Raw genomic sequence first — 60,948 nt, 5'->3', positions numbered from 1 at the left:
AAAGATTTGTCTTTAGAAAATATCAAATATCGAGTAGAAATCATTTTAAAACAACTTCAACCTTTTCATACATTTCTGGTGGAGAGAATAATTTTGTTATCACTTAAATGTAAAAGCTTTAAATCAAATCCATATGCTCTAGATATTACACTGAAAGGAAACACAATAACTTCTTTCATTTATCTTCCTCCTGTGTATAGGAGCACATTAGCTATAATATTGATTTCTAATTACATGTATAGCTGGGGTTTATGACATTCATCATAATAATAAGAAGAAGTAAACTAGTGTGAATAAAACAATAAAAGGGCATTGATTTTGAAAGATATGTAATTAATGATAAATATTTATATACTTTATAACAAATACAAAAGTGATTATTTTTAGGAAACTCAGTGGTACATGTATGTTATTAAATATATAAAACCAGATGCTTCGCAGGGCGTAGCTTTATACGACCCCAGAGGTTGAACCCTGAACGTTTGGGGCAAGTATGGACACAACATTCAAGCTGGATTCAGCTCTAAATTTGGATTGTGATTAAATAGTTGACACAGCATAGGTTTCTGACACAGAATTAATGTGTTCTAATGAACTTAAAATTTTTGTTTTCTCTTAGAGCAATTCACTATGCTGTTCAATATTAATCCTCTCAAAAAATGTTTGAAGAAATTTTCTTTTTATTTATGAAATTTCAAATGAGAAAAATTGAACCCAATTTTTTAATCACATCCCCCTTTCCCTTATTGCAAAACAAATATCAATTAAAATATTCTAATGGAGTTTGCAACAATAACTACTCATTTAAATACATCATAAAATATTAAGATGTAAAAAAACACCTTGTTATCACTGAATGGTATTGGTAAAGATTAATTAAATTTATCAGTTGGTAGTAAAAAGTGAATATACATTGTATATTGTATATAACAAAGATTTAAGTTGATTCTGGACAAAGAAAGATAACTCCAATTAAAAAAAAATTCTTGCAATAAGATTTTTCTTGCTTACTATTTTGGACAAAGAAAGATAACTTTAATTAAAAAAAATTTGCTATTTCACAATATTGTGAAATTAGATATTTCTTGCCATTGCACAATACTGTGCAATTGAAAAGACTTGCTGTTGCACAATACTTACTATAATAATTTTAGATCCTGATTTGGACAAAGTTGAAAACTGGGCCCAAAATCAAAAATCGAAGTACATGTTTAGATTCAGCATATCAAAGAGGCCCAAGAATTAAATTTTTGTTAAAATCAAACTTAATTTAATTTTGGACCCTTTGGACCTTAATGTAGGCCAATTTGAAAACAGGACCAAAAATGAAGAATCTACTTACACAGTTAGATTTGGCATATCAAAGAACCCCATTTATTTAATTTTTGATGAAATCAAAAAAGTTTAATTTTGGACCCAGATTTGGACCAACTTGAAAACTGGGTCTAAAATCAAGAATCTAAGAACATTTTTAGATTCAACATATCAAAGAACCCAACCGATTCATTTTTTGTCAAATTCAAACTAAGTTTAATTTTGGACCCTTTGGACTCTGAAAATCAATACCAACCTTCCTTTTATGGTCATTAACCTTGTGTTTAAATTTCATAGATTTCTATTAATTTATACTAACGTTATGGTGCGAAAACCAAGAGAAATGCTTATTTTGGTCCCTTTTTGGCCCCTAATTCCTAAACTGTTGGGACCTAAACTCCCAAAATCAATACCAATCTTCCTTTTGTCGTCATAAACATTATATTTAAATTTCATAGATTTCTATTAATTTAAACTAAAGTTATTGTGCGAAAACCAAGAATAATGCTTATTTGGGCCCTTTTTTGGCCCCTAATTCCTAAACTGTTGAAACCAAAACTCCCAAAATCAATACCAACCTTCCTTTTATGGTCATAAACCTTGTGTAAAAATTTCATAGATTTCTATTCAATTTTACTAAAGTTATAGTGCGAAAACTAAAAGTATTCGGACGACGACAACGACAACGACGACGACGAAGCAGACGACGACGCCAACGTGATAGCAATATACGACGAATTTTTTTTCAAAATTTGCGGTCGTATAAAAACCTCTCAATACTAAAATTGGACCGAAAAAGTTTGTACATGTTATGACCCTGACATTTTCTTCTTCAATGCATGTCATGACCTGCATTTTCAGTTTTAGAGTTTGACACCTGTATGAGGTAATCACTCATATAAAGAGTGACAGTCTACTAACTACATGACTTGTTAGTAGATCTTGACTTGCTGATCATTATTGTGATTTTAAGTGTCTATTTATATTTCATATTTTATATCGTAAGACAAATCACAAAAAAATGGTGAAAATCGTCATTAAAGGGCAGCATTTCCAATTAGGAGTCGTCGGACAATTTCCTTAATATGGTCTTAACTGTAGATCTTGTCTTGCTGATCATTTTTGCTCGTTTAATATCTATAATTTCTAAAGATAAAAGGCAAAAACTATAAAAATAGGGTAAAAATCATCATCAAAGGGCAATAACTCTAATAAGGAGTGGACTGACGATTTCGACCTTCGTAAAACTTATTTGTAGAACTTGTCCCGCTGATCATTTTTGCATTTTAAAATTTCTGTCTACCTATTATAGTTTTCAAGATAATAGGCAAAAATATAAAAACAAGAGGCTCCTGGGAGCCTGATATCGCTCACATGGCTGTAATTTCAGTTTCAAGCATTTGACTTATTTGTAGATCTTACTTTGCTGAACAATTTTGTCATTTACACTTTCTCTCTTTCTATAATAATATGACCGGACTGGATCGCATGTCAATAAGAGGGGGAACTAGCTGACCTTCTGTGACCCAGTTCTGATCATATTAATTTGTAGGGGAACTAACTCTGAATAGTGATGGTAGAGCATAGGTAACGCATTGTCTGGTTTTCTTTATATAACGCACAAGAAGTCAATAAAAACTAAATCCGATGATTGTATATTAATTATTCTCAAATAGATAAGCATTCATATTTACAACACAAGTCATACATGTATACTCATATGCGACTAAGTCACCATGATGTGACAAAGCCTGAAATTCTACAATCCTCTAAATTACACAAAGTTCATATATCCAAGTCCCTTTCTAAACTCATTCTCCTTAATTTCAATAATCATTTAGTGTATATTATAGTAACTTGACCAATCAAAATACATAACTCCCAAAAAGGGGAGGGTAATTATATTAATCCTTACTGTTGAACATATGGTCCCTTAGATAATTTTTATCAATTACAAGCTAATAGTTAAAGTATAAAATTATGTAACTAAAATATAACACTTCTATTGTATTTTATCTTAAATAGGAAATAGCTAATTACAGTCTTATTGTAATATTTTGAAGGTGCTTATAGCTTTACCTCAAGTTTACCTTAATCCGTAATCCAGAATTAAGAAAGACAGTCTAATTATATTCTCTTTAAGATGTGAACTATTTGCAATAAGCCCTTACTCAGTTTTGACATGTTGATATTCTAACACTTTAATTCAACCTTAAAGTAATAAAGAAAATATAGATTTATTTATATAAAACTATTCAAAATTATTGCCAAGGAAAAATACCTCATTTTTCCTTGGTGATATACATATTAAAGATAATACATAACCCAAAACTGTAAAATTTCCTAACTAAAGGCTCTAAAGAGCCTGTGTTGCTCACCTTGGTTAATGTGAATATTCAACAAAGGACACTCTCCAACATAGAAGACGAGAATAGAACTCATGACAAAAATCTCTATTTTGTTGATCTTGTATTACTGATCTTTTAGGACGTTCAGTTTCCTTATTAATAGATCTTGCCTTGCTGATCATTTTTGTGATTTAAAGTGTAAATTATCTTTTTTATTTAAATCATATAAGGCATAACAGAAACAAAAAGTGCTCTCTCTAATGTCATAGTTTTCATGATATTAGGCAAAAATGAAAAAAAAAATTGTCATTTATGGGCAATGACTACTATAAGAATTTATCTAACAGTTTTGACGTAATTGGACAATTGGTAGAGCTAATTATTCTAAACATATTATGCTCCTTTCAGATTTTCTCTAATTATAAACGGTTAAAATATAATAGACTAAACTTGCATTTTACCCTTATGTTCTACTTTTAACCATGTCAGCTATGTTGGTTGGTAGTCGGGGTCATCTGACACAATATTTTAACTAGATACCCTAATGATGGTTGTGGACAAGTTTAATTTAATTTGTCTCAGTAGTTTCAGAGAAGATTTTTGTAAAAGATTACAAAAATTTACAAAAAAATCATTAAATATTGAATATGAAGGGCAATAACTCCTTAACGGGTCAATTGACCATTTTGGTCATGTTGACTTATTTGTAGATCTTACTTTGCTGAACAATTTTGCTTTTACAGTTTAGGCCACGTTTTTTTAATTTGTTGGTTTACGGATTTTCCCCATGAAAAAGTCGGGTCGATCTTTCGGGAAAAAAAAGAAGACAGAAAAATATGCAAAATAAATATATATTTCACCTTTCTAACAATATGTTTGTTATGCTATTTTGTCATCATTTCTTAAATTATAGTTCGCTGAAATATTCTTGCTCAGCTGTCATAAATATCGCATGACATTGTCTTATAATTTCCCGTTAAAAAGGGGTGTGTGCACGGACAAAGTCGAAATTAAATCGTCATTTCACAAACAAGAAAAACAAATTTCCGTTTTTTATCCAAATGGACATTATTTTTTTTTTATTATCTATGAAACAAGAAAATTCTAAATGATTTCTTGATATTCAGTACTTTTACTTGGTGCCTTCCACCTGTCCACATTTGGACAAGTCTATTTCTATGTGATGATGCATCTTACGGACTGTTGACAAATAAGGGAAACGAACTTATTGTGTAATAGGTTTTAAACACAGATTTCGTTCCGCAAAATTATTTGCACAAACGACATTTCAAGGTCAGTTATAATTGATTTGTCTATTTTTAGAAACGTAAACTGGAAGTTTTATTTTTTCACAACAGAAAGTGTTATCAATTTTGTTAGTGATTAATGCATTTCATTTCATAAAAAAAGAAGATTTTAATTATTTTTCAGGGATAATGTATTTGTTAGGGTCAGCGGGAATATAAAAGCATGAAAAGTCAATTTTATTTTTATTCTGGAAATCGGCAAAATTGGGTCGGCAGATCCCTAAACCAACAAATTGAAAAATCCAGGCCTTATCTAGATCTCTATCCATTATTGAATTCAAAATAATAAACAAAAACTACAAACTATCCTTAAAATTACCAATTCAGGGGCAGCAACCCATCAACAGGTTGTCTGATGTGTCTGAAAATTTCAGGGCAGATAGATGTTGACCTTATGAGCATTTTCTTTTCAGTCAGATTTGTTCTAAATGCTTTGGTTACAGAGATATAAGCCAAAAACGGCATTTTACCCTAATGTTCTATTTTTAGCCATGGCAACCACTTAACCATGAAAATGAGGTCAAGGTCAGATGACACCTGCCAGTTGGACATGAACACCTTACAATCATTCCATACACCAAATATAGTAGACCTATTATTGCTTATAGTATCTGAGATATGGACTTAACCACGAAAACTTAACCTTGTTCACTGATCCAAGAAATGAGGTCGAGGTCAAGTGAAAACTGTCTTACAGGCATGAGGACCTTGCAAGGTACGCACATACCAAATATAATAGTTATCATATTAGTCATAATAAGAGAGAAATTAAGAATACTTAAAATCTTAACTTTTTTTTTCAAGTAGTCACTGAACCATGAAAATAAAGTCAAGGACAATTGACAAATTACAAACGGAAACTTCCTAACATAAGGCATCTTTTTACAACGTATGAAGAACCCAGGTCTTCTACCTTCTGAAATATTAAGTTTTTAAGAGGTGAGCTAACGCCGCCGTCACTGCCAGATCACTATCCCTAAGTCAAGCTTTCGGCGACAGAAGTCGCAGGCTCGACAAAAACAATACATTTATCTCCCTTTTTATGCATTCTAATACAAAATTAACAAATCATTCAATTATCAACGTACTGAAATTCAAAAACTTGCTTTCTTTTGTTTACTCTTGAATGAAATAGAAGACATCTGATCATTTTGTTGATTATTAAAGAAATCACATAACAACAAATTCTTGAATTATAAAATGACGACTAAACTTAGTAAAAGGCCGGTAAAGCATGGAATAAAGTGCCTCAAACATGTATAGATTATCGGGTTTTCTACACATTGATATCGTAAAATATCAGCCGCGAGCCACATTGTGAACCTTTTTGTCGAGTGAGCGTAGCGAACGAGCTAAAAAGTTTCACATTGTGTTGAGCGGCTGATATTTTACGATATCTTTACGTAGAAACCCCGATTATCTGTTTATCGTTCTATTAATGGTCTTTTTTCCTCTCCCGAAGACAGTTTTACGCTTGACGAAAGCAAGCTTGATAACGTCTCCTCTCGCATCGTGACGTCGCTGATAACTTCTCCTCTCACATTGTGACGTCGCTGATAATGCCTGGTCTCGTTTTGAAGTCTTGATAAGAGAATTACTGAGTGACAGAGCAGGGTGATACATGTATAGGCGTAGGGAAGGACGATAAATAATATTATCCAATCAAAATCGTGATAATAAATAAATTGAATTAGAATTTAAAATTGTTTGTTCAAGACAATAAAGAATATTTATTTTTTTAAGAGAATTTTCTCCTGAAGTATTTTGGTTTTGTAATATTTGATTTCTGAGTTTTATATTTCTTTATCTTTTGTAACTTATTTTCTAATTGATTCAATGTAAGCATATGTAATTCAACACCATATGTACCTGTAAGTAGTCCATCACTTCTTTATACTGTCCCCTTTTCCATGTTGCTGCTAGATCATATGGAGTCTCACCCTGAAATACAGACAAATCTTTATATTACTTTCATGTCTTAATTTCAAAGACTTTTGTAACACATATCTGACAATTAGTAAGACCAGTAGCAGCTGAGTGTTTTATTTTATTTTTACATATGCTAACCATATCATTTTAGTTCATTAAATAAATCTCTTCAGACAACATTCAGATTATTGTTCAAAATTTTCTGAAGACTTCAAAAAGGCTTTTAACTCTTTTTTTTTTAAAGGATATGAATAAATGCTCCTTCTGTCCCCATTTGGTCTTCTTTATTTCTTTGCAGTTTAAAGAATGATAAATGCATTCTTATCTACATAAGGGGTGTGGGATTTGGGGGGGATTTCTTCCTTAACTATCTTCTTACATTTTTTGGACACATTATTGATAGATATTATTCACTATTCTTTATATTATTGCATCCAATTATTTTCTATTCATTAATTGTTTGCCTATATCTCTAGAACCCTCCACAGCCTCATATATCTGTAAACTCACACCACACCCTCCTATATCTGTATACCCACACCACACTCTCCTATATCTGAATACCCCACCCACACCCTCCTATATCTGTATATACCAAACCACACCCTCCTATATCTGAATACCCACAACAAACCCTCCTATAACTGTATACCCCACCCACACCCTCCTATATCTGTATATACCTAACCATACCCTCCTATATCTGGGACAATACCCCTAATGCGCCTTGAAATGAGGAACACAAAAGTCACGTGTAAACAAAAAATCTCTGTGTAGTGATATTTGACACATTTCTATGATAAACAAATAACTGAGCTGAACCATTAGTGTTAATTTAGAAAATACGGGAACACAGAATAAATGTGTAAAAACCATGGAGCTATGAAATGTGTTCAAAGTATTAAAATTTCAAAGAACTTATTGTGTTAAAATTGGGATTTTTTACCATGAGGAGCGACATCGCAAAAGGATACTCGGGGTTTGCTAAATTACGGAAAAATGAATCACACTTCGTACCCCGAAAATTTAACCACATATGTAAAAATGTCTCAGCTTCGAAACAAGCCATCATACATATACAAGTTTACGATATGGGCTGAGCAACAGAAGAAAACGTTACCATTACGGCCTATGGAATAACAATTGCGCATATTGCCCCATCTTGTGAGACAGGATCCAGAGATGTCTTAAGCTAATTTCACCTTGTACACCACAGAAAATTGTTAAAATGATGGTTAGTAGTTTTTTATTTATACCTAGTTATCATAAATGATTTCAGATAAATATTATTGATAAAGAACAGCAAAAATTCAATAAAATTTTCACTTTTAAATGCATTACTGGCACGGGGCTGAACACTTTTTTTAGGCACAGTCATAACTTTGTTTACCCCCGAGAGATCCGAAATGAATTGTTTATTCAATTGAAAAAGGCAAGAAAAAACTTACATGTAATATAAATAAATTGTAAGTAAACATGACACAATATAGTCTTTGTTATGCAATTATCACTCTAGTCTACAGGAATAGCTTATAATCAAGGGAGATAACACACTTCACACGAGTAAAGTGAGATACATCATACATGTGCTTTTATCCAATGATTTGACCCTGGTCAGTAGATATCATATGCAAATAAACAGAAAAAAACATGTACATGTATTAAGAAAATCACGAATTACTATTGTTAATGCACACGAGCAAAACACAAGATATTGTCATTTCTCAGTGAAAAAGGGGGAGGGTCAAACCTTCTTGAACACAATATTGCTATTCAACTACATGTATTAAGCTAGTTAGCTACTACTCATTGCTTCTAATATAAACAGTTTAAATGAAGGTGGCTAAGCCACAAGGGAGAAGCATTTTTCTTTCTTTGTGATAAAATTTTCAAGAATTAGATTTTTCTCTCTCAATAATACTTATGTATTTAAATTAAATGATAACACAGTTTGAGTTAATTGTTTTTGTCTTATTTCAGTTCCAGACATATCATTACTTTTAAATATGAGATGACAAACTAAAGGTTTTAAAAAGTCCTGAATAACTGGTAAGCATTTTGATTTATTAGGTAAGCTCTAAATTATTTATTTATGGTATTTGTGCAAGTGAAATTACAGTCGGTATGTTAAAAATATGCTTATATGAAAACTGTTGCTATGGTCTTGCTATTAAATGAAAAGGCTTGGTTACTGGTCTTTTCGACTCAACATTTCGAGTTAAATCTTGCGTCAACTGATTCTCATGTAACACTACAAACTCTATTTAGCACTATTTTGATCTGTCATTATTTAATGACGCCATAATACGTGTGATGTCACAATGTTTCCTTTAATACCTCATGTGGATTTCTCACTGATAAAGGGTTTTCACTGAAATACATGTAAAAAGCCTTTTTTTCTCAAATAGAATTATGTGAATGGACAAGTTTTGAAAATTTGCACTTCATTGCACTCTAATTACATGATAAGAATGACTTTCCCAGTAGTTTTGAGGGGTTTCCACAGTATTATATACCAGATGTCCACTAGTAAGAATAGTTATTTTGCTGGGTTTTTTTTATGAAATCTACATTTTTGCATAATTTCTCTGTCAAAATGCACTTTAAGACACAAGAAAATGTTATAGAATGCTTTAATAGGGTCTGTGTATTGTTATTTAAGGTTATCATCAGAAGTTTTGTCCTTGTTTTGACTAGTAAAGGTATACTGGAAGAAATTAATTATACATGCACGTTGTATTAAAAATAAATGAATATAGCGATAAAAGTGTCATTGCCATATAGTGCTGAAATGACTTTATTTTTTTCAGAAATGGACAAAAATACACAGATTTATTCAGAATGTCATACCGATGAAGATCACCTAAAAATATTTGGAAAAATCAGAACTATGGATTTCAATATGGGACAATACCCCTAATGCGCCTTGAAATGAGGAACACAAAAGTCACGTGTAAACAAAAAATCTCTGTGTAGTGATATTTGACACATTTCTATGATAAACAAATAACTGAGCTGAACCATTAGTGTTAATTTAGAAAATAAGGGAACACAGAATAAATGTGTAAAAACCATGGAGCTATGAAATGTGTTCAAAGTATTAAAATTTCAAAGAACTTATTGTGTTAAAATTGGGATTTTTTACCACGAGGAGCGACATCGCAAAAGGATACTCGGGGTTTGCTAAATTACGGAAAAATGAATCACACTTCGTACCCCGAAAATTTAACCACATATGTAAAAATGTCTCAGCTTCGAAACAAGCCATCATACATATACAAGTTTACGATATGGGCTGAGCAACAGAAGAAAACGTTACCATTACGGCCTATGGAATAACAATTGCGCATATTGCCCCATCTGTATATACCCACAACAAACCCTCCTATATCTGTATACCCCACCCACACCCTCCTATATCTGTATACCCTCCTATATCTGTATACCAACAAAACATCCTCCTATATCTGTATACCAACACCACACCATCCTATATCTGTATACCCCCTCCAATCCCTCCTATATCTGTATATATCCAACCATACCCTCCTATATCTGTATACCCTATCCACACCCTCCTATATCTGTATACCCTATCGACACCCATCTATATCTGAATATTCCCAACCATACCCTCCTATATCTGTAAACAAACACAACACCCTACTATATCTGTATACCCCATCCACACCATACTATATATGTATACCCTATCCACACCCTCCCATATCTGTATACCCATCAGCACCCTCCTATATCTGTATACCCCATCCACACACTCCTATATCTGTATACCCAATCTAAACCCTTCTATATCTGTATACCCTATCCACACCCTCCTATGTCTGTATACCCCATCCACACCTTCCTATATATGTTTACCCCATCTACACCCTCCTATATTTGTATACCTATCCATACCCTCCTATATCTGTATACCCCATCTACACCCTCCTATATTTTTATACCTATCCATACCCTCCTATGTCTGTATATCCCATGCACATCCTCCTATATTAGTGTACCCATTCACACTCTCCTATATCTGTATACCCCATCCATACCCTCCTATATCTGTATACCCCATCCACATATTCCTATATATGTATACCCCATCCACACCCTTCTATATCTGTATACCCAACAGCACCCTCTTATATATGTATACCCCATACACAACCTCCTATATCTGTTTACCCAACAACACCCTCCTATATCTGTATACCCCATACACACCCTCCTATGTCTGTATACCCTATCCACATCCTCCTATATTAGTGTACCCATTCACACTCTCCTATATCTGTATACCGCATCAACACCCTCCTATATCTGTATACGCCATCTATACCCTCCTATATCTGTATACCCCATCTATACCCTCCGATATCTGTATACCCCATCCACACCCTCCTATATCTGTATACCCCATCCACAACCTCCTATATCTGTATACCCAACAACACCCTCCTATATCTGTATACCCCATCCACACCCTTCTATGTCTGTATACCCTATCCACATCCTCCTATATTAGTGTACCCATTCACACCCTCCAATATCTGTATACCCCACCAACACCCTCCTATATCTGTATACCCCATCCACACCCTCCTATATCTGTATACCCCATCAACACCCTCCTATATCTGTATACCCCATCAGCACCCTCCTATATCTGTATACCCCATCCACACCCTCCTATATCTGTATACCCTATCCACACCCTCCTATGTCTGTATATCCCATGCACATCCTCCTATATATGTATACCCTATCCACACCCTCCTATCTCTGTATACCCTATCCACAACCTCCTATGTCTGTATACCCAATCCAAACCCTCCTATATCTGTATACCCCATCTACACCCTCCTATATCTGTATACACTGTCCACACCTCCATAAAACTTTTTCATATCTTAAAGTTAAATTTGAATGATCTATTGCCTTCAAAAAGAATCCATTTGACCAAACTTATATTATACATCATTTTAGTGATGCATTACTTAATAGTTAAACACAGGTCATATACTATAAAATATTACCTTATGTGTTGTAACCAAGGGACTGGCACCTCCTTGTTCTACCAGACATCTTGTGATTTGTAGATGTCCCTCCCCAGCAGCCCAATGTAAAGCTGTGTATCCATCTCTCTATAATATAACCAAATAACATGTAATTATAATGGACAATACTTTGTAATCAATATCAATAATATACAACATATCCTACAACTGACATTAAAACTTGTCTGATAAACCTGATATCTTAAAAAAATATTTTTTTCAAGAAATGTGTAAAATAATTATATCAATGGATTCAGTAGAACAAAACAAGCAAAATGAGACCCCACTTTATATGATTCTTACAAATATTTGTTTCGTTAAAACTGTCTGATTAACAACAAGAATTAGTGTAGATTCAGTATAGTCATTCATTTTAATAAAAAAAAAATTAAATTCAAGAAACATGAAAAGGAGTAATATTTTCTGATTCAGAACAATAATATGATTAAAATGAGACCCCAGATAACATACATTTGTGGTGTCGATCTTACATCCTCTATCAATGAGGAGTCTACAGATCTCCAGGTGTCCTCCCCACCTGACAGCCCACATTAATGCTGTCCATCCACTACCCTGGAATAATACAAATGACATCAAAACTAGTCTGATAAACTGGACAATGTTGTGTAATAAATATAAACAAAATATATATCACATGAATCAGTGGTCAAAACTGAATAAAATGACCAGTCACACTTGTATTTATATTGTATATAAACAACAAATAAACATGTTTTGTTGCGAAATGTCAAAACTTCCATTAAATCTGATATCTTAAAAAATTTTTTTTTTCAAGAAATGTGTAAAATAATTATATCAATGGATTCAGTAGAACAAAACAAGTAAAATGAAACCCCACTTTATATGATTCTTACAAATATTTGTTCATTAAAACTGTCTAATTAACAACAGGAATTAATGTAGATTCAGTATAATTGTTCATTTTAATAAAATATCTTTTTTTAGGAACATGAAAAGTAGTAATATTTTCTAATTCAGAACAATAATAGGAGTAAAATGAGACCCCACTTTATATGATTCTTACAAATATTTGTTCATTAAACCTGTCTAATTAACAACAGGATTTAGTGTAGATTAATAGTAATGTGATCAGACTAAGTAGATAACATACATCTGTGATGTCGATCTTACATTCTGTATCAATGAGGAGTCTACAGATCTCCAGGTGTCCTCTACCGGCAGCCAACATTAATGCTGTCCGTCCTAACTCCTGGAATAATACAACTGACATCAAAACTTGTCTCATAAACTGGACAATGTTGTGTAATTAATATAAACAAAATATATATCACATGAATCAGTGGTCAAAACTGAATAAAATGACCAGTCACACTTGTATTTATATTGTATATAAACAAAAAATAAACATGTTTTGTTGTGAAATGTCAAAACTTCCATTAAACCTGATATCTTAAAAAAATATTTTTTTCAAGAAATGTGTAAAATAATTATATCAAAGGATTCAGTAGAACAAAACTAACAAAATGAGACCCCACTTTATATGATTCTTACAAATATTTGTTCATTAAAACTGTCTAATTAACAATATGATTTTGTGTAGATTCAGTATAACTATTCATTTTGATAAAATATCTTTTTAAAGAAACATGAAAAGGAGTTATATTTTCTAATTCAGTACAATAAAACGAGTAAAATGAGACCCCACTTTATATGATTCTTACACATATTTGTTCATTAAACCCGTCTAATTAACAACATGATTTAGTGTAGATTAATAGTGATGTGATCAGACTAAGTAGATAACATACATTTGTGATGTCGATCTTACATCTTCTATCAATGAGGAGTTTACAGATCTCCAGGTGTGTTACCCAGGCAGCCCTCATTAATGCTGTCTTTCCATGCCACTGGAATAATACAACTGACATCAAAACTTGTCTGATAAACTGGACAATGTTGTGTAATAAATATAAACAAAATATATATCACATGAATCAGTGGTAAAAACTGAATAACATGACCAGTCACACTTGTATTTATATTGTATATAAACAATAAATAAACATGTTTTGTTGTGAAATGTCAAAACTTCCATTAAACCTGATATCTTAAAAAAATATTTTTTTCAAGAAATGTGTGAAATAGTTATATCAATGGATTCAGTAGAACAAAACAAGTAAAATGAGACCCCACTTTATATAATTATTACAAATATTTGTTCGTTTAACTGTCTAATTAACAACAGGATTTAAGTGTAGATTCATTATTCAACTGTCAAGTTAATTTTTTTTTTTAAGAAATGAATAAAATATTTATATTAATGGATTCATTAAAATTCTCTGAGTAAAATGACATCTCACTTTATATAATTCTAACAAGTATTTGTTAATATAATGATTAAATCTGTCTGATTAACATGATTCAGAATAATGATCAATTTTTTAAAAAGTAACTTTTTCAAAGAAATATGAAAAATAGTTACATTTCCTGATTTAGTACAAGGAGACAAACAAAATGAGACCCCACTTTATATGATTCTTGTCTAATAAACAATATAATTTTGTATATATTAAGGAATGTGGTCAAAGTGAGCAATAACATACATGTGTGATATTTGTTTTACTTCCGCTGTTAAACCTTGGTGTAAAAAATGGTCTTGTAAAGAACTTTATCAACTATAATTCAAAACAAACAAAAACAATTAACGAGAGAAAAAAAAAAACCTTTATGCATTTTTTTTCTCTCATTAAAACTGTTAAATTAAAAACAGATTTTGATTTAATATCGAATTCAGTATAATGATATAAGTATCAGTTTCCATACAGATTTATAGATTATCGTTGGTTATCTCAACAAGATTAATTTTCTCGCTTGAGCCAGTCACGGCGAAAGCGAGAAAAGCAATCGAGTTGAGATGACCAATGATAATCTGTTTATCGCTATTTTACCTATGACGACGTTGTCAATTTCATGTCAATTTCATTAGCAACGCCACGCTCCTTAGTTTCTAGCAATACTTTTCCATCTCAAGCGAGTAGCATGATATGAAAATTATCACAAAAAAATATCAAAGGAAAAATGCACAAAATAGCGATAAATATTATTATATTATTTCAGAAGTAACTTGTAGTTATGTGTTTTATACTGCTTATGTACAATCTGTTATGTTCTGGAGTAACATGTAGGTGTGTGTTTTATACTGCTGGTGTACAATCTGTTATGTTCTGAAGAAACTTGTAGTTATGTGTTTTATACTGTTTGTGTATAATCTGTTATGTTCTGAAGTAACATGTAGTTTTATGTTTTATACTGCTTGTGTACAATGTTATGTTCTGAAGTATCTTGTATTTGTATGTTTTATACTGCTTGTGTACAATCTGTTATGTTCTGAAGTAACTTGCAGTTGTGTGTTTTATACTGCTTATTTATACAATCTGTTATGTTCTCAAGTAGCTTGTAGCTGTGTGTTTTATACTGCTGATTGTGTACAATCTGTTATGTTCTGATTTTATACTGCTGATGTACAATCTGTTATGTTCTGAAGTAACCTGTGGTTGAGTGTTTTAAACTGCTTATGTACAATCTGTTATGTTCTGAAGTAACTTGTTATGTGTTTTATACCGCTAATGTACAATCTGTTATGTTCTGTAGTAACTCGTAGTTTTGTGTTTTATTATGCTAATGTACAATCTGTTATGTTCTGAAGTGATTTGTAGTTGTGTGTTTTATATTTCTTATGTACAATTTGTTCTGTTCTGAAGTAACTTGTAGTTGAGTGTTTAATACTGCTTGTGTACAATTTGTTCTGTTCTGAAGTAATTTTTAGAACTTTGTTTGTTTTATACTGCTTATGTACAATCTGTTATGTTCTGAAGCAACTTGTTTTTATATTTTTTATATTTCTGTTATTATAGTTCTAAAGTAAATTGTTGTCGTGTGTTTATGTACAATATTCAACATTTTGAAGTTTTTTATAGTTTTCACTGTTTCACTGTGCTTTAATTTTAAGTAACATGTAGTTTTGTGTCTTTTTTGTACATGTACCATAAAAGGCTGTATCTTCAAATGATTTTTCTATGAATTATTAAAATAAGGTAGTTTTGAATGTGACTATTTTACTTACATCTTGATAATCAATGTCTGCACCATTCTGTAGGCTTAATTTTAAGGCTTCTATATCTCTATTCCCAGCAGCTGTAGTAAGTTTCTGTAAGTAAACCGTAATAAAAATATATTGTAATGAATGTCCTTACTGTTAAATTTGGTAATAATTATGTTTTCTTCTGTTTAGCAATGACTACATAAATCAGTAGTATCCTTCCTTCAAATAACAGACAGAGAGGAATTCTTTAAATAGCATAAAATTGTAGGGATTTATGCATTTTATATTATCAAGAAAAACACCAAGAGTGCACACACTGAAATGTCTCGCCTTCTTTACTAATCATTGATATTATGTTGATAGTCCTAAATAAAAAGCTTTATCACAACTGTCACATAAACTTAACATTAACCAAGAAAACTAAACATTGACCAATGAACCATGAAAATGAGGTCAAGGCATGTACAGCTAACAATTCTTCCAAACAACAGATATAGTTGACCTATTGGTTATAGTGTAAGAAAACCAGACCAAAACACAAAAACTTAACACTGAGCAATGAACTGTGAAAATGAGGTCAAGGTCAAATAAAACCTGTGCGATTGACATTTAAATCATGAAATATTTCCATACAACAAATAAAGTTGACATATTGCATAAAGTATTAAATAAAAAGACCAAAACTCAAAAACTGAACTTTGACCACTGAACCATGAAAGTGCGGTCATGGTCAGATGACACCTGCCAGCTAGACATGTACACCTTACAATCATTCCATACACTACATATGGTAGACCTATTGCATACAGTATAAGAAAAATAGACCAAAACACAAAAACCTTACTGTAACCACTGAACCATGAAAATGAGTTCAAGGTCAGATGACACCTGCCAGTTGGACATATACACTTTATAGTCCTTCCATACCTGAATATACTAGATCTATTGCTTATAGTATCTGAAATATGGACCTGACCACCAAAACTTAACCTTGTTCACTGATTCATGAAATGAGGTCGAGGTCAAGTGAAAAGTGTCTAACGGGCATGAAGACCTTGCAAAGGAACACATACCAAATAAAGTAATCCTATTACTTATAATAAGAGAGAATTTAACATTACAAAAAATATTGTTTTCAAGTAGTCACTGAACCATGGAAATGAGGTCAAGGACATTGTACATGTGACTGACGGAAACTTCATAACATGAGGCATCTGTAACAAAGTATGAAGCATCCAGATCTTCAACCTTCTAAAATATGAAGCTTTGAAGACGTTAGCAGCCATCGGATCACTATCCCTATGTCGAGCTTTCTGTGACTTCAGGACTTCAGTCGCAGGCTCGACAAAATTGTTAACCTTCAAAAAAATATTTTTTTTATAAAATCATGGACTAGAGTAGATTTGGCATATCCTTGAATTTTCTTTCTTGTAGTATTTTCTGGACTTTCACGTTTGTCCTTTTTAAGACATGTTATACACTTAGTCCTTTAGTTGCCCCTACTTTTGTCCTTTTTAAGACATGTAGTTGTGTTTTTCATTCACTAAGTCCTTTAATTGCCTTTTGAAGACATGTAGTTGTGTTTCATTCACTTAGTCCTTTAATTGCCCCTACTTTTGTCCTTTTAAAAAAGTGTGTTGTATCGATCAGTTAGCTCTTTATACCATAAAATAGATTGGTCTTATTCAACTCATATAAACTTAACAATGACAAGGGGAAATAACTTCTGTATTTTTATTTTTTTTATTTAGAAAAATTGTCCCAATATTTTTTTCAAATAACCCTACAGACCTACTTAGAGTTACATATTTGACATAGTAAACAAGGATTCTGAAGGTACTACATAATTAATACACTATTTCCCACCACCAACTTTTAGAATCTTCTTTTTCTCTCCAACCTACAGTACCGCCTCCCACCTCCCACCTCCTTCAGAGGTTGTCCACCCCCTCATACATCATGTACATTCATACTTGAAAAATATTCGCTTAATTTTTTAAACTGCATTTTTGTTTGTTTTGTTCAGTTACTGAATACTGATTCAAATCCTTTTTGTGTCACCCGTGTAATGAGTAAAAGTGTCAAATGTTTTCGAGTGCACCTTGCTTTGTCCCAGTTTTGTATTTTTTTTGTTTTTGGAATAAGTAGTTTGGTAGTTCACTTAGAATTCTACTAGTTTGTATCTCAAGTTATCACATACTTGTATCCAATTGTACAATAATGGGGAACAAAACTACACATGACAAGGAGACTATTAAGTAAATCTTACCTCATTCCAATCCTCCATTATAGCGGCTAAAACTAATTGTACAATAATGGGGAACAAAACAACAAGTGGCAAGGAGACTATTAAGTAAATCTTACACTATTCCAATCCTCCATTATAGCCTAAAATAGAAAAGAAAAGTTATATTCAGTATATACTGTTGAATTTTAATTGAGGTATTTGTGTTATTGCCTATTGAAAATACATGATCAATATGGGTGGTAAAATACTGACCTAATATTTTCATCTTCTTATTTCATTCAAATAATATATAATAGCATTGAAACAGTAGTTTATCTCAACTTTTCTGCACTATTTAATTTAATGAACTGAACTCAAAACCTTAAAAATCTAATCACATACCTAAATGAGGTACAAATGTATTCTACAAACAGGGTGGGACTCTTTCCATCGAACACCAGAACATCTATTGCACTTTCCCAGACCTAGCAATTTCAAAAGTTTTATTTACCAGCATTAAGACACACAGAAAAATATCTGAATATTAAATATCATTTTTCAGCTTCTCGAAACACTGTCTATAATCAACTAGAAGTCATATATAGATTATACCGTTGGTTTTCCCGTTTTGAATGGTTTTACACTAGTAATCATGGGGCCCTTTATAGCTTGTTGTTCGGTGTGAGCCAAGGCTCCGTGTTGAAGGTCGTACTTTAACCTATAATGGTTTAATTTTTAAATTGTTATTTGGATGGAGAGTTGTCTCATTGGCACTCACACCACATCTTCCTATATCTACATTAAATTCAATATTTTTTTTTATTCTTTATGTGCCTGTCTGCAGCCAGGACCTATAATTTTGTACCATATTTGTTTTTACTTCATTGTTGTAGTAGGCTGTGCGTTTTTTCATTTGAAATGTTTTACATTTTATCATACCAAGGCTTTTTATAGATGATTATATGGTATGGGTTTGGCTCATTGTTGAAGGCTGATGGACGTCCTGTTATTGTTTATAACTGTGTCCTATGGATAAGGAATAATTGTATCAATGTTAATCATACCACAACTCCTCATCATCGTATGGCATTGGTTTTGCTTATTGTTGAAGGCTGATGGACGTCCTGTAATTGTTTATATCTTTGTTTTTTTATCTAGGCATACTTGTATCATTGTTTATCATAACATGCATTTCCATGAACATTTTCTCTGTACAATCAATGTTGTATAATTTCAAACTATTGGTTAACAGAAAGAAGTTGCACTGTAGAAACAAAAATTGCTAACATTCTACAAATCAACATTACCAAGCTGCTCATCAGATATAAAAGCATTCCCTTCCATATAGATGCAAAGAAAAAGAAATGTTCATTGTACAATGAGTGTTGTATTATTTCAAACTATCAACCAACAGGAAGTGGCTGTATGACAGATGTGAAAACAGGAAGTGGCTGTATGGCAGATATAAAAACAGGAAGTGGCTGTATGACAGATGTGAAAACAGGAAGTTGCAGTATGGCAGATGTGAAAACAGGACGATGCAGTATAGCAGATGTGAAAACATGAAGTGGCTGGTTAACAGATGTGAAAACAGGAAGTTGCAGTATGGCAGATGTGACAACAGGAAGGGGCTGTATGACAGATGTGAAAACAGGAAGTGGCTGTATGGCAGATGTGAAAACAGGAAGTGGATGTATGGCAGATGTGAAAACAGGAAGTGGTTGTATGGTAAATGTGAAAACAGGAAGCGGCTGTATGGCAGATTCGTAAACAGGAAGTTGCTGTATGGCAGATGCGTAAACAGGAAGTGGCTGTATGGCAGATGTAAAAACAGTAAGTAGCTGTATGGCAGATGTGAAAACAGGAAGTGGCTGTATTGCAGATGTGAAAACAGGAAGTGGCTGTATGGCAGAAGTGAAAACAGAAAGTGGCCATATGGCAGAAGTGAAAACAGAAAGTGGCCATATGGCAGATGTGAAAACAGGAAGTGGCTATATGGCAGATGTGAAAACAGGAAGTGGCTGTATGACAGATGTGAAAACAGGAAGTTGCTGTAAGACAGATGTGAAAACTTCATTTTGAAGAAGCAGCAAATATTAATTTTCAAGTCTTTGATTGAACTGCCCACAGTTCAAACCCACCACCTCACACACTTAAGTTGAACACAATATACCACAACACCCTGAAGATCAATGAGGCGGTTTTTAGGAAATGATTTGTCTTTAAAAACATATATTATACAATACATAATATAAGATAAATACTTATGTACCTCTGAGGTCAGCCTAATTTATAAGTGAGGTTGTGCCATCATCTAAAGCATCTGTGAAAAAAAACTACAATGTATAAATCATATATAATTTACTTGTTTAAGCAGGATACATTTGAAAAATTGAAGTATGACTTTAAAATACTTCATTCGTACTTGTTATATAAATATATCAATGTGTGTGTGTTGTTTAAACCATCGAAATTCGTATGATATTGTTTTAAAACTGATTTTGAGGTAAGTTTTGCTTTATTTTCTATTTTTTTTGCATTATTTGAAGGTTATCTGATTTCAGCAACATGGCGGCTCCTTAGTTATGAAATGTCATCTTTGGATTTGACAGAAGCTTACGTGAAAAACATGAAAATAAAAATTGCAAATGTTGGGTTTGAGAATTGAAAATGTTGAAAGAATTAAAAAGATTTTTTCAAGTGGTTATTCACCAAATAATCCATGCAAGATACAGATGTATTAGAATGCTATATAGAACAAGGAGTCAAAAAGAACACACACAGGATACCCAAACTCGCTTCAGTTTTTTTATGACCGTATTTGTCCTATTAGAATTGAAATAATTCATAGAAGCCATAGATTGTTTGAAATTTACACATGGCCTACATGGCCTAGGCTTTGATATTCGAATTTTATCCAGAGTGTTAGAATCTATGGCTTCCATGAATTTTTCTTAGTTATTTCATTAACATGAATGATCTTAAATTTTATGGCCAGATTTATGAAAATGTAGGCCTTGTCATGTGAGGTTATTTTTGATTGTTGACTCTATATTGACCTGTACACATCTATTATATATATTGACCTGTACACTTCTCCATTCTTGCTTTGTTGGGTTGCTGTCTCATTGAAATTTAGCTCACTGTATTTTTCTTTAGCACAAGTTCAATGCTTAAGTTCAACCAATCTATTTTTGAAGGCAAACAACATTGTAATGATGTCATCACATTATTTGTGTCTTGTTTACTATCATACTATAAAAACATTGGTGTTATGGTATTTTGAATGTAAAAACTATATGTTGATTATCTCCCCTTATAAAGTTTGAATATTTTACATTGGAAACAAATTTCAATAGTAAATAATCATATGTGTAAGTTCACATATACTGTACACTTACCTACAATAGTAACGTGACTGGACAAGGATCACATTTACTGGACACAGATCTAATAAATACAAATAATAGATGTTCAAAATAAGAATTTGGCTAAAAAAGAAAAAGACAAACAACAGTACACAAAACACAAAATTAAAAATGTGGCACTTGTGTTGCTCATTAATGTAAGTACTAAGTTTTCATAGGTTGAATACAATGTTGACCTCTTTCATTGAATGGTTGCTGTCTCATTGACATTAACATCCAATCTTTCTTTCCTACACCACAAGTGACTTCTTAAAAATTCTTACTTTTTAAGCAACTCACATTGTAATAATTGCTGTGTTTTGTTTGGTTTGGACTCCCAAATGCAATTAATTTTATAATGATGTCATGTTATTTTTTGTTTCCAATTTTTTTCACAAAAGTAGATGAGTGTAAAATGTTAATCCTGTTTAAAAAGAATTAAAAATCAAAGTGATGAAAATGGAAAGATTTGAAGAGTAGCTTGAATAATTTTAAATCATATCTACATATGGTGCGGACAAAAAAGAACAGAAATAAGCGCTGGTGTAATGCTCCTTAGAATTCACCAGTTATTTCTTGATTATCTCCCCTTTAAGAATATTTAACATTTACAATTGAAATATATTTCTGAATTTCATTTGATAAAATAAATAACCAAACGTTCCAATACAATTTGACTATAATATTCACTTACTTTTACTAAAGTAATAAATTGACTGGACTTGAATCAAATAAAAACGAACAGTAGATCTTTCAGGCAGAAATAAAACAGTTCACTTACCTTTACCAAGTTATAAATTCACTGGATTTGAATCAAATAAAAATGGACAGTATATCTTTAAACTGAAAATATAAAATAGCTTAATTTCAGTTTCAGATAAATATCGGTTGAACCATGTCTGAACATGTATGTTATGATGGTATGATTCTAAACCCCTAACGGGAAGGATTGTGCCTGATGTTCACATGATGAAATCATAATCTTTCAGTCAGTTTAATTTAGCTGGAGCTGGCATGTCAGTTAACTGCTAGTAGTCTGTTGTTATTCATGCATTATTGTCTTTTTGTTTATTTTATTTCGTTACATCTTCTGACATCAGACTCGGACTTCTCTTGAACTGAATTTTAATGTGCGTATTGTTATGCGATTACTTTTCTACATTGGTTAGAGGTATAGGGGGAGGGTTGATATCTCACAAACATGTTCAACCCCGCCGCATTTTTTCGCCTGTCCCAAGTCAGGAGCCTCTGGCCCTTGTTAGTCTTGTATTAACAAATGTATTATTTTAATGTTAGTTTCTTGTGTACAATTTGGAAATTAGTATGGCGTTCATTATCACTGAACTAGTATTTATTTGTTTAGGGGCCAGCTGAAGGACGTCTCTAGGTGCGGGAATTTCTCGCTGCATTGAAGACATGTTGGTGACCTTCTGCTGCTGTGTTTTTTCTATGGTCGGGTTGTTGTCTCTTTGACACATTCCCCATTTCCATTCTCAATTTTATATACTTGTTTAGCTTATGACAAGTAACTTGTCGTGTAGATTGCGTTGTTAACGTTTGTCCTACTTAAAAAAAAATACTTTATACAAGAAATAATTATTACAGGATGCTGCTACGAAGTCTCCTAAACATAGCGCGCAAAATTAGTCATTCCCACACCCACGGTCGCCTGACATTGGGCAAAGTCCAATACAAATTTGTCTGGTCTAGTAAAGTGATATGCACAAGTGACGTCTAGGTATTACACCTGTATGTCATTCAAATTTTCTTGAAATCATGTACAGCAATATTCATGATTCAGGGGTGGGGATCTAGACAGTTTACAACTTCTAAAACAAGCAGGAGATAGGGGTAAGAGTGACCCTAGGGGACTAGCCTTTTATTTCATCTGATTTGTTTTAATATCCAATACAAGACTATATATGGTTAAGGGTAGGGGATGACAACCATATACAAGTTTTCAAAAAGAAGGGGGTGGAGTCACCTCTGTGGACTTCTTCTATATTTCATTTGATTTGTTTTATTGTCCAGTAAAACAATATATATATGGTTAAGAGTAGGGGATCATCACCATATCAAAGTTCTCAAACAAGAGGGGTGGGGCTGACCCAAAGGGACTCCCATTTTATTTCATTTGATTTGTTGCATCATACAAAAATGTATATGGTTTAGGGGTGGGGATCTCGATTGTTTACAAGTTTTCAAAAAGAAATGGGTTGGGTGACTGACCCCTCTGGAGTTCCTCTATATTTCATTTCATTTATTTCATTGTCCCATACAAAAATATATATTGTTTATGCCTTATGGGTGGGGATCTCAACCGTTTACCAGTTCTCAAACAACAAGGGGGTGTGAGTGACACCTGGGGATTGGCCTTCTATTTCATTTGATTTGTTTTATTGTCCAATACAATGATATATATGGTTAAGTGTAGGGGATCTTGACCATTTCCAAGTTCTCAAACAAGAGGGGTGGGGTGGGGCTGACCCAAAGGGACTCCCATTTTATTTCATTTTATTTGTTTTGTTGCCCCATACAAAAAAATATATGGTTTAGGGGTGGGGATCTTGACCGTTTCCAAGTTCTCAAACATGAGGGGGTGGAGCTGACCTTACTCCCACTTTATTTCATTTGATTTGTTTTGTTGCCATATACAAAAATGAATATGGTTTAGGGGTGGGGATCTCGATTGTTTAAAAGTTTTCAAAAAGAAATGGGTGGGGTGACTGACCCCTCTGGAGTTCCTCTATATTTCATTTCATTTATTTCATTGTCCCATACAAAAATATATATGGTTAATGTGAGGGGATCTGAAATGTTAACAAGTTCTCGAACAACAAGGGGGTGGGATTGACCCCAGGGGACTCAACTTTTATTTCATTTGATTTATTTTATTGTACTGAATAAGAATATATATGGTTTATAGGTGGGGATCTCAATGGTTAACAAGTTCTCAAACAACAAGGGGTGGGATTGACCCCAGGGGACTCACCTTATTTCATTTGATTTGTTTTATTGTACCATATACAATGTAAGCATATATATGGTTTAGGGGTGGGGATCTTGACTGTTTTTAAGTTCTCAAACATAAGGGGTTGGGTGGGGTGACCCCATGGACTCAACCTAAATTTAATTTGATTTGTTTTCTGGTCCTGTGATCATTACTGAAAACCATGTGTGTTTGTCACTTACTGTTTTCAAGTTATAGTCATTTGAAAATTTAAAAAAAAATCCCATAGGATTCTATAGACATAGTAAATTCATCCCTTCTGTTGGCCCCTCAAAATACGCCTAAATAGATCACAAGAAGAAAAATAATAAGAACTGAGCAAAAACTTTGTTCAGGAGTCTTAATAGCAAAAAGTATAATTACGAATTTTGTTATAGTCTCGATTTTCTAATGCCGAATATGAAAAAGGCTGAGTTTGTTGTGGGCCCAGATGAGATGATTTATCATGATACTCTTTAATTTTTAGGACTTCTTTGCTTTAATAGAATTTTTAACTGTCTGTCCTTTGCAGATGTCTTTACTAATCATTTAAGTAATTTCATGGCCAATTAAAATCTCATTTGTCTGTTATCTTAAGAGCACTGCTCATTTACAAGCCCCCAAGGGGCAATTTTTGAAGGCCTTGCCCTTTGCGCAATCAGTTTCTTTGTTGAATCAATGAGACGAAACATTGAAAGTTAAACAAAAATTATGAGCTAACCTGAGAATAATTGTTAAAGTCATGTTTCTACATCTCAAAACTGGAGAATTGTTGTGGGATTAGGAAAAAAAATACTTTTACAAATATTTTTTTTAGAAAATTAAGGGTAGATTATTCAAACTATTATTAACTTATATAAGTATATATTATTTACTTCTACTTGTACAAAAAAAATTGTTGTACAAGTATTACCTTTGACTGACTGTAACTTTCAGATTAAGAACAGCAATAAGAACACTGTTCCTTTGCTATTCGTGTGTGATTTTTTGCTGTGCATGTACTGATTTTGTGTCATAAATGGATACCACATATCATTTGTTTTTCTTTTATTCATTGCTCATGTTGTTGTTCAATGGCAGCTTCAGTACATCCAGTATGTGCTTTTGGTGCATGTTTTACAAGTTTTTGGTCAGGTGGAACAATTAAAGACAGCCATCCCAAACAAGTGATGCTGCAGTTAAATTCATATAATTGAATACTTTTCTTCTAAACATGGAACCATTGAACTATGTTCTTAACCTTTGGCACAACTAAACTGTTATCTTGAAGAACATATATTAAAACAATAAATACTTTAAAAAAAACTATTTGACCAATATTATAATATTATTTGTTGAATAAAAATAATAAAAATACTAATAGAAACAATAATAACTAAATAACTATTGTCATTTTTGTCGAGAATATATCGGAGAATTCAGGAAAAAAAATAAAAGGAAATTAATTATAGGGAAGCCCTATAAAATAAACAAAGATGACCCATACTGGAAAGAGTACAAGCGAGAGTGGAAAACATTTTTATTTAGAATAGGGAAGCCCTATAATATAAACAAAGGTGTCCCAGTCTGGAAAGAGTATACAAACCAGAGTTGATTATATTTTATTTAGGATAGGGAAGCCCTATACTACAAGCTCAAGGGGATATCAAAGGATATCATAAGATAACAGAAATAGCTAGGGAAGCCCTACTATACATGCAAGGACAGTTATTTTAATCTTAAGAGTAAGATAGAGAAGCTCTATCATACATCAAAAACAAATAGGTGTATAATTAGATTTTTAGGGAAGCCCTAAAATCACATTATCACTGTCACAACTAGATAATAGATAGAGAAGCTCTATCAACTATCAAGAGTAGGCGTTATAATATCTAGACGAAACAGAGGTACATCCGTTGACGTAATGAACGAAAAACCACGGGAATGTAAAATCTGCTCAACAGTATATAAAGACCTAAATGCTAAACTTCTAGAATGTCAGAGATGCAAGGATCACTTCTGTGTCAAGTGCCTTAACAAAACAAAAGCAGAATATGACCTCTTAAGCAAAACAGACTCAATGTGGTTCTGCGTCCCATGTAGAAAGATAGTAGAAGAACACATAGTTACTGATCTAAAGATAGAGGCGAGATGCAAGGAGATAATCGCAAATTATGAGCAGAGAATACAAGCTATAGAATTAGCTGTTGACACTAAATGTGACGAGTCAAGAGTTTTGGAAGTAGTAGAAGAATCAATAATTAAAAATAGCTGTCATAAAGATATGATCAGAGAAATAGCTAAAGATGAAGCTACTAAGACAGGGGCTGCTGTACATAAAAAAAAATGGAAGAAGCTGAAAATAAGGGAACAGGGCCACAAAAGAAAGCAACAGTTACAACAGTGATAGAAGAGATGAATAAAAGAAAAGCAGAGAGAATAACGTAATCATATTTGGCATTACAGAAAATAAATCTGAAGTTAAACAAGAAAGAATAGACCATGGTATTGAGAATATAAATGAACTTTTCTATTATGCAAAAATAGACCTGGAGGAAGGAAATATAGTGAAAACCAAAAGGCTAGGGAAGTACGATAGCAAGAAAAATAGGAGACCCTTATTGGTTAATCTTAAAAGTATAGACTCAAAGCTCACCCTATTCAAAAATATGCACTATATTAGAGGTATGCCAAAATATCAGAAAGTCAACGTTAGTAACGACCTGACACAAAGTGAAAGGGAACAGGAGAAATTACTATGGACAGAAGCAAAACAGCTACAAGAACAATGATTATCGGGGGAATACCAGTACAAGGTAAGAGGACCACCCTGGGCCCGAAAAGTGATAAAAATAAAGAAGTAGTGAAAAAAAGTTCCAAGGATGTAAATAAAACTGTAAAAAATAGGGAAAAGGTTTTTAACGGCGAAGATGTAAAAAAAGGAAACAAATCGCAAGCAAAAAATTACCGCCCAGTGAGTCTAACATCAGTTGTATGTAAAATATTGGAGAAAATCATAAGAGAACATATAATAAAGCATATGAAGCTTAACAGGTTATTCTCAAATAAGCAGTATGGGTGTATCTCGGGGAGATCAACATAATTGCAATTACTAGAGGTAATTGACAAATGGACAGAGGCGATAGACGATGAATATGAGGTAGATTGTGTATATACAGACTTTATGAAAGCATTTGATAAAGTACCACACAAAAGGCTGCTAAAGAAAATCGAAAATTATGGAATACAAAACCCAATACTAGATTGGATAAGAGATTTTCTTTCAAATAGATAACAAAGAGTCTCAATAAATGGTGAAGCATCGGAATGGAAGGAAGTTACCTAAGGTATACTACAAGGCTCAGTTCTAGGACCACTCTTGTTTGTACTCTACATCAATGACTTACCGAAAGGGATTAACTCAGATGCTTACTTATTTGCTGATGATACAAAAATCTTTAGAATAATAAAGGAAGACAGAGACCATGAAACATTACAAAAGGATTAAGACAAACTAGAAAAATGGAGTGATACATGGTTACTCAAGTTTCATCCTGAAAAATGTAAACATATAAATATTAGCAAAAAAATGAAAACAAGATATTGAAAAATATAATCTACTAGGAAAAGTCATAAGCAGATGCAAAGAAGAGAAGGATATAGGGGTAGTCATTGATGAAGAATTATCCTTTAAAAAGCATATATGTGAGAAAGTAAACAAAGCAAATTCAATCTTTGCGGCATAAAGCAGCTCTTTCAAAAATCTAAATGCAGAAATCTTTATTCCATTATATAAAACACTTGTAAGAACACATCTAGATTATGCTAGTTCAGTATGGGCACCTTTTAAGAAAGAATATATCGATAAAATTGAAAGTGTACAAAAGAGAGCTACGAAACAAATACCTGGACTTAACCAGATGCTCCGCAGGGCGTAGCTTTATACGACCGCAGAGGTTGAACCCTGAACAGTTGGGGCAAGTATGGACACAACATTCAAGCTGGATTCAGCTCTAAATTTGGATTGTGATTAAATAGTTGACACAGCATAGGTTTCTGACACAGAATGAATGTGTTTTAATGAAATTAAAAATTTTGTTTTCTCTTAGAGCAATTCACTATGCTGTTGAATATTATTCCTCTCAAAAAAATGTTTGAAGAAATTTTCTTTTTATTTATGAAATTTCAAATGAGAAAATTGAACACAATTTTTTTAATCACATCCCCCTTTCCCTTATCCCAAAACTAATCTCAATTAAAATTTCTAATGGAGTTTGCAACAATTACTACTCATTTAAATACATCATAAAATATTAAGATGTAAAAAAACTGCTTGTTATCACTGAATGGTAAAGATTATTTTAATTTATCAGTTGGTAGTAAAAAGCGAATATACATTGTATTGCATATTGTATATATAACAAAGATTTAAGTTGATTCTGTACAAAGAAAGATAACTCCAAATAAAAAAAGTTCTTACAATTAGATATTTCTTGCTTACTATTCTGGACAAAGAAAGATAACTCTAATTAAAAACAAAATTGCTATTTCACAATATTTTGCAATAAGATATTTCTTGCCATTGCGCAATACTGTGCAATTGAAAAGACTTGCTATTGCACAAAACTTAATATAATAATTTTAGATCCTGATTTGGACCAACTTGAAAACTGGGCCCATAATCAAAAATCTAAGTACATGTTTGGATTCAGCATATCAAAGAACCCCAAGATTTCAATTTTTGTTAAAATCAAACTAAGTTTAATTTTGGACCCTTTGGACTTTAATGTAGACCAATTTGAAAACAAGACCAAAAATGAGGAATCTACATATACAGTTAGATTTGGCATATCAAAGAACCCCATTTATTCAATTTTTGATGAAATCAGACAAAGTTTAATTTTGGACCCAGATTTGGACCAACTTGAAAACTGGGCCGATAATCAAGAATCTAAGTACATTTTTAGATTCAGCATATCAAAGAACCCAACCGATTAATTTTTTGTCAAAATCAAACGAAGTTTAATTTTGGACCCTTTGGACCTTAATGTAGACCAATTTGAAAACGGGACCAAAAGTTCAAAATCTACATACACAGTTAGATTCGGCAAATCAAAGAACCCCAATTATTCAATTTTGATGAAATCAAACAAAGTTTAATTTTGGACCCTTTGGGCCCCTTATTCCTAAACTGTTGGGACCAAAACTACCAAAATCATTACCAACCTTCCTTTTATGGTCATAAACCTTGTGTTTAAATTTCATAGATTTCTATTTACTTATACTAAAGTTATGGTGCGAAAACCAAGAAAAATGCTTATTTGGGTCCCTTTTTGGCCCCTTATTCCTAAACTGTTGGGACCTAAACTCCCATAATCAATACCAACCTTCCTTTTGTGGTCATAAACATTGTGTTTAAATTTAATTATTTTCTATTTACTTAAACTAAAGTTATTGTGCGAAAACCAAGAATAATGCTTATTTGGGCCCTTTTTTGGCCCCTAATTCCTACACTGTTGAAACCAAAACTCCCAAAATCAATCCCAACCTTTCTTTTGTGGTCATAAACCTTGTGTCAAAATTTCATAAATTTCTATCAACTTAAACTAAAGTTATAGTGCAAAAACCAAGAAAATGCTTATTTGGGCCCTTTTTGGCCCCTAATTCCTAAAATGGTGGGACCAAAACTCCCAAAATCAATACCAACCTTCCTTTTATGGTCATAAACCTTGTGATAAAATTTTATAGATTTATATTCACTTTTACTTAAGTTAGAGTGCGAAAACTAAAAGTATTCGGACGACGACGACGACGACGACGACGACGACGACGCCAACGTGATAGCAATATACGACGAAAATTTTTTCAAAATTTGCGGTCGTATAAAAACCTAAGCTACGAAGAAAGGCTAAAGAAATTAAAATTACCAACACTAGCGTATAGAAGAATAAGAGGGGACATGATTGAGACTTATAAGATCATACACAATAAATATGACCCGGAAACTAGTACTTTCCTAAAACTAATGTCGAGCACAGAGAATAGGCACAGTACAAGAACAAACAGTATTAAAATCATGCATCAAATGTTTAATAATAATCTTAGGAAAAATAGCTTTACGGTGAGAATAGCAAAAACCTGGAACAAACTACCAGAAAAAGTGGTTAAGGCACCGTCTGTTAATGCCTTTAAAACAGACTAGACAATCATTGGAAAAATGAGGAACTATATTGTTCTGATTACCGCGCAGTTATAACCGGAAGCAGCAGTAACAGCAATAACTAGATATCATTGAGATGGAAGCCATCTCTGTGGGCCCCGCTGTCAATAACGTGGGGTAAATAAGTTGTATGGATAATCTGATATGAAGCATTATTTGAAGTTATTACATAGTCTCATGTGAGATTTCAATCTAAGATTTTAAGTTAAAACTGATAAATATTCTCATCTTACTTTCATAGTATAATAGTGATATGACTGCATGATGTGAACTAATTGTTGACTACTCTAAGGTGACTTCTGGATATATGGATTGATGTTTGAACAATATGTTTAAAGGTGCTGCCCAATTGATATTTGTCACATATTTTTAGAATTATGCCTTCAATATATTATGACCCACCAAGTATAAAGTATGAAATATTAACGGTTCTCGAGAGGTAGAGCGGACACAATTTGTTAAGAACAACGAACGGATGGACAGACCGACAGACTGACCTAAGACCTAGGATGCATACATTATGACACATTCTCTGGTGTTGGTTTATATATATGTTAAGTTGAAAATGTTTGTCAGGTATAAAGTATGAATTAATAACAGCTGTCCTCTCAAAATATAGTGTGGATCAAATTTGTTAGCGATGGACAGACCAACAGACAGACAGACCTTTGACCTAGGAAGTGGTACATACATCATGACACGCCCTCTGGTGGTGGTTAAAATGGATGTCAAGTATAAACTTTGAAATCATAATGGTTATCTAGATATGGAGTGGACACGATCTTCACCACAGGACACGGGGTTGTCAACTCTAAACCAAAGTTTTTGACCTTGACCTTTGACCTAGGAAGTTGTACATACATCATGACACACCCTCTGGTGTTGGTTAAAATGGATGTCAAGTATAATATTTGAAATCAAAATGGTTCTCAAGATATAGAGCGGACACACTCTTCACCACAGGTCACAGGATTGTCAACTGAAACCAAAGTTTTTTGACGTTGAACTTTGACCTAGGAAGTTGTACATACATCATGACACGCCCTCTGGTGGTGGTTAAAATAGATGTCAACTATAAACTTTGAAATCATAACGGTTATCTAGATATGGAGCGGACACAATCCCACAGGACACGGGGTTGTCAACTCTAAACCTAAGTTTTTTTTACGTTGACCTTTGACCTAGGAAGTTGTACATACATCATGACACGCCCTCCGGTGGTTGTTAAAATGGATGTCAAGTATAAACTTTGAAATCATAACGATTATCTAGATATGGAGCGGACACAATCCCACAGGACACGGGGTTGTCAACTCTAAACCAAAGTTTTTGACCTTGACCTTTGACCTAGGAAGTTGTACATACATCATGACAGGCCCTCTGGCGGTTGTTAAAATGGATGTCAAGTATAAACTTTGAAATCATAATGGTTATCTAGATATGGAGCGGACACGATCTACACCACAGGACACAGGGTTGTCAACTAAAACCAAAGTTTTTGACCTTGACCTTTGAACTAGAAAGTTGTACATACAACATGACACACCCTCTGGTGTTGGTTGATAATCATGTTAAGTATTAAGTATGAAATCATAATGGTTCTCTAGATATGGAGCGGACACGAAAGTGTTACGGACGGACGGACAGATGGACAGACGGACGGACGGACAGACGAACAGACGGACGGACGGACGGACAGACTGATTACTATTGGGCGACCCGACTTTTAGTCGGGGCCCTAATTATGACCTTATATATGAGTCTGGTGAAAAGGAACCGTGAGGATCCTGTACCGGAAAACATCTTTAAGTATCTTTAAGTAAGTACGTAAATCACAATCGAGATGACCGTAACAGAATCAGCGATTGATAACAAGGGTGACCGTAATTGGTTTTAAGATGACCGTAATTTATAAATGATGACCATAACTTTATGACATGATTAATTGTGTTGGTATAAACTTATTTATATGCCTTTATTGGGTCATTATAAAAAAAGTGCAAATTTCGACGAGGTATTATTTTGAAAAATGATGTCATTGTTTAAAACTTTTAAATGTGTCCCGCTAATCTTAAGTATGGTAGCAACGATATTCAGAAATATGCAATGGGAAAAATGAAGAGTTTCTTCATTTTTAACAATGTTAGGTCATCCTTTGAAAGAATCGTGTCAATGTGTTACCAATTTAAAGCATACATTTAGGTTCATGTACTAAATATTATTGTTTAACATCAAACAACTGTTCCAATTTGTTGTTTAGGTTTAAATTATGACTTATTGACATTATTCATATAGCTGTGCATTCTATTTAAACATAAATTTCAGAATACATTGTCGTAAAAAAGTTGGCTGTCCTAATTATAATATGGCCGTTGTAAATACTAAAAAATACACTTAAACTGAATATATGTGAATTGTATAAGATTAAATGATAATAATATACCTATTAATCCTTCATACACGACCTAAAAACACTTTCATTCATGTAATACATGATATTGTTAAAACATTGTTAAATAAGTATTGTTTTTCATAAATAATATGATGTTTAGCTTGTTAAACATGAAAGAAACACAAAACAATGCTGATTGTCATGATATATTCAGTGGTGTTACTAAATTGGTCAATGGTGTCAGTACCAGGGACTAAACTTAACTGTTTTTCTCTAGGGGCCAGCTGGGCCCCTAAAATATTTTTTTCAGGGGCCCAACGGAAATTTTAGGTGCCCAACTAATCTTTAAATTATACTTAAAGACTAAAAGAAAATAAAACTGAGAATTACTTTTTATAATATACTTTATACTAACAGTGTTCCAGCTTGAATCTCAGGGAAGAAGAGTGCTCCTTTTCTGAAAGGGCACTTTAGCACAATAACCCAGATTGTAAGGATACTTTGTATAAATTACCTTGAATATTGCTAACTATAGGCTCAGCTGGAGAACATAAGTTGTATTCCAACCATATTCAGAAATTAATTTGTTCTTGATGTTGGTTCCAGTCAGATTTTTGTTTATCAAATTATCATACCATGAAGCAAAGCATATCATTTTGATGTTTATGTAAACACACTTGTACATTTGGTTAGGAAAATAATCATCAGAAATTTCAATGTTTTATAACTTTTATATACCATTCTTTGAAAATAAACAAGCAGTTTTGAAAGATAGAGATATATATATAAGCAAAATTTGTATTACTTGTTCAACAATTTATGTTGTTGTAAGTTACTAGATTGTCATTTAAATTGTTACAAAAAAATAGTATTTTTTTAAGTACACACCAAAGTTCTCCTAAGTAAGGAGTTTTATAAATATAACAGGTGAGACAGGAGAGGATCATTTTATTTTGATGCAACAATACATTGCAGATATTGCAGAAGCTAAAAACTGTCACTTTTTTCTCCATAATTGTTAAAAATAAAAGCATTTGTAAAGTGCTCCAATGTTAGGAGGATCATAAATACAAGAAGTTAATCAGGAGGAACAGTCTTGTTTAGGTTCAAATATAAATTTCTTTGATTCAGTTTCTCCTTTAAATGTATGTTCCTGGTATGGAACAAAACAGTTTTTCTAATAAAACTTATAATATTTGAATTATTGCCACCAGATATGTATTATAAGATTTGACAATATTTATTTTAGGTTATTTCCTACCAAAATTGACTCCCTTTAGATTGAAATAAACAATTAATTTCCCCATAGGCGACAATGGTAGCCTTTTTCGAGATACAGACTTTAGAAAGTTGATTTTTTTAACGAAACCTTGCTAGAATCAAAGAAAAGTTATTAGGACAGTATTTTTTGGTCCAAAAAATATAGGTTCGCGTTGCTTTTCTTAGCGTATTTTGTACTTATCTCCCATGCCTATCAATTTTGCCCTTAAAAATACTTGTCTTGTCCTAGCGTTGAAAGTCATCTCAGTGCCTTTAGGGCTACGGAATAATTTTTATTTTGCCTTTTGTATAAAGCAGAGTGCACTAAGTCTCTAATAATAAAAAATAACGGGCGCACATATCGACCAAACAGGATTCGCCATACTCTTAATTCTGAATACCATGTTATGCTCATAAAATGGCTGCGCCCATAAATTCTAATGGTGTATTGTAACCTTTAATTTTTATCAACTTCCTGTTGACCTGAACTTTGACAATATGGCTTTGAACAATAAATACTATTTCAATCCAAGCCATCCTCTAATAGTGTTGATCAAAATATATTTTGCAATAAGTTTTTATTGAAGATTGGTTATCAAACTAGCTATTGGGATATTTATTTTCGAGATTTTGCGTTTCGTTTTTTCGTTAATTGTTTTTGTAAATAGCGATTCAAGGACAAGTTATCGTCTAACAGGCTTGTAATAACTCCCAGGACAATTAGAAAACATCCCTTTCCCAATGCTTATTGAACAGTTTAGAAGAAAACACTCTTCAATAATGAAATAATCATAGAAAATTTAACCTAACATGCTGAAAGAAGGAAGTATAATTATATATGCCATATCGTGACCTCGGATTGAAAACATAGCTGTCCGACTGGGTTTAGGTTATTAGAAAGAACCTACTGGTTTTCGGAAATACTCTCTTTATTACTATATCGCTTTGAAAAGACAAACAGGTTTCCTATTGGGAACAGTCTTCCTTAATATCGCGGGGGAAAGGGTACAAATGGGATTTACTTCAATTTTTTTTTACAGTCGCCAGCTGGGCGATCAGGATGATAAAATATATTCGCCCAGCTGAAAATCTGGTCGCCATGGGCGACTGGGTGAGCGTTAAGTTTAGTCCTATCGAAATGGTCTCACCATTGACAATAACACCAATGATTTAAGGTGTATTTTAAGATTCAGTTACGAAATAAGTGCTCCATTCCCCTATTCTATATGTTTTTACTGGTGCATGTTTCTATAATCAATATGTTTCATTATTCAAAGTTAAGGAATTGTTTTCAAAACATGATTTTTATAAAGGGTACACCATGGACACTATTTCCAATGTTTATTATACAGAAAGATGTTGACATTTAGGGAACAAATAATAGAGAATGCACCTAAAATTTTTAAGAAAAAATAGATGGCAAATTTTGTATATATCTTATTTTGGACTTTAAATAATTGTATGGTTTGTTTGATATTATCACAATTAGATAATACAAATGCACCAGATCACAAATAAATTGCCGAAATCCTACAACACAAAATCCTCAGTGAGCCAACAGTACTACATTACTTTACTTTCAAGTCGAGTTATTTACCTTACAATATACAACGTCCGCCATATTGTTTTCAACAAGGAATTTGCATACAAGACATAAAAAATGATTTTCTGAAGATTCCGTGTACTTTTATTAATTATGAACGCCATAAACCTTAATCATTGTATGCTGTTACACTAATTGAAGCAAAAAAACACCTAAAACACCATTAAAATTTCTTTTCTCAGGATATATCATCTTGTTTTCGGGATGTTACGTTTTTCTCGTATTTCGCGGGAAATCGTGGTACCCAAAAATCAGGATCAAGTTGGTTTAAATTTTAATATCTAACATAACAATAACACAACCTAAACCGAAACACAAATAGTATTGTTACATTTGTAATTAATCTCTTACTAACCAAGCCTAGCTAGCATTACGAGAGTTAATGTCCGACGTAACAATAACTATACAGTATTATATGTCACTTGGTTTCAAGGTAATTGTAGCCAGTGCCATTGATACTCTGTACAATTTGTGAATTGTCTCTGTACAGACCGTCACATGAAAGACCCTATTGGGTAGTCAAACATAGCCTTATCTTGAAAACAAATACAAGCACTGTTAAACTCAAGGTTCTGTTTGAATTGTGACTGTTAAAGTTGAGTTTGCAAGTCCAAATACCCCCCCCCCCCTTTTGGTATGTCATGGCTACGGGCCTGAGTCAAAGATATACTAGTTAAAACTTAGAGGCAGATTTGGGAGGAGGGCATGGGGTCCATCCTCCCCCCTTTTTGTGGGAAAAACTTGGTTAGTTAGGGAATCACTGGAACATGACTGGAAGTCGCCCCCCTCTTATGCATTCTCAATGTTGGTCCTGTCTGGATTTTGAAATAAGGAGGAGGGCAAAAAAATGTCCTGTCTATAAGTTCAATGACACTCCGGAAGGCGCCTGCTACTACAAATAGTACTCTAGATAGATGCTAATTTTCCGTCTTTACTACGCATACTATGTCATGTCAATGTTGTTTACTTTTTTTAATATTTTTTTTAATGGACAATGTTTAACTATACCTAAAAAAAGGACGAATGATTTGTGCCTTAAGTTTTAATTGTTGTTTTTGTGTAGGTGTTGTCATACAGAGGAAATAAATCAATAAAAGAGAGGCGAAAGATACCAGAGGGACATTCAAACTTATAAGCCGAAAACAAACTGACAACGCCATGGCTATAAAAGTAAATACCAACAGATAAATAATAGTACACAAAAAACAACATAGAAAACTAAAGACTGAGCAACCCCATAAAAACTGAGGTTGATCTCATGTGCTCCGAAAGGATTAACAGATCCTACTCCACATTCGGCACCCGCCGTGTACCTCATGTTAATACAAATCCGGTAATAAGTCTAATTCGGTATGTCATTTGGGACATTTTTTGTTTAGGTCACTTTACTGGATCATTCAAATTGCGTGTACAATGAAATAGGAAGTTATGTATTCTTATTTAGATGGACCTTTAAATAGATTTACCTTTGTAAGCAACCCATTGAAATAGCACTGATAGTTATTTCAAATCATTCATGGGCGAGTTACACAAAGACGATTGAAATACCTGCAAGACTTGTTTATAAGTGTATTTTAAACAAAACAATATGTACATCTTACGAGGCTTTACAAGTTTTGTTATGAGGTCCAGCTTTTCTCTTTGATTTACTATGATAACTTAATAAAATAGTAACATGAATATTTGTCTTCTCATATTCCAGAATGAGGCTCAAAGGGTATACATACTTGTAACATATGACATTTAGCACCATGCATTAGCAGATGAAGGCTTTTATAGAGGGAGGAGGAAACAGAGGTGTAAAGTATTTGAAGCAGGCGCTCAATATTAAAAAGAATTAAAATAAAGGTCGAACTCAAAGAAAAAAATAAATCGGAGAGTCCCTTATCAAAAGGCAAACTCAAAAGCAAAAAACATCAAGCAAATGGAAAACAACTTAATATCATATTGATATTTTAAATAAATTTTCAACAGAGCTTACTGAAATTACCTTTAAAAGTAGTCCTGTTGGTTAAAAGAGAATTTCCATTTTCGTTTCCTTTATAAACATTGTCGACAATTCATTTCTACATACGGGTATCTAGTATGTAATACAATTCATTTCTACATACGGGTATCTAGTATGTAATACAAGACCCATCAATGCAATATAACATATATGTGTTTATTGAACCGATACCAAAGATCAACGTTTAAAAGGGGTTTGTACATAATGCAAACTAGTTTGTGATTTTTCGGTTCATTCTCATTTATACAACTTTTTAAAATTATAGGTAGTACAGGTAAAAAAAAATTGGATAGATGAGATCAAAGGTAATCAAGAACAAAGGGTTCAAAAGGTGGAACACATGATTGAATATGGAAAATTGACCTTATTGAACAGTGCTAAATTGAAGCAATCATGTCACTGTCTAGTTCCGATCGGTTGTATATGGCATGAATACATATGGTGCTTGAACTTGATGGCAAAATGTAGGTCTGATTACTAACTAATGGATATTGAAACAATATGATACTACCAAAGGCTATCCAGATTGGGAAGTAAAAATGCTATACTAAATATACATGTTACTAGTATAAATGCAAATAACGCAAAACCTCCAATGAACAAATATTACAGATGTGTGGGTTTCTTCTGTTTAAATGATGAAACATTTATTTATTATCTAAAATATACTAAATTTTATTTAAAAGTAAAATGTAACAAGTTTACTTTCGCCTATTATATATATATATATATATTTTTTTTTAAATAATATAAAAACATACAGGAACAAATCTACTGTCAAATTTTAAAAGACACCTTATTATTACTAAACAAAAAACCCTATAATCAACAAAAATAAAAAGTTGGCTAAATGAGAATACCTTATTTTAAAAAGTTGGATAAATGAGAAGACACCGATTTTTCATATGTTAGCGTTTACTTATAATGCGAATCTTTATGAAATAATGCAAACAGTTGAGTCATATTTTCATATTTAAATTGCAAAGGTAGCTGTTGTTAAAATGAAGTAAAGCTGCATGCATTAATACCTTTTATCTGTATGTTCACTTATTGCAAGTTAAAATGTTGGAGTCTTATTGATGGTATGATAATGAGAGGAACAAATACATTTAAAATCTAACTGTTAATGAGGATCTGGATGGGGGCTCTTCATTTCTGTTTTCTTTGATTTTTTTTTCACATTTATTCTATTCCTTATATGGGTCTTTTTTTTTCTTTTTTTTCTATTTATTCTCTATTCATAATGTTTTAAAGCAACCACTTATTCTCTCTTCTTTTTTGATTGCCTTTTTACTTTTTTCTTTTCTTTTTTTGTCGCCATTTCCTCTGCACATTTTAGTCATATTCATTATTATATATAACAAGCGGTCGTATGAGTCTTGTGCAGGATTGGTTAGATTCAACACAAGCGTTTAAATCAGCCTTTTATTTTATTGCTTAGATTCAGAACCAGCGTTTATATCAGCCTTTTATTTTATTGGTTAGATTCGAAACAAGCGTTTATATTAGCCTTTTATTTTATTGGTTATATTAAAAGAAAACGCTCGTCTGTTTAGTTGCTACACCACTGATAACCCATGTTTGTCATGACCACGAATAACATTTAAACTTTTCATTCTGAATGAAAGTATAATTGAGCAGGTATTTCTCAATCAATCACATTTTGCTGGTTTATTATGTGGAGTTTTACTGATATAAGTTTAAAGGTACTTAGAGACAGGACAAGTTTTTGTTGTGTTCTCCTCCTTTTTTAAAAAAAAATCATTTTTTTTTCTTTTCCTTTAAATTATTTTCATATTTTTTTTTCTTTGTAATATTTCAACAAACTTACTAAAACAACATTTGATGGAGAATTAACCAAAACACTAGTTCAGGGAAACAATGCGCATGTGCAAGATCGATCGGGATTTTGCGTTATCGACTAATAAGATACGAGATTTGACGAACTGGGGGCATTATCTCAGATCGGGCATCGTTATTACTGTAGTCAGAATAATGAATACTTTATTTCAAGAAGCATATACATGTATGCTATGGGAAACGAAAATATATAATATATGACAAACAAAAGACAGCAGAAGACAGAAGTTAGAGAGTATACAATCAGTGTATACAATAATATGACAATATATGTGATCTAATTTTCCAAGCTGCATTTAAACAGAGACATATGATACTATTGTATTATATGTCATGTATGTCTCTGATGTAAATAATTGCATAGTATATTTCAAAACCAAATACTAGTTTATATATACAGTTTGTCACATTTTTCTAAAGCTGAAGATTACACTGACATATAAAAACAGAATATTTTGACCGTTAATAGGCGTTATGTTAATTAATCTTAAATACAAAAGGAACGCTTTGAGTGTTACCTTTACGCAAAAATGGACAGATTCATGCTGTGATGTTCACAATGGTTCACTTAGCAGATTGTCTATATATTCAAGAAGGTACGGGTGCTATATCTGAAGCACTGATCTTAGGTCATAAAAATAAAAGTCAATCAACACCTAGGGCATATGGTATCATAAAGTTTTACCTTAAACTATTTATCTCACCAGGCGACAGTTAGCCAATGATACAATTACTATACCCTTAATAATCATAATTATGTTCTGACAATATTAGGTACCATTAAAATATATGTTCAAAATATATAAAGCCCTGATTGCATGCGTGTTTTGAATTTACATAAAGTTTATTGTGCTTAATTCCGAAATGCATCAAATATTGACAATTTTTTAAATGAGGGGGGTCTGGGTCGTTCAGCATTTTATTTTGCATATTGTAAAGCATATATAATATTGTATACAGAATGTCTAAATAATTTCAAACAGATTTAATAAGATCTTAAACAGAATAAAAGATAATTTAAATATTTGTTGTTTCTCAAGTTCAGAAAGTAAATTTTCACACATATATCATAGTTTGGCATTTGATTACATACTTTTAATGAACAGTTCTGTTATTTTATTTTTGTGTCAGAAAATTCACGTTAATATGTAGAAAAATAATACTAAATGTGAGAAAAAATTGTTATGTTACAAATACTAGTCTATAGAAAAAAGGCACACACCCTCCCCCCTGTAGACAAAAAAAATCAATTAAAGTCGTCTTGTAGAAAACACGGAGATTTATGAGTGAAATAGCTGCCTACTTGGATCTTTTGACATACACGCTTCTTTTTGACAAGTTTCACGAAAGCGATACTTAGCGATCTTAGATTCCGCCGACTACTTCAGCATTAAGTTAAGTCTGTGGTTAATGTTTTGTTTTACGTCAAAATCGTTGTCAACCATGATGGAATTTCGAATTGGGATCGAAGCTTCTTTATGTCCAAAATACAGTATCCACGGCAAAATTTTGCAAATATTTATTTTTATTTTTCCGTATTTTACTACTAGATGGACTCCGTTTTTCCTGAACAGTTAATTTCATGTTTTGTCTGAGGTTAAATATATTCCCGCAGTCATCAATAACCGTTTTGTTTAAACGTCCTGTTGTAAGTTATCCATGCAGCTCAAGATCATGCTAATGATATATGAATGTCGAAAATATTTTGTTCTACATTGCTCTGAATTTTCACTCGTTTGTTCAAAATGCAACAGTCAGAGTAAAGACATTGAATATATATCTTATTAGGGGTGCAGCTTTTTTGCTAAGAGTTTAATTCCATATGACGACTGTAGCTGTTTGATTTTATGGGAACTTATTTTTTATGGTTTGAACAAGGAACGTATATAATGCTCACAGTTTTAGCTATCAGATTATTTATACAATATTGAAAACATAACATTTATGAACTTATGGTTATTTTTTATTGAAGACATCACATAAAATCATTCATTGCGACTATGTGTGATGACCAGCAACAACTTTTCAAAAAGCTCCGTTTTACAAACGATCATAGTATTTAGATTAATGCCATTACGCCAGCATGTTATTATTCAGATCTCATTCGCCAAAAATGATATTTCTTCACATAAACTTCCTCAAAGTTCGAAACAGCCTACAGTGACTTGAAGGATCTCGTTCCTTCTTTATCAAATTTTTCGTTTTGGTTATTTGCAAGCCGTAATTTCAAATTCCTTTTCCAATTTTCTCCCGTAATTTTCAAACACCATGTATCGAAATTTTTCAAAATATTTTTATTTTACTTTATTTAATTTAAACAGAAACAAACAAGAAAAACAGATGACACTCAACGACTTCACAGGTAAACGGGAAAGCGGCGGGCGTCCTAATAAACGCCTATTAAACATCGAATATTGATGTGTACCATATATGACTTTGCCCCCAAAATTTAATGCGTTTCGCTCGGTTTTGGTTTGTTACCCCGATTTTGTTTTTTGTCCATGGATTTATGAGTTTTGAACAGCGGTATACTACTGTTGCCTTTATTTGCCCCCAGTTCGTCCAAATCTCGCATATGCTCGGATGAATTTTAATTAAACGCTTGACCCACTCAGAATTCTTGGTCGCGAACAAGCTTTCCCTGAACTAGTGTATTGTAGTAAACTTACGGATTTGCGGGTAAATAAGACGGAGGATAAGATATATGTCTTGTCGAAAAGTTCAAAGCACTACAGAAGTCGCCTACTACTGAAAGATCACTCTTAGTGATGGTTTTCTATAATCGAAATCTTAACTTAAAGCACACCATGTCATTTTAATGTTGAGTACATTTTTTTTTTATTTTGATAACTAAACTAGCGGAAACATGAATCTATATTGTTTGTCTTATTCACCTGACTGGATCATTCAAATGTCGTCAATGATACCTTTGCAAATTAAAAGAATAAGGAAGTTATGTCTACTTCCTTGTTAGATGGACAATCAAATATATTTATCTTCTTTTTAACCCCAGTTTTATTGTTATACTTCGTTGTTAGATGGACATTCAAATATATTTATCTTCTTTTTAACCCCAGTTCTATTGTTATACTTCGTTGTTAGATGGACATTCCAATATATTTATCTTCGTTTTAAACCCCAGTTATATTGTTATACTTCGTTGTTAGACGGACATTCAAATATATTTAACTTCGATTTAAAACCCCAGTTATAATGTTAAACTTTGTTGTTTGATGGACATTCCAATATATTTATCTTCGTTTTAAACCCCAGTTCTATTGTTATACTTCGTTGTTAGATGGACATTCAAACATATCTATCCTCTTTCTTACCCCAGTTCTATTGTTATACTTCGTTGTTAGATGGACATTCAAATATATCTTTCCTCTTTCTAACCCCAGTTCTATTGTTATACTTCGTTGTTAGACGGACATTCAAATATATTTATCTTCGTGTTTAACCCCAGTTCTCGTGTTATACTTCGTTGTTAGATGGACATTCAAATATATTTGTCTTCGTGTTTAACCCCAGTTCTAGTGTTATACTTCGTTGATAGATGGACATTCAAATTCATTTATCTTCTGTTTAACCCCAGTTCTATTGTTATACTTCGTTGTTAGATGGACATTCAAATATATTTATCTTCTTTTAACCCCAGTTCTATTGTTATACTTCGTTGTTAGATGGACATTCAAATGTATTTATCTTCTTTTAACCCCAGTTCTATTGTTATACTTCGTTGTTAGACGGACATTCAAATATATTTATCTTCGTGTTTAACCCCAGTTCTAGTGTTATACTTCGTTGTTAGATGGACATTCAAATTCATTTATCTTCTGTTTAACCCCAGTTCTATTGTTATACTTCGTTTTTAGATGGACATTCAAATATATTTATCTTCCTTTTCAACCCCAGTTCTATTGTTATACTTCGTTGTTAGATGGACATTCAAATATATTTGTCTTCTGTTTAACCCCAGTTCTATTGTTATACTTCGTTGTTAGATGGACATTCAAATATATTTATCTTCTTTTAACCCCAGTTCTATTGTTATACTTCGTTGTTAGACGGACATTCAAATATATTTATCTTCTTTTCACCCCAGTTCTATTGTTATACTTCGTTGTTAGATGGACATTCAAATATATTTGTCTTTGTGTTTAACCCCAGTTCTATTGTTATACTTCGTTGTTAGACGGACATTCAAATATATTTATCTTCTTTTAACCCCAGTTCTATAGTTATACTTCGTTGTTAGATGGACATTCAAATATATTTATCTTCTTTTTAACCCCAGTTCTATTGTTATACTTCGTTGTTAGATGGACATTCAAATATATTTATCTTCTTTTAACCCCAGTTCTATTGTTATACTTCGTTGTTAGACGGACATTCAAATATATTTATCTTCGTGTTTAACCCCAGTTGTAGTGTTATACTTCGTTGTTAGATGGACATTCAAATTCATTTATCTTCTGTTTAACCCCAGTTCTATTGTTATACTTCGTTGTTGGATGGACATTCAAATATATTTATCTTCCTTTTCAACCCCAGTTCTATTGTTATACTTCGTTGTTAGATGGACATTCAAATATATTTATCTTCGTTTTAAACCCCTGTTCTATTGTTATACTTCGGTGTTAGATGGACATTCCAATATATTTGTCTTAATTTTAAAACCCCAGTTCTATTGTTTTACTTCGTTGTTAGACGGACATTCAAATGGATTTATCTTCTTTTTAACCCCAGTTCTATTGTTATACTTCGTTGTTAGACGGACATTCAAATATATTTATCTTCTTTTTAACCCCAGTTCTATTGTTATACTTTATTGTTAAACTTCGTTGTTATATGGACATTCAAAAATATTTATCTTCGTTTTAAATCCCAGTTCTATTGTTAAACTTCGTTGTTAGATGGACATTTCAATATATTTATCTTCGTTTTAAACCCCAGTTCTATTGTTAAACTTCGTTGTTATATGGACATTCAAATATATTTATCTTCGTTTTAAAACCCCAGTTCTATTGTTAAACTTCGTTGTTTGATGGACATTCAAATATATCTATCTTCGTTTCAAACCCCAGTTCTATTGTTATACTTCGTTGTTAGATGGACATTCCAATATATTTATCTTCGTTTTGAACCCCAGTTATATTGTTAAACTTCGTTGTTTGATGGACATTCAAATATATTTATCTTCTTTTTAAACCCCAGTTCTATTGTTAAACTTCGTTGTTAGATGGACATTCAAATATATTTGTCTTTGTGTTTAACCCCAGTTCTATTGTTAAACTTCGTTGTTAGATGGACATTCCAATATATTTATCTTCGTTTTAAAACCCAGTTCTATTGTTATACTTCGTTGTTAGATGGTCATTCAAATGTATCTATTTTCGTTTTTAACCCCAGTTCTATTGTTAAACTTCGTTGTTAGATGGACATTCAAATATTTTTATCTTCTTTTTAACCCCAGTTCTACTGTTAAACTTCGTTGTTAGATGGACATTCAAATATATTTATCTTCTTTTTAACCCCAGTTCTATTGTTATACTTCGTTGTTAGATGGACATTCAAATGTATCTATCTTCTTTTTAACCCCAGTTCTATTGTTATACTTCGTTGTTAGATGGACATTCAAATATATCTATGTTCTTTTTAACCCCAGTTCTACTGTTAAACTTCGTTGTTAGATGGACATTCAAATATATTTATCTTCTTTTTAACCCCAGTTCTATTGTTATACTTCGTTGTTAGATGGACATTCAAATATATTTATCTTCTTTTTAACCCCAGTTCTATTGTTATACTTCGTTGTTAGATGGACATTCAAATATATTTATCTTCTTTTAACCCCAGTTCTATTGTTATACTTCGTTGTTAGACGGACATTCAAATATATTTATCTTCGTGTTTGACCCCAGTTGTAGTGTTATACTTCGTTGTTAGATGGACATTCAAATTCATTTATCTTCTGTTTAACCCCAGTTCTATTGTTATACTTCGTTGTTGGATGGACATTCAAATATATTTATCTTCCTTTTCAACCCCAGTTCTATTGTTATACTTCGTTGTTAGATGGACATTCAAATATATTTATCTTCGTTTTAAACCCCTGTTCTATTGTTATACTTCGGTGTTAGATGGACATTCCAATATATTTGTCTTAATTTTAAAACCCCAGTTCTATTGTTTTACTTCGTTGTTAGACGGACATTCAAATGGATTTATCTTCTTTTTAACCCCAGTTCTATTGTTATACTTCGTTGTTAGACGGACATTCAAATATATTTATCTTCTTTTTAACCCCAGTTCTATTGTTATACTTTATTGTTAAACTTCGTTGTTATATGGACATTCAAAAATATTTATCTTCGTTTTAAATCCCAGTTCTATTGTTAAACTTCGTTGTTAGATGGACATTCCAATATATTTATCTTCGTTTTAAACCCCAGTTCTATTGTTAAACTTCGTTGTTATATGGACATTCAAATATATTTATCTTCGTTTTAAAACCCCAGTTCTATTGTTAAACTTCGTTGTTTGATGGACATTCAAATATATCTATCTTCGTTTTAAACCCCAGTTCTATTGTTATACTTCGTTGTTAGATGGACATTCCAATATATTTATCTTCGTTTTGAACCCCAATTATATTGTTAAACTTCGTTGTTTGATGGACATTCAAATATATTTATCTTCTTTTTAAACCCCAGTTCTATTGTTAAACTTCGTTGTTAGATGGACATTCAAATATATTTGTCTTTGTGTTTAACCCCAGTTCTATTGTTAAACTTCGTTGTTAGATGGACATTCCAATATATTTATCTTCGTTTTAAAACCCAGTTCTATTGTTATACTTCGTTGTTAGATGGTCATTCAAATGTATCTATTTTCGTTTTTAACCCCAGTTCTATTGTTAAACTTCGTTGTTAGATGGACATTCAAATATTTTTATCTTCTTTTTAACCCCAGTTCTACTGTTAAACTTCGTTGTTAGATGGACATTCAAATATATTTATCTTCTTTTTAACCCCAGTTCTATTGTTATACTTCGTTGTTAGATGGACATTCAAATGTATCTATCTTCTTTTTAACCCCAGTTCTATTGTTATACTTCGTTGTTAGATGGACATTCAAATATATCTATGTTCTTTTTAACCCCAGTTCTACTGTTAAACTTCGTTGTTAGATGGACATTCAAATATATTTATCTTCTTTTTAACCCCAGTTCTATTGTTATACTTCGTTGTTAGATGGACATTCAAATATATTTATCTTCTTTTTAACCCCAGTTCTATTGTTATACTTCGTTGTTAGATGGACATTCAAATAGATTTATCTTCTTTTTAACCCCAGTTCTACTGTTAAACTTCGTTTTTAGATGGACATTCAAATTCATTTATCTTCTGTTTAACCCCAGTTCTAGTGTTATACTTCGTTGTTAGATGGACATTCAAATATATTTATCTTCGTTTTAAACCCCAGTTATATTGTTAAACTTCGTTTTTAGATGGACATTCAAATTCATTTATCTTGTGTTTAACCCCAGTTCTAGTGTTATACTTCGTTGTTAGATGGACATTCAAATATATTTGTCTTCTGTTTAACCCCAGTGCTATTGTTATACTTCGTTGTTAGATGGACATTCAAATATATTTATCTTCCTTTTTAACCCCAGTTCTAGTGTTATACTTCGTTGTTAGATGGACATTCAAATATATTTATCTTCTTTTAACCCCAGTTCTATTGTTATACTTCGTTGTTAGATGGACATTCAAATATATTTATCTTCGTGTTTAACCCCAGTTCTAGTGTTATACTTCGTTGTTAGATGGACATTCAAATTCATTTATCTTCTGTTTAACCCCAGTTCTATTGTTATACTTCGTTGTTGGATGGACATTCAAATATATTTATCTTCCTTTTCAACCCCAGTTCTATTGTTATACTTCGTTGTTAAATGGACATTCAAATATATTTGTCTTTGTGTTTAACCCCAGTTCTATTGTTATACTTCGTTGTTAGATGGACATTCAAATATATTTATCTTCGTTTAACCCCAGTTCTATTGTTAAACTTCGTTTTTAGATGGACATTCAAATTCATTTATCTTCTGTTTAACCCCAGTTCTATTGTTATACTTCGTTGTTGGATGGACATTCAAATATATTTATATTCCTTTTCAACCCCAGTTCTATTGTTATACTTCGTTGTTAAATGGACATTCAAATATATTTGTCTTTGTGTTTAACCCCAGTTCTACTGTTAAACTTCGTTGTTAGATGGACATTCAAATATATTTATCTTCTTTTAACCCCAGTTCTATTGTTAAACTTCGTTGTTAGATGGACATTCCAATATATTTATCTTCGTTTTAAAACCCAGTTCTATTGTTATACTTCGTTGTTAGATGGTCATTCAAATGTATCTATTTTCGTTTTTAACCCCAGTTCTATTGTTAAACTTCGTTGTTAGATGGACATTCAAATGTATCTATCTTCTTTTTAACCCCAGTTCTATTGTTATACTTCGTTGTTAGATGGACATTCAAATATATCTATGTTCTTTTTAACCCCAGTTCTACTGTTAAACTTCGTTGTTAGATGGACATTCAAATGTATCTATTTTCGTTTTTAACCCCAGTTCTATTGTTAAACTTCGTTGTTAGATGGACATTCAAATGTATCTATCTTCTTTTTAACCCCAGTTCTACTGTTAAACTTCGTTGTTAGATGGACATTCAAATGTATCTATTTTCGTTTTTAACCCCAGTTCTACTGTTAAACTTCGTTGTTAGATGGACATTCAAATGTATCTATCTTCTTTTTAACCCCAGTTCTATTGTAATACTTCGTTGTTAGATGGACATTCAAATATATCTATGTTCTTTTTAACCCCAGTTCTACTGTTAAACTTCTTTGTTAGATGGACATTCAAATATATCTATGTTCTTTTTAACCCCAGTTCTATTGTTATACTTCGTTGTTAGATGGACATTCAAATATATTTATCTTCTTTTTAACCCCAGTTCTATTGTTATACTTCGTTGTTAGATGGACATTCCAATATATTTATCTTCGTTTTAAACCCCAGTTATATTGTTAAACTTCGTTTTTAGATGGACATTCAAATATATTTATCTTCTTTTTAACCCCAGTTCTATTGTTATACTTCGTTGTTAGATGGACATTCAAATATATTTGTCTTTGTGTTTAACCCCAGTTCTATTGTTATACTTCGTTGTTAGATGGACATTCAAATATATTTATCTTCTTTTAACCCCAGTTCTATTGTTAAACTTCGTTTTTAGATGGACATTCAAATTCATTTATCTTCTGTTTAACCCCAGTTCTAGTGTTATACTTCGTTGTTAGATGGACATTCAAATATATGTATCTTCTTTTTCACCCCAGTTCTATTGTTATACTTCGTTGTTAGACGGACATTCAAATATATTTATCTTCTTTTTCACCCCACTTCTATTGTTATACTTCGTTGTTAGATGGACATTCAAATATATTTGTCTTCGTTTTGAACCCCAGTTCTAGTGTTATACTTCGTTGTTAGATGGACATTCAAATATATTTATCTTCTTTTAACCCCAGTTCTATTGTTAAACTTCGTTTTTAGATGGACATTCAAATTCATTTATTTTCTGTTTAACCCCAGTTCTAGTGTTATACTTCGTTGTTAGATGGACATTCAAATATATTTATCTTCTTTTTCACCCCAGTTCTATTGTTATACTTCGTTGTTAGACGGACATTCAAATATATTTATCTTCTTTTTCACCCCAGTTCTATTGTTATACTTCGTTGTTAGATGGACATTCAAATATATTTGTCTTCGTTTTAAACCCCAGTTCTATTGTTAAACTTCGTTGTTAGATGGACATTCAAATATATTTATCTTCGTTTTAAAACCCCAGTTCTATTGTTAAACTTCGTTGTTAGATGGATATTCCAATATATTTATCTTCGTTTTAAAACCCAGTTCTATTGTTATACTTCGTTGTTAGATGGTCATTCAAATGTATCTATTTTCGTTTTTAACCCCAGTTCTATTGTTAAACTTCGTTGTTATATGGACATTCAAAAATATTTATCTTCGTTTTAAATCCCAGTTCTATTGTTAAACTTCGTTGTTAGATGGACATTCCAATATATTTATCTTCGTTTTAAACCCCAGTTCTATTGTTAAACTTCGTTGTTATATGGACATTCAAATATATTTATCTTAATTTTAAAACCCCAGTTCTATTGTTTTACTTCGTTGTTAGATGGACATTCAAATATATCTGTCTTCGTTTTAAACCCCAGTTCTATTGTTAAACTTCGTTGTTAGATGGACTATCAAATATTTATCTTCGTTTTAAAACCCCAGTTCTATTGTTAAACTTCGTTGTTAGATGGACATTCCAATATATTTATCTACGTTTTAAAACCCAGTTCTATTGTTATACTTCGTTGTTAGATGGACATTCAAATATATTTGTCTTCGTTTTAAACCCCAGTTCTATTGTTAAACTTCGTTGTTAGATGGACATTCCAATATATTTATCTTCGTTTTAAACCCCAGTTCTATTGTTAAACTTCGTTGTTATATGGACATTCAAATATATTTATCTTCGTTTTAAAACCCCAGTTCTATTGTTAAACTTCGTTGTTTGATGGACATTCAAATATATCTATCTTCGTTTTAAACCCCAGTTCTATTGTTAAACTTCGTTGTTAGATGGACTATCAAATATTTATCTTCGTTTTAAAACCCCAGTTCTATTGTTAAACTTCGTTGTTAGATGGACATTCCAATATATTTATCTTCGTTTTGAACCCCAGTTATATTGTTAAACTTCGTTGTTTGATGGACATTCAAATATATTTATCTTCGTTTTAAAACCCCAGTTCTATTGTTAAACTTCGTTGTTAGATGGACATTCCAATATATTTATCTTCGTTTTAAAACCCAGTTCTATTGTTATACTTCGTTGTTAGATGGTCATTCAAATGTATCTATTTTCGTTTTTAACCCCAGTTCTATTGTTAAACTTCGTTGTTAGATGGACATTCAAATATTTTTATCTTCTTTTTAACCCCAGTTCTATTGTTAAACTTCCTTGTTAGATGGACATTCAAATATATTTATCTTCGTTTTAACCCCAGTTCTATTGTTATACTTCGTTGTTAGATGGACATTCAAATATATTTATCTTCTTTTTAACCCCAGATCTATTGTTATACTTCATTGTTAGACGGACATTCAAATATATTTATCTTCGTTTTAAACCCCAGTTCTACTGTTAAACTTCGTTGTTGATGGACATTCAAATGTATCTATCTTCTTTTTAACCCCAGTTCTACTGTTAAACTTCGTTGTTAGATGGACATTCAAATGTATCTATGTTCTTTTTAACCCCAGTTCTACTGTTAAACTTCGTTGTTAGATGGACATTCAAATATATTTATCTTCTTTTTAACCCCAGTTCTATTGTTAAACTTCGTTGTTAGATGGACATTCCAATATATTTATCTTCGTTTTAAACCCCAGTTCTATTGTTATACTTCGTTGTTAGATGGACATTCAAATATATTTATCTGCGTTTTAACCCCAGTTCTATTGTTAAACTTCGTTGTTAAATGGACATTCCAATATATTTATCTTCGTTTTAAACCCCAGTTCTATTGTTATACTTCGTTGTTAGATGGACATTCCAATATATTTATCTTCGTTTTAAACCCCAGTTCTATTGTTATACTTCGTTGTTAGATGGACATTCCAATATATTTATCTTCGTTTTAAACCCCAGTTCTATTGTTATACTTCGTTGTTAGATGGACATTCCAATATATTTATCTTCGTTTTAAACCCCAGTTCTATTGTTATACTTCGTTGTTAGATGGACATTCCAATATATTTATCTGCGTTTTAACCCCAGTTATAGTGTTAAACTTTGTTGTTAGATGGACATTCTTATATATTTATCTTAATTTTAAAACCCCAGTTCTATTGTTTTACTTCGTTGTTAGACGGACATTCAAATGGATTTATCTTCTTTTTAACCCCAGTTCTATTGTTATACTTCGTTGTTAGACGGACATTCAAATATATTTATCTTCTTTTTAACCCCAGTTCTATTGTTATACTTTGTTGTTAGACGGACATTCAAATATATTTATCTTCTTTTTAACCCCAGTTCTATTGTTATACTTCGTTGTTAGACGGACTTTCAAATATATTTATCTTCTTTTTAACCCCAGTTCTATTGTTATACTTCGTTGTTAGACGGACATTCAAATATATTTATCTTCTTTTTAACCCCAGTGTATTGTTATACTTCGTTGTCAGACGGACATTCAAATTCATTTATCTTCTTTTTAACCCCAGATCTATTGTTATACTTCGTTGTTAGATGGACATTCAAACATTTAAAAAAATGTGCCATACTGTCATGTAACGTACTAGTGAATTCGGCAAAACGAATTGTCCAGTAATTGCTGCCCTTCAAAGTCAATCCGTTCACGACACCATTTATCTTTTGCATTGTATTCAGTAAACAATCTCTACATTGTTTTTCAGTTCATCATTCGATAAGTTGAATATGTAATGATGCATGGTCGGAAAAGGTTGTTAAATTAAACACAATAAGTTGACGCACTATCGGGAAAAGTGACACTGGGACAGATAAGTAGTCTATAACGCTCATTCCATCCGCACCACAAAGTGTAAAATCATTCGCAAAACCATTCCATGTTCTCAAACCAGAGACTTTACATAGCGAGATAAGTATTAGACCATAGCAGTTTGTATTGTTGTCAGGATTATGTCTTACATTGAGGTCTATATCGGCAGAATAACCAAACATATCGTAGGTTACCTTAGCTGTATTTGGCAAAATGTTTAGGATTTTATTTGTACTATGCTCTTCAACTTCATATTTTATTTGTTTCTTGTTTTGTTTTACTTTTTTTTTAAATCCGATCGTCACTGTTTAGTCTTTTGACAAAATTTCAATCCTGGTTTCTGTGATTTTATTTCAAACAAAATATAAAATAACTTATGCAATAGGTCAAAGTACAAACATTCCTTTCTGACGATTATTAATTTTTTATTAAAGTTATTGAATTTTAAATGCGAATAATGGGTCAATAATTTATAGGTGGTGATTTATAAAATACTTCATTCAATATATGAATTGGGGTTAACATTCCATATTGAGAACACGTCCGTCTTTTTATGCATCTGTGAAAAAGAGTTTTAATAACAGCCAAAGCATAATGTTTTTGTAGAATATATTTTCATATTTTGAACGTTGACTCTCCTCTTTTCACATGATATTTGACCTAATCAATGTTCTTAAAATACATAAAATATTTCAGGTCGACCTACCATGTAGTAAGTAAAATAGTTTCTTCATTTTGTTTCACTACGATGACTATAGTAACGAAGATACTTGATATATAATGAATGTCATTAATCGTTTCAAATCTTTTGCCAAATATTTTTTTTTTAGTAGCTGTTGTCAGAAATATAGTCAACCGGACAAAACAATCATTTGATAACACTTATTGGAAGCCCAGACGGAACGACAATTGACATAAGTTGATGAAGAACAAGTAGCCAATAATGGGTAGAGCGGCACCTTTACATAATATATAAAGAAGGCATGTACCTGAAATCTGTGATTATGATATTGCCTTTACTTTATTCGTCAAAAAATACTTGAGAAGCATTTTGAATTATTTAATGCTACACGATCATACTGTTCAAGGTTCTTTTACCTTTTGTTTGACAATCTTGTGTTCGCGGATGTTATTTCAATAGTAGTTGACATTCAGTATGCTCCTTAACTCACATGTGAAATGGTTTGACCTACAATTTTTTCCTCTAGTATGCAGTCATATACTAAGTGGGAGGGGCGAGGGAGAAATAGAAGAACAATCTACACAATGGTAATCCCAAATGTCCGTTCGACATATGATTCTAAAGAAGTAAATGGAAAGGAGCGAATGCAGCTACATATGGTTATCTAAAGTTTTAACTCATTTCATTCCATTTAGTTCCTTTCTACATAAGTACAGAGGAGAATTTCTCGTGTAAACTTTTAGCATTTGTCACCAATATGCGTACATCGCAATCCGTTACTATTTCAATACTCAGGGGTTTCATGTCTAAATTCTCAAAAAAAATATTATTTGTTCTGTCTTTTTTTAGCATTGCATCAGTCTCTACTCTTTTTATATGATGCGTCTCCATCCATATTCTCGTGTAAACCACGTGGGTTCGGATCTGAGTATTGTTTATTTCTGTGCCATTTAAATTGTTATGTCACTTTTCTTTCAATTTTATTTATCTTACTCATTATTCTTTCTCTATTCTTTATATTTTAGCATCCCAATACATTTTACTTACTGATGTTGAGTTACATTACGACAATTATCTCTGATTTATATACTGGTTACCAATGTAGATGACAAATTGGTGGAATTCATGACAATTAAACAGAATCCACATGATATATCCAACCAGACTTGGATGTAATTAATATACTACAATATTACACTTTTTGAAACCATTTTATTAATTTTCATTTTCCGTTGTCTAAATTGGTCAATGTTCATGTGTTGTTTCCGTATATTTTATGTTTTATTGCCGATGTGCTGTTTCCGTATATTTTAGCCGCTTGTCTTGAGCCGACCCATTTGAATCGATCACACCCAATATAGCAATACAATTATACTTTTTTGCCATTAATTACTCTTAACATACCAATTAACAGACCGGGTTTTATACATCCGACTCATTAACAGACCAGGTATGTAATAAAGATTGATTTATGTTACGAAACTACAGAATTTCGTATAGATTTTTCACACAATGATATCAATATGCTTAATAAACATAATGGCTGTCTTTTTTTTATGTTCAATTTATTGCATGCATGTAAATTCAACCAACGTGTCATTTTGTGTACATTATGTGTTTTAAAATGTGAATAAATTTATTGATGAGTAACCCGCCTTTTCATTTTATAGATCGTACATTTAAGCTAGGAAAATAATAATTACACCACTGCATTCAGTACATTGAATGATTTTGTTAGAAATGAATTTTTTTTGTGATAACAATATATTTAATACAATGAAACATGCTGAACTTGTAGTGATTTTTGTTTATTTCTGTGCCATTTAAATTGTTATGTCACTTTTCTTTCAATTTTATTTATCTTACTCTTTATTCTTTCTCTATTCTATAGGTGTAACACCACTAATTCAGGCTCGGCCAGAAAGCACATACCAGAAAGTAGTACATATTTAACACAAAATAGTTCCTACGCATGAGTGTAACTTTCAAAATATGAAGAATATATAGGTATTTTTGGTATCAAATGAAAGCTGAAGGACTGGTGATCATTGCAGAACACTTTTGGACTTTTAATTTTGAATATTAAAAAAAATGCACCAAATTCTAAAAAGAGGGTACATTTAGTCTGTTTGTCAGATCTGAAGTACCTGTTTTGGTACATCTGAAGTTCCGGGAACCAGTTCTTTCTTATATGCCATGTAAGGTATGCTGATTTTTTCAGTAGAAGACACCATAAAGTGTTGCGTTGACATGCAATGATTGCCACTTTATTTGAACTTAAAATGAAAGAGGTGTGCCTGGTTGAAATGGAGGAATTTAACATAGAAAGTAATGGGACCATGCATTAGTGGTGTACTTCCTATTATAGAGAATCACCAGAAATCCAACTTTTAGAAGTTGTACCTATTCCAATGAAAATAAGTCAAATATGATGTTAGTAATCATGTCTAATCATCTTTTTGGGGTCAACCGTCCTGCTCATGGGAAATTTAAGCTCTTAAAATGGCATATTCAAGTATGTTAGCCTTTTATGGTCATACAACATGCATGCAGTTAAGACTTGACTCCAAGTTCTCATTTTTGCATTTTTCCTGATTGAAATCAATAAAACATGTAATTTATGACTTGTTTATGGAACAAAATAGCTCTTGGTAAAAAATAATCTCATAATTTTTCAAGTTTTTTGGTTTTTCTTATGGTAGCCTTTTACAATCTAGGCAAATGGTATATACTCATATAAGAATTCTAAAATCTCACTGTACATGCAATTTTGGACCAGTTTAGTAAGTTAGCTAGCTGAGGGATATATAAATTGCTCTTATTAATCTCTGTTTTACCACAGATTTATAATTCACACAAAAAAAAGCCTTTTCCAATTTCAAGAAAAAAGGGGGGATAATTTCTCATTTATCAATGAAATATAGTAGAAGACACCATAAAGTGTTGCGTTGACATGCAATGATTGCCACTTTATTTGAACTTAAAATGAAAGAGGTGTGCCTGGTTGAAATGGAGGAATTTAACATAGAAAGTAATGGGACCATGAATTAGTGGTGTATTTCCTTTATATTGGATGTGATCGATTCAAATGGGTAGGCTCAAGACAAGCGACTAAAATATACGGAAACAGCACATGGGCAACATCTGATTAACATACTTTAGCCAACCCGATTAACAGACCAACCGCCGATATAGCCGTATACTCAATACAGATTAACCGACCAATCTCTCGGTTATCCGAGTGTCGGCCGTGTACCCCGGGAGAAAACATATATTTGTATGTTTGCTGTTGAAAAATGTATTCACAACAAGCTCTTTTCAATTGTTTAATGCCAGATAGACATAGTTTTGGAATATACTGAGATGTGAAAAATAATAGTTTTGTCTTCTATTATATTCGTTAAGAAATACTTGAGAAGACATTTTTATGTTTGTGGTTTAAATGTTTAAAATGTACCCACAACAAACATTTTCAATTGTTTACACGGACATGGTTTTTGAAGATTGTTTTACATTTTATTCTTATCGAAAAATCTTAAGTGATATTTCAAGGAGATACATTACAATTACCGTATGACAAATTGTAGTTATATTCTAAATGTTTTGTTCAAAGCCTTACAAGTCCTTGTAAATATTAAATCTTTCGAAACAAAGGAAACAAAGATTTAAAGATTATATTTATAAACATAACAATAGTTTGTCTGAATTGCAAAATAGTTGTTTTGATGGACGACTATGATAGTACGATATCATTTAGGGACAACGGGTGGAATTTCTATATTGTATTATTCAGTCAGAAATAACTCAGTAAGTCACGTTATTGTATAACAACACCATGTTACCAGGCCAATAGTCAGCACTGCTGTGTTGACATGAATTATCATTTAAATGAACATGATTATAGATCATAGAGTATTCGGGAGTATCTTCAACGTCAATCGAAAAGTTTAGATTTAAGTTTGGATGCAGTATTTTTGTTATAACCTTTCAAATATAAAACAAACGTGCTACACACATAGCTTGCTCCTCTGTCTTTGTGTATCATGTAAACAATGAAGTACCGACCGCTGTTTCTACAAATAACCTATCATAATATCAATTATTGTTTGTGTACGTGTTCATGAACCAAATTTCAATAAAATCAAAAATAGTTGAATAGAAACTCCGACAAAGTAGACATTATATGTGTCGTCTGTTCCTGATAAGTTGATTTTTTTTATACGACTTGTCCATTAATTTGTCAACAAGAATATTGGACTTCGAATTACTTGTGCTTTTCCGTATTGCTCAGTCCTACTTGTTTTGCGGGGTTTTTTTTACCGTTGTTTGTCTCATTTTCTTTTTCATTTTAGCCATGACATTGTCGACTTTGTGATTTAAGTGTCCCTCTGGTACTTTCGCATATCCTTCAATTGTACACTTAAACAATTAATGTTATATTTCAAATACTGAGTAATTAAATTAATGCAAGTGTACATCTCATACCAATCATGTTTAGATATAATTCTTGATTAACAAACAAGATATTTTTTTGTTGTTGTGATGAGTTATTTATTCACCAATGAGAGTGCTGATCTATGTACAAAAAATGTTAACAATATGTCTAATCAGTGGCGTAGGGTTCACCACAGGTCTTTTTAAATTTGATTTGTTTAGAAATATGAACTGGTCAACAATTGCAGTCGAAATAATGTTTGACTTTCTTTCTTTTTGTTACAAGTAGTGCACACGAAAACATTCCCTCCGAAGGAAAAGACGTTGCTGGTTCTACTATAACAAATAGTAGTCTTAGAATAAACAAAATTATGTTCTTGATTAATTTTATTTAGTAATACGAAGGTGATATTTCAACGGAACTTAAGTGACTGGACATGTGAAGCGAAAATATCTCAAGACGTGTAACAGACAAACTAGTATCCGAGTACTAAAATTGTACTCGAGTACTCTTTGTCATCCCTAATATATGTACATATCTTACAGGAAGATATTTTTCCTTTCACACAACAATCGGGATGTAACCTCATAAAGTACTGTAGGTACCTGAAAAACATTCATGTCAGATCGATATGTTATGCGATGTATAATAGAGATTTGACTGTTCCATTTAATTTTGCTATGAATTTGGTAGCAGAGATACATGATTAAAACAATTAGCTAGATATAGAAAGATGTCGTGTGAGTGCCAATGAGACAACTCGCTATCCGATAATAGTTTATAAAAGTAAACCATTATAGGTCAAAGTATTGCCGTGAACACGAAATATTCGCTCACATCGAACAACATGAACAACAAGCTATAAAGGGCACCCAAATTAAAAGTGTAAAACAATGCAAAAGGAAAAACCAACGGTCTAATAGTATGATTATGGTAACATAAATACATGATTACAAAAAACAACACCAAATTACTTTTTATTGTTACTACGTTCACCTAATAATCTACAAACCCAGGAGCGTACACAGCTACTTTTGCATACGTACTATTTCTGTACAAAAAATATGTAGTACTGGAAATTTACTTTTAATATCTAGTACTATTTCTTTACTTTAAAACTATTGTAATATTAAGGTACTTCTATTTTACAGTACTTGATTTGTACTAAATATTTTGGTACAGAAATAATACAATATTCCATGTTTGAAAATCGTAATTTTAAGACATTTAAAATAGAAAATCCTTAAAAATGCTGAAAATATAACGGTAGTAACCAAACATCTGTAGTACCTAAATTTCAAGTACAAATTGAGTACTGTAAAATACAGGTACCTAAATATTACAATACGTTTAACGGCTTAGAATAGAACTGAATATACAAAGTAGATTTCCAGTACTACAGATTTTTAGTAAAGAAATAGTACCTATGCAAAAGTAGCTGTGTATATACAATCTTAACAGTTTAATATAACAGTATGCATATGCTGTCAAACTGTTAAGAAACCGTTTCAAAAGAAAGAAACAGAGTATATTGTCTTTCTCTTTAACTTTGCCTTTCTAGAATTTACTATATTACTTATATAAAACAGTCATTGTATCAATTGTAGTCAATATTTCGATGTAAAACAGTACGTTTGAAACTTTGTTCAAATTTTTAAACTGGAAATTAATTGAATAAAATGTGAAAAAATTATGATGACAGAAAAGATGAGATAAAATGATTGGTATAATATACATGTAGAAGGTGAAATTTAACAATTTGTTATATTTGATTCAAAATAAATACTTTATTCAGCTTATGTAATTTAAATCGTAATTGGAACCAACACATGTCCACTGTAAGATTATTTCAAACATTTGCCATTTAACTTTAAGGTAGATTCATGGTATACCGCCATCTTGGATTGTACAATCACAGTACAAAATCGGTCTAGTTATTTGCCCAAATCAGCAAATTTGGAAACAGATTTGCAATTTAATGGTTAGACTGTTTATTTATATAAAGAAACTTGTTAATATATAGTACTATTCAAATTTTTTAACAAATATCAAACTTTTTGGTTTTTAAAATTATTTTTTTCAAATAAGCCATTTAAGGGGAAATAACTCTTTTAGGTGTAATACCACCTTTGATTTTCCCCTATTAGTCTTTGTTAAATTTACACTTTTCAAAAAATTGTGCAGAATTTATCTTTGTTTCAAATAAAGAAATACTTGGCATGAGTAAAGTGTCATCCTGTCCAGTTCTATAGAAAAAGTTTCACATAACATTTCATTGCATATAAGAAAATAACCATCATTGGAAGTTAACCAACAAATTTCTCCCCTTATTCTATCTGTGTACAAGGTTTAGTCACCATGTAACCTCAAGATTACAAAATTTTCTATAGAAATCACAAATAAAAACATAATGGTGTTTTGAAATACCCAAGACATATGTTTATGACACAGAAATAGTTTTACTGCAATAAAATGTAGGATTAATTACCTACAACGGTCAAATTCAAGGAAATATTTTTTTAGACCTACTTTCGTATGCAACCGGATGTGACGTACCATGATTTGGTGGTATAACACCTGAAGTACAACATTTATACTGGGCTAATAGGGAAAATTCTTATTTTTACTTATGTCAAGAAAACAAGATCGGTGACACCATGTTTTCTTTTTCTTTTTTTTTTTTTTAAATATTATGAAACCTATCTTCTCACAATTATTTTTAAAATTCTATCTCATATAATTTTTGTTATGCACTCTTATGTGTTTTTTCATCAACAAACTAAACAAGTTTATGCAATTTTCAACGACTCATAACTTGAAAAATAGCACGGTGACCCATACTTATCATTATATTTTTGAAACAAGCATAGTAAATTCTTCGTATTGGCAAATTGTAAGAAAATTCTGTCTCCGAAAACATTTCCTTATGATCTACCTTAAGTGAACAAAAACCAGTCAAAGCTACATAGGACAAGCATATCATAGATCAATGCTACACTATACCAAAGGGTCATGTTAGTATCATTAGCCCAATTTTAATTTACCGACATTCATTTTTGCAACGTTGAACTGTGCGAGTTGTAACAATATTTTCCGCTTTGAATATGTTTACGTTTATGGTAAAACGGAGATTGCAATTGCAAAATATGTGA

At 32.0% G+C, this 60,948-nt stretch overlaps 1 protein-coding gene and 2 long non-coding RNA genes across 6 annotated transcripts; 1 reads left to right on the top strand and 2 right to left on the bottom strand.

Annotated features, from left to right (window-relative positions):
- Positions 1-7,604: 7,604 nt before the first annotated feature.
- LOC139499191 (uncharacterized) lies at positions 7,605-10,014 on the top strand. Its single transcript, XR_011658145.1, has 3 exons — positions 7,605-8,132; positions 8,879-8,947; positions 9,709-10,014. It is a non-coding gene; the product is annotated as an uncharacterized lncRNA (long non-coding RNA).
- A 1,800-nt stretch (positions 10,015-11,814) lies between these two features.
- Positions 11,815-13,877, bottom strand: LOC139497862 (fibronectin type 3 and ankyrin repeat domains protein 1-like). Its single transcript, XM_071286102.1, has 4 exons — positions 13,758-13,877; positions 13,100-13,198; positions 12,439-12,540; positions 11,815-12,054 (listed from the first exon to the last, which is right to left on the bottom strand). Exons 1-4 carry the CDS (start codon positions 13,875-13,877, stop codon positions 11,926-11,928), a joined length of 450 nt encoding a protein of 149 aa, XP_071142203.1. The 3' UTR covers positions 11,815-11,925.
- Positions 13,878-16,073: 2,196 nt separating this feature from the next.
- On the bottom strand, positions 16,074-38,216 carry LOC139497234 (uncharacterized). Of its 4 annotated transcripts, none has more exons than XR_011657727.1 (6): positions 38,119-38,216; positions 21,680-21,728; positions 20,551-20,614; positions 18,681-18,763; positions 18,321-18,439; positions 16,074-16,156 (listed from the first exon to the last, which is right to left on the bottom strand). It is a non-coding gene; the product is annotated as an uncharacterized lncRNA (long non-coding RNA). The 4 variants fall into 4 exon arrangements; XR_011657725.1 differs by having other exon boundaries at positions 20,551-20,601; XR_011657726.1 differs by lacking the exon at positions 38,119-38,216 and adding an exon at positions 22,467-24,157.
- Positions 38,217-60,948: the final 22,732 nt, after the last annotated feature.

Source organism: Mytilus edulis, chromosome 12 (genome assembly GCF_963676685.1).
Source record: "Mytilus edulis chromosome 12, xbMytEdul2.2, whole genome shotgun sequence".
NCBI classification, from domain to species: domain Eukaryota; kingdom Metazoa; phylum Mollusca; class Bivalvia; order Mytilida; family Mytilidae; genus Mytilus; species Mytilus edulis.
Note: the sequence above shows the minus strand (reverse complement) of the source record. Positions and strands in the feature narration are given on the sequence as shown.

Excerpts from the sequence above, each read along its gene's own strand:
- LOC139497862 (XM_071286102.1), bottom strand. The coding sequence starts at position 13,877 with ATGTCAGTTGTATTATTCCAGTGGCATGGAAAGACAGCATTAATGAGG. Across the intron at positions 13,199-13,757 it reads GTAAGATCGACATCACAAAT|GAGTTAGGACGGACAGCATT; the intron begins GTATGTTATCTA and ends GTATTATTCCAG. Across the intron at positions 12,055-12,438 it reads GTAAGATCGACACCACAAAT|AGAGATGGATACACAGCTTT; the intron begins GTATGTTATCTG and ends GTTATATTATAG.